The sequence below is a fragment of the Puccinia triticina genome, chromosome 14A, assembly GCF_026914185.1.
Source record: "Puccinia triticina chromosome 14A, complete sequence".
Taxonomy (NCBI): domain Eukaryota; kingdom Fungi; phylum Basidiomycota; class Pucciniomycetes; order Pucciniales; family Pucciniaceae; genus Puccinia; species Puccinia triticina.
In genome coordinates, this window is record NC_070571.1 from 955185 (window position 1) to 1024431 (window position 69247).

The following is a 69247-nucleotide window of genomic DNA, read 5'->3' on the forward strand; positions in this document are numbered from 1 at the left end:
GTGGCTCACAGCGTGGCAGGTAATGCTAACGACGCGTGTAAAGAAGCCCGGAGGTGCTACTATGGAGGGGACTTACTTGAATACTCCTGTGCCCCGCTGGTAACACAAAAAAAAAAAAAACAAAGAAAATTCGCGCTCTCGATCCTGAAACGAAGATCCTGAAACGAAAAGAAGAAAGAAGAAAAGAAAAGAGAGCCCCAAGAACCAGTCGTCTCGAAATCCTGAGACGAGACTGTAAATCTTGAGGTCGCTGGTTTGATCCCGGCTCGGGGGACCAAATATGGCGCTTCTACCTGTGCGCGGTAGACAGCGGGTTGAGGGGATGGTGCAGAAAAAGCTGCCCTCGTGGTTGATCCGGATGTGAGTCGTAGAATCAGAAAGATAGCGCTGGGAGGTAGGGATTTTGAGAGGTCGAGGGGAATGGAATACCCCTCGGCGGTTTGAGGTTTTGTTAGGGAAAAAAAAGGAAAGGGTGAGGAAGTTCTTCTTGTGAAAGTATGCGGAAAAGGATTCGGGAGTATCCGCGAAGTGCGTCGGCAAAAGAAACTCAGACAGGTGCAATAAACTCAAGAGTATCGGGCTCTCAAACTCTGACAGAAAAATAAACTCCAGAATCGTGATGATACTTTTCTTGGATCAGAAAGAGGTACCATGCCGACCCCTCCTCTAAGTTCGGCTGAACTTAAGCTCAGGGTCGGCGACAGTCCTTGCGACAGGCTGCGCGACAGGCCCTCGTGCCCGCCGCGCGTGCTACAACCTAGGAAAAAGAGAAACGGAGACCGCAACAATAGAAGGGAACCCCACCACACACAAAATACAGAAAAACCGACAACCAACAAACAAAAGCTAAAACCAAAAAGAAAAAAAAAAACCAACCCGCCTCCTGCACTCCCATCCAACGCGCGCAAAAATGAGAAACAAAAAGAGAAAAGAGAACAAAGAAGAAAAGAAACAAAAAAAAAAAAAAAACAAAGGAACAAAAGAGAATAAGACCGGAAAAACTGAAGACGGGAAAAGAAAATTGAGGAGAGAAACAGAAAAGACAAAAGGGATAGAAGGGGGGGACCAAGAGAGCCGGACGGAGTCTGGATCCTGAAACGCCGGGGCTTGATGAGACCGTGCCTCTGAGTTAATCTTTCGACTGTCGTGGGTCTCCACCGAATTGTCCACCACAACGCTTGTTTAAATGGGACCATCTTTTGGCACAACTCACAGGGCACTTTAAACATAGCATCCTATGTATTGCACTTTTTTTTTATTGGATTTGAATTTTTTTTTTCCCTGATGACACATGGCATCAAAGATCTATGTATTCTTGGCATCATCAGATGTTGTTGTGTGTGGAAGAAGAGGAAGAGCATGGGGGAAGTGCGGGTGGCGGAGTGGGCGTGAGGATGGTCTGGGTGTGCAGGGCGAGCTTGGGGGTTGTCCAGCAGAGCCTGAAGTTGAGTGTGTGGAGGACGTGGCGCTCGAGATGGTCGATCTCGGTCTGGGATATGTCAGCAACCTTGCTGAGCCGTTTGCAGAGCAGAGGCTGGTCGGAGATGATCTTGGTGCCAAGGATCATGGCAGCGAGCAGCAGACGGTGGTTGGTGAGCAAGTTGAGGGGGATACGGGGCCGGCCTGGCTCGGCCTGCTGTGGCTGGCTGGTGGCTGGACTGAGCTCTGTGATCTGGTGGAGGTAGAGCAGGCTGAGGAGGATGCGGTTGATTGAGAGTGGGCGGTGTGATGAGGCTGCTGTGTGTGGTGGGAGAGTGGTTGGACTTGCCGGGCTTGGAGGTCAAAGGGCGCGGGCTTTGTTGGCAGGAGCCAGGTTGCTTCCAAGCGCGCAAACGCGGATGGCTTTGCTGGGAGGCGGAGAAGAGTCGGTCGCGTCGCGTCGGCGGCTACAGGAAGCCAACTGGGCCCTCGGCCGCGTAACAATACAACTCAAGGCGGCGAGCCCATTGAAAGAGGGGTGTGACTCAGGTGTGGCTTGAGCCAGTGAGTCCTGAGCAGCACATCTCAAGCTATGTTGCACATGGCAGAATGAGCTAAACTAGCAGCTGCTGGCTGTTCAAGGAAATAAATGTATACTCAGTTATGGCACTCATGCTGTGACGTGCCAGCTGTGGATAGATGCTGGCTAGATGGCCAGAGCTGTCCAAATGTCACTTGCTGCCAAGGGAACATTGATTTTTCCTGGTGTAGTGTAGTAGCAACCAGGAGCTCTAGTATTGATTAAAATGCCTTATCAAGAGATTGTTTAAGGAAGAGATCATTACCAACCTTCTTATCAACAACCCAAAGTCAACAAAAATTGTATCTATCCCACTGGATTATCTTATTACCCATTATCAGAAGTTGTAACGGATCTGCAAGATTAGTGATTTGAGGTATCTAGGTCTGATAGAGATTACTATACAAAATTAAGATCTATCTTGGAATCAGCCACATCTTTATAAATATTGATTACAAGACTCTTACTTATTTGCATAGTACCATTAGAGGGGCAGGTCTTTGTAAGGGTTCTGTGAACCCTCACTGGCAACAATATTGAGAAGGCACTGGGACAAGGCTACAAGCCTTTGAAGGTTCTAGTTCCAAACGGTGGGGCCAGATTTCAAAGAGATAACTGGTTGTGAGAGATTAGATCTCTCCTCTATCTAAAAACATCAGGATCCAGAAAAGAGAAAAAAGGAAAAAGGTGCTTACCTGGTTGGGAGAGATTAGATCTCTGGCCAACCAGGGAAGCGCATGACTGGAACTAAATGATCCTGTCTTGAGGGGTCTGGTCTATGTGATGCTGTGACCCCTTGTGTTAAGTCCCTGCGTCAAGGGGGGCTTCACAGTCTTTCAAAACACCCGTAGGTTGTAATAGCCTTTCAACCTATTAGCAATTTATTTCCCCCTCAGAGGATATTTTCACCAAATAAAAAATTTAGTGTCCCACAAGAGTCCCTACAGCGGGCAAATCTGTGGGAAGATCCTGGGGGCAGGACTTGAAAACTGGGGCGGATGTGGTGATTTATATGGGCATGTGTGGTAGAATGTCCACTGGGAGATAGCACGGGTGGGAATGTACAGAGCGGCTCAGGCAGAGTGCATTCCAGTGACATAAGCACTGAGGATGATGTCAGAAATTGCGCTAAGAAAGCTTACAGAAAGTCACACTTGGATGGAATGCACGGATTGCGGATCACGGATTTTGGATTGGATATTTGGACCGGAGCGGAAAGACAGGGCTGGACTGCGGCGGACTACACACATGGACTAGTAGCGGCGGCGCGTCAGCAGGTGAGCCACAGCAGCCAAAGCGGGTTCTGCTAGTGGGTGGAACTGGGGCAGAGGCGGTGGTGAGAGACTGACTGGCGGGGGCTAGACAGAGGACGGTGGGAGGTCAAGCGTTGGAGAGGAGCGAAGTCTGGGACAATGACATGCGGAAAGCGGGCGGAGCTGACGGACTAGTGCGGGAAAGTGTTGGATCTGCGGGATTGGGTGGGAACGGCGATGCGTGTGGAGGGAAGGATGGGAGTGGAGGCTCACGGTTTCTCTATCTAATATCCAAAAATCACCAGTAAGACCAACTGTGTGTTTAGCTTAGTGGTATAAGAGCAGCTCTCATGAACGTAGAAGGTCGTGGGTTCAAATCCCACAAAACACAATTCTTTTCATCTGAGTAATTTCAACTGGTCTTACTGGTGATATTTGGATATTAGATCATATAGCTTGGCCACTCAAATGGGGCTTGAAGCATATATTCCAACACACCCCCTTGCTTCATGCACCATACTTGAAGCATATATTCCAACACACCCCTTGCTTCATGTACCATGCCTATTATCCTAAGATTGGAGGGACTACTCATTATTGTACTTACACTTACGGACGTACTAGAGTATTAGGAGAGTTTTACGTGACCATATCTTTACTTACTGTGTTACTTGTGGATTCTGTGCTTGCAGAGTGCGGAGCTTTATTCACTTGCGGATTGTTACGCTATAGATCAGGCTCAGAGAGGAGCGCTGAAGGGTAGCGCATAGTAGCAGTGCGGAGCCGAGACACCAATAATCACACAGCCTGGACAAAAATATATTCTTGAAGAGGGTGGTTAGCGGACATTTCTACCAACATACCAGCTTTCCTTCTCACAATGCAGAAGGGCTTGCCTTTCAACGCAGCTGAGTCTCACCAAGCAGTATTCCATAATGGTTCCTGCTGGTTTCATTGGTCTGTATTCCTACAAGCTCGCTGAGAGCATTCTTCCTGGCGAGATGGTCAAAGCCCAGCCTGGGTGTTTATTCCTCTTGGCGAGCTGGACTTTGAAAGAGAAATACCTCTTGGTAAGCTGGACTTGGTGTCCCCAGTCCTGTGTGCCAAGTACGTGAGAAAAAGGCACAAAGTACCGCCAGTACCCGCCATAAGTACCACGGTGTGGTGCGCAGTATGGTTCAGGCTGGGAGGTAGATAAAAACTCGGTTTTTGCAGCGGCGGCAGCGGCATCTCAAGGCGCCTCAGGATTTTGTGCTCTTTTCTTATTGTCTTGTGTTTTCTTTCTTATTATGTTCCTTTTTTTTTCTATTACCTTTGTTCATTCTTTTCTTTTTCTTTCTTTTCTCACTGCGCGCTTTGGAAGGGAACAGTGGGGAGGGTTGGTTCATTTGTGCTGCTGGTTTCTTTTTGTTTTCTCTTGTTTTCTTCTTGTGTTGGTTCTTTTGTGTGTGCGCGTGTGCGGGGTGTGATTACAGGACCGCAGTGCGCGGCATCTCCTGGAATCTGAGTTTGCCCACGAACTCAGAGGAAGGGGGGTATGAAAACCTAGCTGATCCCATTAGAAATTCATCAAAGTTTATTGTTCAAGATCTGACGCCCTCCAGAGTGTCCTCCAGGAATCTTATCCATCTTATCTGCAGAGCTTTTCTAGTTTTCCTTTCATCCCCTTCTTCTCGAGTGAATTTTGACTCCTCAACTACAACAAAAAACCACCGACGCGCACTCAATGCTGTTGTAAAATCTTCCCCACCAACCTCATCGTTACAAGATCCTCACTGCTCTACCTGACCAGAAACCAGGAGGGCACTCATCCCTACACTTCAAGGATAATTAAATGGGGGTTAATTAATCGACTCCCATGATAAATTCGAGTTCCGACTCCCAAATGTCGCGGACATCCGGGGGACCGCCGCAAGACGTCCCCTGCGGGTCAACCAGACCTCAATTTGACCCGGCCGACTTTTGGGAGTCGGAAGTCGAATTCCTCCCGAAAGTTTGGGTGTCGGAAATTCAATTTCCACATATTATTTTTCATTATTTCCTCATGTCCCGCGGGGGAGTCGGGCCCCCAATTCCCCGTCCTTGCCCGGGAGTCGACCCCCAAAAATCACCCCCGTGGGAATTGAGATACATATCCCTCCTCAACTCCCACTCCTAGGCAACACCAGGCCTTCCGACTCCCACCGCGACCGCCAACGACCCCGTCCAAACGCTCTCCAACCGCCGAACCCGATCCAATCGATCGATCCAGCTTCCCGTAGCCCGCATCCACGCTCTGCCGAACGTCCAAACCGCCGAGATGTCCCAGAACGCCCTCCCTCTCACCCAGATTGCTTCCCCCGCGCGATCGGACGATGCTGTCGATCCTGAGATCCTCAAGTTGACCCAGGAGATGATTCAAGCCCAAAAAAAAGAAGAAAAAGAAGATGAAAAAGAAGATGAAGATGATGACGATGAAAGTATTGAAAGACCCGAGAAAAATCCCGACGAGATCTACAACGACCTCAAGGCCGAAATTATGTTAGATTCCTGCTTAAGTTTTCTAGATTCCTCAACTGATCATTGTATGTTAGAAGACAATAAATCTGAAAATGTAGAAAAAACACCAAAAATTCAAGAAAAACCAAAAAAAAAACGAAAGAAATGAAGAAAACTCGCCAAAAAAAACCGAAAACTTAGCTGAAAACTCCCCAGAAACCACTCGTGAGAAATCTAAGAGGAGAGCGGCCAGACAATTTGAGAATGATGGTGATGAATATGAATCAGAAGAAGACGACGACGACGCTGAGAACCCTGCCGCCGAATATGTCGCCAATTTTGATCCTGAGGTCTTTGACGTGGATCCTGACTCCGGAAATCCGCTATACGAGTTCCCTGTCCCGCCCGCCGGCAAATACACTACGCATGAAGAGATTCACGCCGCGTTAAGGGATTTTGCGCTCCGTCACGGGTACGCCGTTGCCACTAGGAGGAGTGTTGCGGGAAAAAGCAGGACCTGGAAGTGTGATAGGTAAGTACATGTTCTTTTTCTCCCATTTAGGGGTCATAATCCCGCTTGAAAAACCCCGACTCCCATTTATTGTTATCCGACTCCCATATTGTTATTCCCGACTCCCATTTTTTGATTTCCAACTCCCAAAATCTCCGCCGCCCCAATGTATTATTCCTCATTTTGTCCAACTCCGATTTTCATTTCCCCGACTCCCATGTTTTAATTCCCGACTCCCAAATTTTAAATCCCGACTCCCATTTCGAATTTGTTTTACTGATACATAATTTTTGCCTTTGGCATCCAATGGCGGGGATCCCAACCAAAACCGGCGCCCAGGCGAAGAAAAAGCAAACACAGCATCAACAAGATTAATCAACTGTCCCTTCTCCGCCGCCGCCTACTTTCAAAAAAAGAAGAATGTGTGGAAATTCACAATCAAAAATCCAGCCCACAATCACCCTCCATCCTTGTATGCCGCCGCCCACACAACAAATCGAAAGCTCACTCCGTCCCTCTACGAAGAAATGAAGCAACTAGGTGATGCCGGCTTAAAACCTGCAGCGATCCTCGAGGCAATGAAGAAGACTCACCCAGATGAACAAATTCTAGCTACCATCAGTACGATCTATACTGCCCGACGTCGTGCTCAATTGGAATCCCTTCAAGGTCTCAGCCCGGTTAGCTATCTCAACAAGACCTTACTGAACACTGATTTCACCACCGCCACCAAAGTCAACAATGAAGGAACTTTCCAAGCATTATTCTTTTGTCACGCTCGATCGGTCGAGTTGCTCACCGCCTACCCCCACATCATCCTCCTTGACTGCACGTACAAGACAAATAAATACCGAATGCCTTTACTTCACATCTCTAGTGGAATCACCGGCGCCAACAAAACTTTCAGTGTTGCCTTCTGTTTCATGGCGGAAGAAACTAAGCCTTTCTACGACTGGGCCCTCGATTCCTTGCTCACGGTTTTCAGATCACACAATATTCCTCTTCCGGCCGTCGTTATCACCAATCGTGAACAGGCCCTCATGAATTCTCTAGCCACCACTTTCCCCGACGCTAATCGAATGCTCTGTGTTTGGCATATCCAGAAGAACCTCCTCGCCAAAGCTTCAAAATACATCAAGAATCAAGAGCAAGAGAAGGAAATGCTTGGATATTGGGCGAATTTGGTCAATTTACAAACTCAGGCCGATTTCAGGTCCTCCTTTGCGCAATTTTCAACGAAATACGGCCCTGCCTTCGAGAAACACGTCACCAAAACTTGGCTGCCGGTTGCGAAGCATTATTCCAATGCTTGGACTCGAAATCTCCCCCATTTCAACAATCGCACAACCTCTCAAATGGAATCAGCACACGCTTTCATCAAGTCCCATCTTCTTGGCCCCCAGCACAGCTTCACCTCCGTCATCACGCTTATTAGCAACGCCCTCGAGTCTCAGTACCACGAAATCACGGCCAAATTCCACCAGCAGAAGATTACTAGTCTGCGCTATGTTGGTAAGATCTTTCGTGATTGCCGCGGTGTTATCACGAATTATGCGCTGCGCAAGGCCTACAACAACCTCGTGGAAGCCAAAGAATTGGATGAGGACCAGCATTGCCGCGGGGACTACCACAGACGTATGGGGATTCCATGTAAGCACCAGCTCGCCAAAGTCGTCGCGGCCGGGGACTTGATCAGTCCAGGGATGTTTCATGCCCAATGGCATATCAAGGTGAGCCGGCTGAAATTTTTTTGATTATTGATTTCCCTGTATTTTTTCCAATATGGGGGGGGGATTTTTATTTGGGAGACGGAATTGAATTTTGGAAGTCGGGAAATAATTTCTGGGAGTCGGGAATTAAATTTTGGGAGTCGGACAAATAGAACTGGGAGTCGGAGTATTACGGTGACTGATCACGTTTTCCTTTCCCTCTCCTCTCCTCACAGAGCATGCGCCCCGTCCACAAACACCAAAAAGACGAAGCCCTTTCCACCATCGACCAAATCAAACAGAAACTCCTCGCCATGACCCCTGCGCAGCTCGACATACAATTGGCCGCCATCAACCGCCTTCTAGAGGGCACAGGGACCGTGATTGACGTCAAGCTGCCAACCGAAGCCCAGAAGACCCGTGGAAGACCCAAAGGCCCGCCTAATAAATCGAAATCTACTCGCCGGGAGCCGTCAGAATTCAAACACGTCGAAAAAAAGCGCAAGAATGAACAAAAAGAAACTCAGAAGACGAAGAAAGTGAAATTTGACGCCGCTGAGAAGAAAAAATTTGAACAGAAGAAACAAGAAGATCAAGAAAAGAAGAATGAAGACCAGAAACCCAAGAGAGGACGCCCGCCCACGAAAAAATCCGTTTCAGAGGTCAAAAAACCGGTTAAAGAAGAACCAGCAAAGAAGAGACTCCTCCCAGCGCGCAAAGGAAGATCAGCCCCGCCGAAAGAGCCTGATTCAACCCCCCCTCCGCCTGAAAAAGCTCTAGACAAGCCAGCTCGGCCCCCTTTGACAAAAAAATCTCTAGAAAAGCCAGCCCCGCCAAAAAAAACTCAACAAAAGCCTGCGCCGCCGAAAAAGAAGGACGAAAGCTCAGAAGATGAAGAGCAACCCGCTCCCAAGAAGAAATGGCGCCCAATCCGAAAAAATCAACTCCCTCCTTCTCCATCTCCTCCGCCACCAGACGCTCCCATTCCTGAAAATGAACCCCCTGAAGACAATTCTCTCATTCGCTCCCTCCCCTTCATCATTCAGGATAGCGTCTCCAAGGTCTTGGACGTCGATGCAGATGAACATTGTGGATTCCGAGCAGTGGCCTGGGCTTTGGGACGCGGACAGGACGATTACAAGTGGATCCGTGACAAATTGATCGACGAAATCAACAACCACCGCGAATGGTATGTCGAGCACCAAATCTTCCACAATATCGACTCTTTCTTGGACCGACTGAGCGCAACACCAGGCTTCGTGGGTAGGAGTAAGTGGATGTCTATGCCAACAACGGGTGAAGTCATGGCCAATGCCTTCCAGCGGCCAATTTTTTTCTTCTCCAAAAACTGGTCTCAGACTTTCCTCCCATATTTCTGCCCCCCCATCTTCCTTGGTCTTGTCAAAGATCACTTTGTTCCCCTAGTCCTCAAAGTTCCTTTCTTATTCCCTGCTCCCCAGCTTCTTCGCAAGGATTGGGTTTCCAAGGCTTCTCCTGAAGCTCTCCCTTGGGAGAAAAGATTCTCTGAATGTTTCAAATGTACATCTGGGAGGAAGCTCTTGACTCGAGCAACCCATTACTAGTTGTATTTTCTTTTCTCTTTCTTAGTTTAGCATTATTAGTTTATCATTTTTATTTTGTGTTGTCTTGTTTTTTCCCATCAATACATTTATTTTCCTTTTCATTCAATTCAAGTTTCAAAATTGGGCCAATTTATTCCATGTCTAACATAACATGAAAGACATATGTGAGGTATTACACATCAGGGAAATCCTGTGTAGCCGGGAGCGGATTAGGCGGATTTCCTACTAAGGCAATTGTCGTAGTTTTCTTCCTCTGCGCTGTCCTACGCCGTTAGGAATTTTGTTTCAGTCTGTGTGGGTAATTGTAGATAAGAGGGCAAAGAATCTTTTGAGCGCCCTCCGATTTTTTGTATCTCTTCTTGATCAGAAGATATAGAGGGTTAAAGTGAGGATAAGTAGTAGGAAATTCGCCAAATCCGCCCCCCCCCCGCAAAACAGGGTCTCCCTGAGGTGTGCTAATGCCGTGAGGCTCACCAAATGCTCTAGAGAGTGTATTTACGTGGCAGAAAAATTTTGGGGGCATTTGGATCACCGTATCTCAGGATATGGCGCATTGCGGTAGTAGGAAATCCGCCAAATCCGCCCCCCCGCAAAACAGGGTCTCCCTGAGGTGTGCTAATGCCGTGAGGCTCACCAAATGCTCTAGAGAGTGTATTTATGTGGCAGAAAAAATCTGCAGGCTTCTGGAGCACCGTAGCTCAGGATTTGGTGGTTTGCCTTAGTAGGAAATCCGCAAAATCCACCCCACACTCATATGAGGTGTTGCTGATGTGTAATCCCGCCGTGAAGCTCACAATATGCTCAAAGGTGTTTCCCCAGATGGCTGTAAAATTTTGGGGGCATTTGGATGCCCCATTGAGGATTTATTGAATTTATTTGATTTGATGGGAATATTTTGGAAATAAATTTCCGACTCCCAAACTTTCGGGAGGAATTCGAGTTCCGACTCCCAAAAGTCGGCCGGGTCAAATTGAGGTCTGGTTGACCCGCAGGGGACGTCTTGCGGCGGTCCCCCGGACGTCCGCGACATTTGGGAGTCGGAACTCGAATTTATAGGAGTCGATTAATTAACCCCCAATTAAATTTCCCAAAATAAATACTCAAAGTTTGAGGTTGGGAAAATCATTGAAAAAAAATGACTCTGTACTGAAAACAAAATGCAAACTGAGCGTGCTCAGCCAAAAAAATAAAAATGTGTCAGACTGAGTAAAAAACAATGGGCACATTTTTGGGGTGATTTGTTGTACGGGCCTGCACAAGGCCCGCATGGGCCCCTAATAGGCCCGTTGGGCCCATTGAAAAAGTAGTATTTGTTTGGAATTCCGATGCTCTGCTAAAATGTGAAATGGGTCAAACTGAATAAAAAACATGGGGGTACATTTTTGGGGAGATTTTTTGGACGGGTCTGAATGAGGCCCACATGGCCCCCACAAAGCCCACTGGGCCCATTGAAAGAGTAGCCTTGGTCAAGAATGCCTATGCTCAGCTAAGAAGCAAAAATGTGTCAACCTGAGTAAAAAACATGGGGCCACACTTTTGGGGAGGGCTTATTGACAGACCTGCATCAGGCCCGTCAGGGCCCACCCAAAGCTGGTTCGGCCAACCCAGAAGTAGTCTTGGTTAAGAATGCCCATATGATGTTTCAGAACAGCACCAATTGACCACTAATCAACAGAAGATATTGAAGGGCTTCTGACCTCTGTATGACATTTGTGCACTCACAGAATGTATGTCCAGGCCCTTTGCTTTTCCTTGGAACCCTGTTGGCCTGTACGGGCCTGATGCAGGCCCATCCAAAAAGCCTCCCCAACAATGTGCCCCTAGGGTTTTTGCTCAGTCTGACACATTTTATTTCTTAGCTGAGCATATGCTTTCTTAACCAAGGCTACTCTTTCAATGGGCCCAGTGGGCTTTGTGGGGGCCATGTGGGCCTCATTCAGGCCCGTCCAAAAAATCTCCCCAAAAATGTACCCCCATGTTTTTTATTCAGTTTGACCCATTTCACATTTTAGCAGAGCATTGGAATTCCAAACAAATACTACTTTTTCAATGGGCCCAACGGGCCTGTTAGGGGCCCATGCGGGCCTTGTGCAGGCCCGTACAACAAATCACCCCAAAAATGTGCCCCATTGTTTTTTACTCAGTCTGACACATTTTTATTTTTTTGGCTGAGCACGCTCAGTTTGCATTTTTTTTCAGTACGGAGTGATTTTTTCCAATTATTTTCCCAACCTCAAACTTTGAGTATTTTTTTTGGGAAATTTAATTATCCTTGAAGTGTCAAGATTTCACCAACCCTCCAACAACTGCCACCGGCCACCGCACGGACGGAGTTCCACAACGGGTACCTGCCAGGCGGTGCTGGGTGTGGTACTTGGTCCCTGCTTTGGGCAAAAAACAGACTTGGTACCCAGTTCCAAACGGTTATTCTCTACTTTGGAAGTAGATTCAAGGCCTTTATGACAAAACTAGAGTATAAGGTGGCTATGCTGCTTCACTCTCAGGGGTACAGTGCTAACTGTCCAAATAAACTTCTGGGTCAACTTTCCTGTAGATGGGCTTTTCACTTTGACCTTTGCCAACACTGGGTTGATAAGATACCAGTAACGGTAATGTATTGATATTGTATTAATTTTTGGTGTGTTATCGTTACCGTTACCAGTAATGGCAGCGCGTTACCAATATTCAGTTTGAATATTGGATTTTTTTTCAAGCCGTTACAATATTGCCACTGATATGAAGTCAATATTGCCGCGTTATCAAGATGTTTTTGGCTCTTGTAGCCTTTTTTTTGCTCTAATACTTCCGTTGCCACGTTATCTGTGTTACAATAACGGTAACGGTATGGTAACACAGATAACGTTTCAATACGCGCAGTGCGCAAAAAAACTCGTTACTGCTAATGGTAACGGTCCAATTAAGTAACGGGGATTGATTCAATACAAAATTTGGCCCAATATTGTATCAAATCGTATCAACCCAGTGTTGCCTTTGCACACTTGAACAAGAATCTGCCTTGAGTTAAATTCATCCCTGGGCCATTGCATGCAATTATATATAGTAGGGGGGTTCAAAATTGAAACCCAGGTCTCCAGGAGGTTGCGCAGGTCCCAAATTCCAGGAAAAAAATCCCCCGCCAAAAATGTGTTTTTGGCAATTGAATTTTGAATGCCCCAAGTTGTCCAAATGCTCCTGGACTTGGATTCCTGTGCCCCACTTCTGGCATCCAATGGGCTTCAGGAAGTCCCCCTCCCGCAATTGGGGGCCCAAGGGCGCTCTATATATCACCTAGGCACACCCTGTCACAGCTTTCAACCACAAGTGGGCCCCATTCCAAACATCCGAGAAGATTCAGTGTCATCAGACTGGAATCAACACTGGGTCGCTACGCTATTTCAGCGCTACGCGTTAGCGTAGCGGAAAAAAGCGCCCATCTATTTTGCATAGCGTTAGCGCGCTGTTAGCGCCGCTACGCTGCGCTAATTTTCAGCGGCGCTACGCTGCGCTAATTTTCAGCGGCGCTAACAGCGCGCCAATTCTTTGTTAGCGTTAGCGCGCCGCTACAGTCGCTACGCTACGCTGCGCTGCGCTACACCGCTTTTAGCGGAAAAAAAGCCCTTTTTTCCTGCTAAAGTGCTGTAGCGCAGCGTAGCGCGCGCTCTTTTGCGCCCTGCATGCGTAGCGTTAGCGCAATTGCGCGCATCTGCGCTAACGCTACGCTATCAGCTAAAATAGCTGCGCACCGCGTGCGCATAGCGTTAGCGCATATGTGTGCAATTGCGCTAACGCTACGCTAAAAAATAGCGCATTTGCGCTGCGCTACGCTACGCTAACCGCTATGGTTAGCGTAGCGACCCAGTGTTGCTGGAATCCCAACAACAAGGAGGAAGCCTTGGACAATGATGACAATGAACAACAAGCTCAATAAGCTGTACTCGCTAGAGACCCCGCCGGTTGTCTGGGCACGCTTGGTTGGTGTTGAGGTCCTCAACAAGCTACCAAGCCTTACACCAGGAAAAAACAATGATCACTGGTCTGCAAGTGACATAAGAAAGTACAAAGGCCCCTTTGTACTTTGCTATGTCACTTGTTGACGAGTGATAATTGTTTTTTCCTGGTGTTAACGAAGTTGGCCATGATGAGCATCACCGGCGGCTCTGCGGAGGGTGCTACACAGGCTGGGCCCTGGAGGCAAGAGTCATTGCTGAAGGCCTTGGGAGCCTTGCAACCTCCAATACTGTGCATCAAATTGCATCGTCTTGGAAGGCCAATGTGATATGCATTGCTTGAGCATTGCAAGACAGGCTTTTCCTTGGATGTGAATTGGTTTAACCGACGCGATGCCAATAGATGCAATACCGATATTTATTGGTCTATCTGCGCATATGTTGGTTGCATCGTATTACATTGTCTCTACAATGTGATGTGAGCTTTTCTCACCCGCTTTATCAATAGAGCAATGCCATGCATCAATTTTGCGATCCGATACAGCGGATGAGCAATATGGTGCATTGTCCCAACAATGCAATACTGCTAAATGTGTGATATTGCATTTTATCGCACCTGTTTCACTGTTGATGGTGGAGGTGGAGGTGGCCGATGCGAGATATGTATGTATGTCTATTTGGGGGGCACAGTTGAGGATACAGCCAGGAGGGGTCAGGGGTGCAAAAACATGTTGATGCGAGTTGTTTCCTGACATTTTGGCCTGATTCCTGGACCTGGAACAAGTTCCAACGGTGGGCCGCTACGCTAAACTATCTGTAGCGTGCGCTATCCGCTAGTTTAGCATTGCGTAGTTCCTGGCACATTGCCGTTAGTTGTAGCGCCCGCTATGGGCCGCTACGCTACGCTAACGGGCGCTAACAGCGCTATCAGCTTTTTTAGCAGTTGAATAGCACTGCTAGCGCTGATAGCGGCGATAGAGGCCCTGTTGTTTCAAGGGGTGCCTGTTAGCGGTAGCGGGCAATCACTGCCCGCTAACGGAAAACCCTGTCATTTGTAGTTTAGATCCGCTACGCTGCGCTGAACTACGGACTAAATGTAGCGTAGTGGCCCACTGTTGGAACAACCCTCCTGGAGCCTCTTGCTAATCAGGCCCCCAGGTCCACAGGAGAGCTTCCAGGTCCGATTTTTTTCCTGGATTTTTGGACCTGGACAGCTTCCTGGATCACTTTTGAACCCCCCTAGTAAAAGAATCACACACACAAATCTACAACCTCTTCCTCAAGATCATTCCTCCTAATGGAGGACTTCCCGTCATTTTTGAATAAATCTGGAATTTCAGATTTCGCAGGGAAATCTGGAATTTGGGACTCTGGATTGCTTCGGGGATCTTCGGGGACCTAGATTTCCCTGCGAAATCTGAAATCTGGCGGCTCAGATCTGACTTTCCAGATCGACGGGAAGTCCTCCAATCTTGAAGTTACATCAACACATGACCTCTTTAAGATTGCTGGTTCTTATTAAATCACTACTCAGAACACACAGCTTTGCATTCCTCACATCAACAACCTTCCCATCTTAGGACCTCACGCTCCAGGTTTACCCGCTTGAAATTACTCAAAGGCTGACACCAGGAAGTGCCTTGAAAATAAATTACGTAATCCATTTTGTAGCTCATAGTGCGTAATGTTCTGGTTTTATTAATACAAAATACAGGTTATTGGGGAATTAGGTTCTGAAAGCAATCATTCCCTCCAATGGGATACGAGAATAGTTGATACCCGGGGCTCTCTGTTACGCGGGTGCAGTTCAGAATGAACTGTACAGTCGTAACATCTCATGTACATGGTGCGCTGATGAAGGCCAATAAATATGCAGATAGATAGCGAGGTAGATAGATCGATAAATTAGAAAATTTCAGGTCTGGGGGTCGGTGCGATCTTATTGGTTGCCGATGCAAGCATGCTTTCGATTGTAGCTTTGACGAGTTGGATGCCCATACCAGGGGAAGGTTTGGAGGCTTGGATCTGCTGAACCTTGAGAGCGGGGAGTTGGCGAGCAGGCTGTGCGGGTAAGATGACGATTTCGTTGAGAGCATTTGGCTGCTGAGAGCCAAGGGGATCGGGTTCGCTTGTTGACTTGCGTTGTTCGTCTTGAGACTCCGTCTGTTGATCGTCTTCATCCCCGACACTCAGGAAGCGTAGTCGTTGACACAAGTCATCGGCTAGATCTTTCTGGTTCGGCGCGTCCTCGGTGATCTGGGTCCATCCTACTGGGGGCGAGCCTGGCGGTGAAATCAGGAAGTTTTTCTCGAGACTTGGTGGCTTTAATCGATTGCTTGCTTCAGATCCTGCAGGCTCGGCGTTGGGAAGGCTCTCGGTCACTTCGATTGCTGCTGTCGGTTTGCAGTTTGACGTGAATCCTTTGGGCCCAAAATAAACTCGAATGACTGTTCTGTTAAAAAGAAAGAAAAAAGGTGAGGGGGATCAAATTTTATGAATATTGATTTCGAGAAATGAGTTTGATGCGTGGATCTAAGAAAAAAAAGCCGCGGCGGAGAAATAATATCCACCTTCTGAGTTCACCGAAGAGCTCGCTGGCTGGATGATCTCGTGCTTCATTCGGCTCCAGCAGAGAGAGAAAGAGTTCTTTGATTTCTGATTCCTCAAAGACAAAATGATCCATCTCGGCTCTGGCGGCTACCGCGGGTTGAGAATCTGAATAGACGACAAGGATTCTGGCGAGGTTAGGAAGCGGGGTCCAGGCGAGGATGTGAGCATAGCTATCGAAGTGTGAACGAAGGGCTAGTTGGAGGGTTGGATGGAAGAATATCCTGGGTAGGGATGTGATGATGATTGAGTTGGATGGGATGACTCTGGGGTTGTTTGCGTTCTGCAAGGGGAGTAGCGATTTGGCTGAGTGGATGGTACTGGCGATCATGGCTTGTTGTTTTTGCGTTGTGTCTGGTTGCAGGTGTTGGTGGTGGGTGTTGGTGGCGGGGTGTTGGTGGCGGGTTAGGGGTGAGTGGTGGCTGTGGTGAGTGCTTCAAAACCGGGAGCCCCCCGAATGACGCTTGGGTGTCCCCGGCTGCACCCCCGGAGCATCCAGTCGAAAAGCTTGGCAAGCCATGGATACACAAACACAAGAAACTTCAGCTTCGTCGCTCGGCTTTCCGATTCGTGGAGCCCACCCCTGGAGAAATCGGTACTTATTTGGACATCTGGCAGCGCGATGGCCGGCAGGTTGGCGCTCAGTCATGCCCAGAAAGTGCAAGCGGCATCGGCCTATCGAGTGAGTCCCCTCCTCCAAATAGCTAAACACAGACCCTCTGCAGGCCTGCTGCTGATGATCACAATATTTAATGTGTAGAGCTTGATCCGGTCCTCGAAATTCACCTTCGAAGCCGATCGTCAAACCTATCGAGAGTTCCTGATCCGAGCGAAAGAGCTCTTCTCGACAAAAGTGCTCAACCCAAGCTACCTCCTCTCCAGCCATCCCGATCCGAAGGAACTGCCCCCAGAAAATTCCAACTGTACGCCGCACGAGCTCGTGTTACGCGATCGGTTCGAACACGAACTCCGCGGGGTCCACGAGCTCTCGAAATATCTGACTCGGAATATCGTCCAGGGGAAGCACTCTGATGATGGACAACGATTGGGTTGGTGTTGACCGTCACTACTGCGACTGCCCAGATGGCTGAATAGTTGCTCCCTTTGGGTCTGCGCGCTCTCAGTTCTGAGGTTTACCGACAAGACAGAGGTCGGCGATAACTCGACGATCAAGAACCCGGCCCCCACGGGCTCCTTCCTCCCGTCTTCGGGATGTTGCGGAGGCTCGCATCACTCCGAGTCATCCACCCCTCCCCCACGACTTAGTCAAGCCGCACTCGAGAGGCGAGAAAAAAGGAGACTCAATAAGCTCCAGCAATCTGCTTCTTCTTCTTCTTCATCACCCTCTTGAATAAACTCTGTAATCATTTTCATCTTTTTTGTTCTTTCTCTAGATAAACATATGTCATTCATCTCCAATCAATCTCATCTATTTCGGAAATCTACTCATATCTTCCTAGCACCTGTCGTTTCGCTCGCGACCGCAAAAAAACCCCCCCGTGTTTTAGTTTAATTCATCTCGTTTTTTTAAAAGAGAAAAAAGAACTCACAATGCTTGTCAGACAGTCTTCAATACTTAGACCCTGTCTCTACGCCTCTTTAGCACATTAATGTATCACACAGGAAAACTTTCGTAGTCTTGATATAGAGCACATGCTGCTCAGTGCTCCCTACGCTCGGCTATGGGCGGTTGGCGTCGCCCAGTGAGTAAACCGAGTTGGTGGCAATGGCATGATATCTGTACGCCATCGATTTTTTATCATCAGGCCTGCAAAAGGCTTTACCAGTTTGGAATGGGCGCTTACTCCCAGGGCTTGTATGACATCAACTAACCACACAAAAAGCTTGAAAGAAATAGAGAGAAATAGACAATCGGAATAAACTCTTGAATCTACATAAATACTTGTCCGAAGCATAATCCTTTACAGGATCAGCCCTGTAAGTACTTATATGCAACTAAAAATCTAAACTTCCAGCTGAATCTGAAGGACATCTTTCAGAATATTCTCCTGTTTATTACCCACATATTGAAAACAACCGTTAGAAAACTGATGTGTGTGTGTGTATACAATACAATCTATTTCTCTCAAAATACAAACGCAAAAAAATCTTGTCAATAACAAAGTGGAAAATGATGATGTAGAGAAGGAGGGAAAGAGAGATGATGATGATCATGAAGACGGCCGTGTGAAAACGTGAATCTTGCTTTGCTTGAGGTGGTGGAAACAGAACCAACAAAATATATGAGTGCATATTATATAAATATTGTATTCGAGCTTACAATATATCGACAAAAGAAAGGGGAGGAAGATGTCTATTGACCCGGTAGGGGCAAACTAGCGGGCTGATTACGGGAGTTAGGGGAAGAGTTCGGGGGGTAAGCGGGCCAAGCAGGATTGAGTTCAGACCTATGATTGCCGTCACCCAGAGGGGCCGAGGTGGGATTATGGGCAGGGGATGAGTGAGGCTGTGGGTGTCGAGAAGATTCGGGTTGGTGAGACGGATGGGCCGTCGGGTTGTTCGGCGGGGCTGCAGTGCTCGATGCATGAGCTGCTAGTTGCTCGGCGGAGTAAGCATACCTGTTCCAAAATGTAAGCAAGTTAGTACTGTTCTCATGTTTCTGGGGCTTGATTCTTTGTGATGGATTTCTGTTCTTCAGACCGCTAACCAGTTTCCATCTGATGCTAAGTAATACCGACTGGTATCGATTCCTTCAGGGGGGGCTACGTCTCGAGGCGGGTACTGGTGATTGGGAGACGCCAGCGGCCCAGCCGGTCGCTGATAATGCTGATTTGGTAGGGCTTGAACGGGGTAAGAAGCCTAGAGTGCACAACGGCCTTAGAGAACTTCTTTTGGTCGTAACATCGATCATTGACCAGTTTTACTCACCTGCTCGTAAGAATAAGTAACTTGCGGATACGGTCCTTGCGAACCATACAGGTTGTTTGGATTCGGCTGTGTGAAGGCTTCCGCTCCAACTGTGCGATCGGATTTGCAATAGATGAGCAACTACTCTGTGGTCTGGGTGATGCAGCGGAATGAGCTATGTACCTCCTGGGTGATGGACCGCCAAACTTTGTTCAATCATCGCATCATACGTCGTCTTGGCTTTCATGAATTTGGAGTTGATTTGTAATAACTCAGCTGGTCCAGGCGGGACAAAATCAAAATTATCAGACTGTCAGTGAGTCAGCTGAGACAAGGCGTGAGTGAGAGAGAAGCGCTCAAGAGACCTTTCTTCTGAGTGTATTTTTCGATCAGTCGAACGATTTTGGGTCGCATTGATAGTGTTCGTTGATAGAGCTCTGATAGCTCATCGTTGTCAGCCAGATTGTCCCGCTGGGCATCCAAATTGTTCATCATCTGTAACAGCCGATCGATTTCGCACGCCTGGGCAAATACGGCAGCCTCTGCTTCCGCCTCTCTGGTGAGCGCTTCTGGGGATGGGTCTGGGATAGTTTCCTGAATGATAATGAGCCAGAAATAAGCGATTTATAATTAGGTTGGCGACTCTCCCTTTCTGATATAATGATAGAAGGAAAGATTGAAACCCACTATATAATTCACTGGGAATATACCGATCTGTCCACGCAATTCACCCTTCCACCAATCTTTGTAGACTGAGTCAATTACTCGGATGATATCACCCTCCTTGAATGACAATTCTCCTTCTTCGTTCGGCTCGAAGTCGTACAATGCTTTGACCTTTTTCGGTGCTGGCCTGCCCTTGGTACGTACCGGGTGGAGTTCGGCGCCAGTGGGTGGGCCAAGGGGGATGTTATCTGGGTCTGGATGAGAGTTTTGAAGAGACATCTGGGCCATAGCGTCGACTGGAGGTTGATGAGGATGATGATGAGTGCCGGGGGGCGGTTGTGAGCCTGTCCGGTGCGTCGAGGAGGGGTTGGATGCCGAATCTGGGCCGGTATGGCCACTTGCCAGGGGCGGGTTTCCGAATCGCGCCTGAGATGAGGAGGGGATATGCCCAGTTGGACCGATAGTCGACTGTGCGTCGAGCGTACTCGCTGGGAATTTTCCAACGCCTGCCATGTTCATCCATTCTGCCTCACGTTCTGATTCGGCCAAGGCTCGCTGGAGTTCCTCCTCCTCTCGTTTCAACAGTTCATCCGGCTAAGAAAAAGAAGAAGGGAAAAAACAGGTAGTGGCCAAATTTAGTTTCCGCGGGAAAACAAGGTGTATCGTGATGTGTGATTGAGAAGGAGGTTGTATGTGCTTACTGGGTGGGTGGCTGTTGGTAGTTCCTCTTCGTGTTGGTGGCCTTTCTCCTTAAGTTCCTCGACAGTTTCTTCGACGAGGCCGAGATGAGGTTTGCCATGGAAGTCGTCGACCCATGACTTCAAACACTGCAGGATTCTCTTCTGCACCTTCTCATGTGTATAGCGATCGAGGACGAGGCCTGACAAGACTTTCATAAACGCCCTACTCGAGACTTCCTTGTGCAAGTTTTCGTTGGTGTTTTTGACGAGGGATTCGGTGAGGGTCAGACAGAAGAGCTGGACGTTCGCATTCCGGTGTTGGAGCCGCTTCTGGATCGACGCAATACAATCTCTGGGGCCGGTCGGGCTGGTATCTGTGAGTACCTTGTCGCAGACTTGGATGAACAGCGACCAGTTCTCCGAGGTTTGAGCCTCGTCTGTGGCCTTGAGGACGACCTCATCGTATGGGTTGGGTGGTGTGCCGCGGAACATTCGAGGGTAAGGAGATGATAGTTTTCTGAGTTTCGGGTGGATGTGTGATGTCGTGGTTCTTGGTTGATGATGGTCAACAGGAGTGGATCAGTCAGCCGGGCGGTGCTCTCTGCCTGATCGGCGTCCTGGGACAGTCCTCACGACCCAACACCCCCCTGCCATCAGTGGGGTTCACATTCAAATTTTATAAAACTTTGCAGTCAGTTTTCACACATTTATGAACAACATATGAGTAGCTTGGAAAGCTGGGATGTACATACCAGGTTTCTTTGGAAAATGAAACAAATTGGGGTATGTATCTGAAAACTGGTTTTGGAATTTGCTAAATTTGTGAACCTGGCTACAGTAGGCTACAAGTAGGACCCTGGCAACCCCCTATAAAGCACCAAAATGGAATTTCCCGGCCAAATTGCAAAATGGTACGCACGGAAAATGTGTGAATGGCCTTTTTTGCCATTAAGGGTAGGCACCTCAATTGTATAAAATTTTCCTCAGAGAATGGAGGGCAGCAACCAGAAATGTATGAATGTACCAGTTTAGGTAGTTTACCCAGGATCCCTGAAGCTATGAGAAATGGCTAGCTGCAAAAAAAAAAGGCTTTGCGCCCCCGTCCGCAAAAATAATGGTAGGCATGAAAAATGTATGAAAATTTGGAAATCCTCTGAGGGTACGCACAAAACATGTATGAATGGGCTCTGCAAATGTATGAATTTTTGCAAATTTCCAGATTTTTGGTGCCGTCCATTTCTAGGGGGTTGCCAGGGTCCTGCTACAGTTCTCCTATGTATGTAAATCAAAAGGCAGTGATGAGGGCCTGTACCATAGGGCATGAAAATTGAAATTTTCCAAATTTATCTTGCTAAATAATTCCTAGATCCAAAACTGAACATCACCTAAATGCAGCACTGAGCCTAAAAGTGAAGAATTTCAACAGCTAAACCCTTCTTTTGCTTTCAATTTTTGTGTGGAGGACAATCAAAGTAGCAATTTTGCAAAATTGAAGCCCATGGTACAGGCCCAGAGGTCTTGCAACCTTCAAACACCGGCTTTGCATTTCTCAAATCATCAACCAACTGTCACTTCAGAGACAAGCTGGCATCAATCATTGTCAAGAATCAATTTCAAGTTGGTTGATTGCATCCCAGGTTAAATAGGACTGCTTCAACCAACCCAATTGTGCTAGCAGTGTTTTATTTAAGGGCTTAGAAAAACAACTCCCAAACAACTCAAAAATTTGGGTGTACAATGGAGGGACAATATGTTGACCAGTAGTTGACATCCACCAGGACCTTTTTTTGTCCAAATACGGTGGAATTTTAGGAGCTGCTGAACCAAGTTTCACCATTTTTTATTCTTATTTTCAGATGTGGATTTTGGGAGTTTCCCAGCCAAAAGTCCCTTCAAAAAAACAAGGGGTTATGACATTTGGTGCCCTCTGTTAGAACCAAAGCCCGCCATCAAAGGGAATATGTGTTCCCTTCAATGATCAGTTTTAGTTACACTGACCACCTCAAAACAGATTGAGTAACGTTTTTCCTAATGGAATGTACAAATAAAAACGCGGATCTCATCCATCCCAGAGTTCAGTAAGCTACTGCTGATTGGGGTTGCAATGGCCTGGCTCACCTTGGATTTTTAATGCTGTTTTTGTCACCTTTATCATCAGAACTATGGAAGTGTTTCAGTTTGTTCAGATTCTTCCAATATCACTTTTTCTGATGGTTGAAAAAAAGTTCAACATTTGTGATAAAATGTGTCAAAAATAGTGTCAAAGTCAGCAACATGAGTCGAACCTTATACACTCCCAATCAGAAGTTTCAAGACATGAGACAACCTTTTGCTCGCCTCTGGACAGAGGTGGACAGATATCAAATCGATCAGAGCTAGGGACTATTGTTTTGGGTGATATGATGCGGGAGCGGGTCGAGTAACTTCGAGTAGATTGCAGAGATGGCCCGCCGAGTCGGACAGGGACTTGAGTGAGCATTTTGGTTACTGACTTGCTTGTTGCTGGGGTCTCTTCTATTTATGTATTGTTTTGCTCGCTTGCTTCACGCGGTTGTATACACCAAACGACGCAAAGACAAGTATACATGGAATATGATGAACGGCGGTGGAACTGTGCCCCAACCAGTCCAGCCTTCAGCATGAAGGCAAGAGTTCAGAACTTCAGGTTCTTGGAGTTTGGATGTTTACACGGTTGTTGACTCGAGAGGTTCCCACCGGGTTTGAGCTTCCGTGAGCTCCGCGGATCTCTTTCCCTCTGCCGGCCAGCTGGCGTACCTTTAATCCTAGGCCCGCTTGGCAAGGTTTCCATGAGGTTCTTTGGCTTCGACGCTTCCAAAGAGACCACCAACACACGATTTCAATGGATACAGCCCACCCCAAAGTACAACATACCGCTGTATGCCATCAGTCTTTCACCGAACGTTACGAGCTTGATGTGTATTTATTATAATGTATTTATCGTTTTCCATCCTTTTCCATCCAAGAAAAAGACTGGGTCCGATGCCTTGGATCAAGAGTAAAGACAAATGTTTAAGTTGGGTTTATGCCCCAGCCACCCCAATCAATTTCTTTATGTAAATATTGATAAAGCCATAGACCCTGTGAATTTCTTCGAAAACTCGCAGCAGGGTAAATCCATAACTATTTCCTTCTACCATCGTCACCAGCTCAACCCAGCTGAACACCCAAGTCATCAATCCATACACCCTTCCACGAAAAAAAAAACACTCTTGAAGGTTATGTATGTCCTGACCCATTCCGACAACGCTATCTTCGTCCCCTCTTCACTTGGCTAGGGTACATCAACAGCCCCTTTTGTTTGCAGATCTATCTACATATATATCCATCGTCAGCTAATTTTCCTGGTTTCCGTTGATTATTTATATTTCAAATTGCCCTCCAACTTCCCTGTTCCGCTCTTCTCTCTACCTAATCTTTCTATCTCGCCGCTGATAACTCTCCTCCCTAATCCCTAAACCCTTTCACCCCACAAAAAGCCACATAACATCAAGTAGAAAGGCTAGGCGTCCAGTCACACTTTGCAGAACAGGAGTTTGAACAAAACCTCTTGAGCTTATCTCATCCGATCCTACCTTGAATACCCGCGTTTCCCTGATCAGCATCCCAGTCCCTAAACAAACTTGAGAGGGATTGCGCTGAAGGCCAAAACAATCGAAACGAGGAGGACATCAGTAACTCGATCGCGTTGGATCCAAAGGGTCTTTTTTGTCTTCTTGTTCTTCATCGTACATAAACCAACCAAGGGCCCCCACAACGTGAGTAGGCTTGCTACCGTTTGATTTTTCCAAATCTCGGTGGCTCTCCCCTTTTTCTCTTCGACCATCAGGAGTCAGAGAACTCGTTGCGCTTCCAGTATCAGATCTTTTGTGCGGACTTAGCAACAAGCAGGAGGGAAGAATGACACAAAAAAGTGACACCTTCCCGATTGCCTTTGGCTTCCCAACGCCTCATTCTAAAGGAAAAGAAATAATAACCTGCACGGAAAGCAGGAGACCCACACCGTTTTCCCCCCTTAAACTTCCGCTCACGATCGTAATCGAATGCTAACTCGATATTAATTCTGCAATCCTTTTCATGATTCCAACTCTCCTCAGTAGTAATCCCCAACCGCTAGGGAAAAGAGGAATCAAGTACACCATAGGGGTCATTATCAATCACGCGCTTGTTTGGTTGTTCTCAAATTTTTCATTGCTTTATCTAGGTTTTCTTATCTTCAAGTATCTACTCTCTCACTTGGTTCTCAATCAAGAAGATCAAAAAGGGAAAATGCCCTACACTTCCGATCGCCCAGAAGATTTCAGCAATCTTGCGAACGGCCTCAGCGGTATCAATTCCAACCATGAGGAACTCGAATTCAAGCAAGACCACTCCAAAGTTCAAGAGTTTATCGGTTAGTATGCTTTTTTTTTGTTTGCTTCAGAAATAAGCCTTTCCTCCTCTCCTTTCCTGCCTCTTCTCCGAAACCTATCCCATCATATTCTGCGTTTTGGGAGATTAGTTTTATTTTGGACTAACACATTGACCTATCAACTGTCTTCCACTATAACACTCAGGTGGGAACGCCATAGATATTGCTGCTCCTTCGCCTGTGACAGATTTCGTTCGAAGAAAGGGTGGTCATACCGTCATCACTAAGGTAAGTTGTTCGATCTCTTCAAGACCCAACCAGCGTAGCACTTTGAAACTAAAAAGCGACTCTCTCCGATTCCCGCTTTCATAGATCTTGATCGCCAACAACGGTATTGCAGCCGTCAAAGAAATCCGATCAGTTCGAAAATGGGCCTACGAAACGTTTGGCCGGGAAAGGGTCATCGACTTCGTGGTCATGGCTACCCCTGAAGATTTGAAGGTCAATGCTGATTACATTCGAATGGCCGATCGATACGTCGAAGTGCCCGGTGGTTCCAACAACAACAATTACGCCAACGTTGATGTTATCGTTGATGTTGCGGAACGTGCAGGTGTCCATGCTGTTTGGGCCGGATGGTGGGTGCTATTTTCACTCCCCTTTTCCTATTCTCCCCCGAAAGTATTATTTTGACAGCTTGATTGTTAACTGATTTATTCTCGACGATTGTGCCATGATTCAGGGGACATGCCTCTGAGAACCCAAGACTCCCGGACGCCTTGGCGGCTTCGAAACAAAAAATCATTTTCATCGGTCCTCCTGGCTCAGCTATGCGATCCTTAGGTGACAAGATCTCCTCGACGATCGTTGCCCAATCCGCCCAGGTTCCCACAATGGCATGGTCCGGTTCATCACTCTCGGAAACCGAAACTTCTCCTCAAGGTTATCTCACTGTTGCCGACGAAGTCTACAAAAAAGCATGCGTGACTGATGTCGAAGTCGGTTTGAGGATGGCGGAAGAAATTGGATATCCCGTGATGATCAAGGCTTCTGAAGGTGGCGGTGGCAAAGGTATCCGAAAAGTGGAGAAAGCCGAGAATTTCACCATGTCCTTCAACGCGGTTCTCGGTGAGGTCCCCGGCTCACCCATTTTCATCATGAAGCTCGCTGGCGCCGCCCGTCATTTGGAGGTCCAGGTCTTGGCCGATCAGTACGGCAATGCGATTAGTCTGTTCGGGCGTGACTGCTCTGTTCAACGTCGTCACCAGAAGATCATCGAGGAGGCTCCCGTGACCATCGCTCGCCCAGAAACCTTTGAAAAGATGGAAAAGGCCGCTGTTAGACTTGCCAAGCTGGTTGGTTATGTCTCGGCAGGCACGACTGAGTTTCTTTATGAAGCCTCAACCGATCGTTTCTACTTTCTAGAACTTAATCCCCGACTTCAGGTCAGAAATACTTCTCACGATCTATCTTTCACGCTTCTGCTTTCTGACATTTCTCGAAATACTCCCTAGGTTGAGCATCCTACCACCGAAATGGTATCCGGTGTCAATCTCCCTGCCGCCCAACTCCAAATCGCCATGGGAATCCCACTTCATCAAATCCGGGACATCCGGACTCTTTACGGCACAAACCCCCACGGAAACTCGCAAATCGACTTTGATTTCAACTTGCCGCAATCATCAGATACCCAGCGGAAACCCATGCCGAAGGGACATGTCGTTGCTGTCCGAATCACTGCTGAAAATCCTGACCAAGGATTCAAGCCGTCCTCTGGTACTCTCCAGGAGTTGAACTTCAGAAGTAGTACCAACGTTTGGGGTTATTTTTCCGTGGGAACAGCCGGTGGTCTTCATGAGTTTGCAGATTCCCAAGTAAGTGTTTTCCTATAGGGGTTCTGCCTTGCTCTATAGTCAGCAGCTCCCAGACAGAATCCAGAGTCACTTAATTCTAATCATCGCGACGATCATCCACAATGACTTGTTTTTGAACAGTTCGGTCATATTTTTGCGTACGGTGCTGATCGTAGCGAAAGTCGAAAGGCCATGATCGTGGCGCTTAAAGAGTTGTCTATCCGTGGAGATTTCCGAACAACTGTCGAATATCTGATCAAGTGAGTATGCCCTTCAGTAGCGATTTGTGCAACATCGCTCATTCCTTGTTTTTGCGCGACTTCTTTCTCAGGCTGCTCGAGACCGAGGCATTCGAGTCGAATACGATTACCACAGGCTGGCTCGATACCCTTATCTCGGCCAATATGACTGCCGAGCGGCCGGACAACACCCTCGCTGTGATCTGTGGAGCTGTGACCAAAGCTCACTTACAGGCTGTAGCCGCGTGTGATGAGTACAAGCGAATCCTCGACAAAGGTCAGGTCCCCGACAAGAACTTGTTGAGGACAGCGTTCACTCTGGATTTCATCTACGAGAACATCAAGTACCAAGTTCTTGCAACCCGGTCTGCCGCCGGTCTCTACACCCTGTTCTGTAACGGTGGAAAGGTCAGCGTCGGATTGCGCACGTTAGCTGATGGTGGCTTACTCGTATTGCTCGATGGCCGCTCTCACACTGTTTACTGGCGTGAAGAGGTTGGGTCAGTGCTCCTTGGGAACTGATCAATCAGCAGTATAGACTTCACTTACCTGTCTTTCATCGATGTCCGATTGTGTAGTGCTCTTCGTCTGATGGTCAATTCCAAGACGTGTTTGATCGAGCAAGAAAGCGATCCAACCCAATTGAGGTCGCCCAGCCCCGGTAAATTGGTGAGATTTTTGGTCGAGAGCGGCGCCCATGTTAAAGCGGGTCAAGCTTACGCTGAAATCGAAGTGTAAGCTCAATAAAACATTTTTCTGTTGCGTGTGAGTGAGCACGTTCCTGACTTGGCAACTACCCCACGGCAACAGCATGAAAATGTACATGCCCTTGTTAGCTTCTGAAGATGGCGTACCACAATTTGTCAAACAGCCTGGAACGAGTCTAGAAGCCGGTGACATATTGGGCGTATTGACTTTGGATGACCCCAGCCGTGTCAAACATGCCCAACCTTTCGCAGGCCAATTGCCACCGATGGGACTACCCAGTATCGTTGGCTCCAAGCCCCACCAGCAGTACGACAGTCTTCTGAAGATTCTTTACGACATCCTTGATGGCTACGACAACGTCTCCGTTATGCAAAGTACGCTGAAAGAACTCATGGTAGTCCTCCAAGATCCCGAGCTCCCTTACGGACGTGCGACCGCCATTCTGTCCACACTGTCGGGCAGAATGCCTGCAAAACTTGAAGCATCTATCCGAACAACGTTAGAAGCTGCTCACAGCAAGGGCTCTGAATTCCCATCCCCTCGCTTGAGGAAAGTAATCGACTCGTTCTTGGATGACGGAGTCCGCCCGCAAGATCGCCAAACCGTTCTCAATACTTTAGCCCCGTTGTCGGATGTGATTAACCGATTTAAGGGTGGTCTTAAGTCGCATGGCTATTTGACTCTGTCTGAGCTGATGGGAGCTTACCACAGCGTCGAGAGCATCTTCAGCTCCAACCAGGAGGACGACATCATACTGCAACTCAGGGATCAAAATAGAGACTCGTTGGACGAAGTTGTTAGATTGGTTTTGTCACACTCTAAGTGCAGCTCCAAGAACCAATTGATTCTTGCTGTCCTAGATATCGTGAGCAAGACCGCTTCCCAAGCAGCAGTCGAAACGACTTTCCACGATAGTTTGAGCCAATTGGCTCAGTTGGATTCCAAGGCTGCTTCCAAAGTTGCTCTTAAGGCCAAGGAGGTCTTGATCCACTGCCAGCTACCCTCGCTGGAAGAAAGATTAGGACAAATGGAATCGATTCTCAAGACCTCTCTCCAACCAACCGTTTACGGTGAGGCCAACCGTGGCCAGCCTCAACCTTCATATGACGTCCTTCGTGAACTCGTCGACTCCAAATACACCGTCTTTGATGTACTGCCGACCTTTTACGACCATTCGGATCCGTGGGTAGCCTTAGCCGCCTTGGAAGTCTACGTTCGCCGCGCCTACCGATCCTACTCAATCGTCAATTTTGAATACGAAGAAGGGGATGTTAATGAGAATGAGCCGGTTATGGTTTCGTGGTTGTTCCGAATTCGCAAAGGGGCTTCACCACCTTCGACCCCCCGCAAAGGACTGACAGGCCGTTTGGCCTCGTTCTCAGACCTCACCTATGTTGTCAAGCAATTGCAAGATGAACCAATGCGATCAGGCGTCATGTTTAGCATCAAGAACCTCGAAGATCTCGATAAATTCATGCCGAACGTACTCATGAAGTTCCCGGATGTTCAACCAAAGCTACTCAATCCGGACCCCGAAGGAGAACCTCATCACAACGTGCTCAACATTGCATACAGGCTGGATGACTTGAAGTCCGACCAAACAGATGCTGAGTGGCATGTCAAGTTTCAAAACGTGTGCGAGAAGTTTGACCAAGGTTTGACCAAACGTGGAGTTACCAGAGTGACTTTCAAAATTTGTCGAAAGGAACAATACCCATCATACTTCACCCTCAGGAAGGACGCCGAAACTAAGAACTGGGAAGAAGTAGTTGCCATCAGAGACATCGAGCCTGCCTTAGCATTCCAATTGGAATTATCGCGATTGTCTAATTTTCACGTTACTCCTTGCCCTACTGAAAATAGGCAGATTCACATTTACTATGCCGAAGGTAAAGAAAACTCGGCCGATTCGAGATTTTTTGTGAGAACCATGTCAGTTTTTTTCTCTTCCATTATTTGTCTCTTGCAACACATGAACTGCATTTGCGTGATGATCAAACAAGCTGACTCGCGGGTCCATTTCATCGCTTGATGTTGTCTTACAGTGTTCGACCTGGACGCATCAAAGGCTCGATCAAAGTGGCCGATTATCTGGTGGCTGAAGCGGAAAGACTGTTGAATGATGCCCTCAACGCGTTAGAAGTCGTTTCAGCAACTAGAAGGGGCGTGGATGTCAATCATGTGACCTTGAACTTCGTCTATGGAATCCCGATCGGTTTTGAAGAGCTCCAAGCGGCCTTGGCTGGGTTCCTTGAGCGACATGTCAGTTCATTCTTCGCGCACCTGTTAACATTTCCTTTGGTCTATACTAACAACGCCCGACACTCCTATGTAACAGGGTAAACGCTTGTGGAGGTTGCGTGTCACTGCTGCTGAAGTCCGTCTGGTCATTGAAGATGAAAGTGGCTCCCCTCAAGCTATCCGAGTGATGATCGATAACTTGTCCGGGTTCGTCGTCAAATTCGAAGCGTACAAGGAAGTCACGACTGAAAAAGGCAAAACGATCTTGAAGTCCATCGGCCCGGTTGGTGCTTACCACCTCCAACCTGTCAATTTCCCTTACCCAACAAAGGAATGGCTTCAACCTAAACGATTCAAGGCTCACGTAGTTGGAACAACGTACTGCTACGACTTCCCCGATCTATTCAGACAAGCAGCCCGTCGCGAATGGAAGCGTCGAACCGAAGAGATTCCTTTCCTGAAGCCACCAGCTGATCCTCTCGTCGCCACCGAGCTTGTCCAAGACGAATACGGAACTCCCCAGGAAGTGTCGAGACCTCCAGGTAGGAACACAGTTGGAATGGTTGCCTGGATGTTTGTTATCAAAACCCCTCAGTTCCCCAACGGTAGACGAATGATCGTGATTGCCAACGATATTACCTTCAAGATCGGATCGTTTGGTCCAGCCGAAGACGACTTTTTCTACCGGGTAACTGAGCTTGCCCAGAAGCTAGGTGTTCCACGTATCTACCTTTCCGCTAACTCTGGTGCTAGACTGGGAATTGCGGATGAAGTCACCGATCAGTTCTGTGCCGCTTGGAACGAGCCTGAGAATCCAAGTAAGGGATTTAAATTCCTCTACCTAACTCAAGATTCCGTCAAGAGACTCAAGGAGAAGGGTGAAGAAAATGTGGTGACTGAAGAGGTTGAGTATGAGGGTCAACTTGTCCATCAGATCAAAGCTGTCATTGGCTCACAGGACGGTCTCGGAGTCGAATCCTTGCGGGGTTCCGGTTTGATTGCCGGTGGCACCTCCCGTGCATACAACGATATTTTCACAATCACCCTCGTTACCGCTCGGTCGGTGGGAATAGGTGCATACCTGGTTCGATTGGGACAACGCGCTGTTCAGGTCGAAGGCCAGCCGATTATCCTCACCGGAGCCAGCGCCTTGAACAAAGTTCTAGGCAGAGAAGTTTACTCTTCGAACTTGCAACTCGGCGGAACTCAAATTATGCACAGAAATGGAGTCTCTCACCTAACGGCCAGTAACGACCTCGAAGGTGTTTCTCACATTTTGGACTGGATGTCATACATCCCCGAATGCCGTGGTGGACCGTTGCCAATCACAAGCGCTAAGGATTCTTGGGACCGGGCTATCGACTATGTTCCCATCAAAGGTTCCTATGATCCCAGGTGGTTCCTTGCCGGCAAAGAGGAAATCGCCGAAGACGCCGGGACCGGTGAATCCCGCTTCCTCTCCGGATTCTTTGACAAAGGATCGTTCCAAGAGACCCTATCTGGATGGGCTCAGACCGTTGTTGTCGGTCGAGCACGACTGGGTGGGATTCCGATGGGCTGTATTGCCGTCGAAACCCGTACAATCGAAAAAGTCATACCGGCCGACCCAGCCAACCCTTCATCTGTTGAACAAAAAATTATGGAGGCTGGCCAGGTTAGTCATCGAGTCTCATCAATCGCTCCGTGAACTGCCTGAAACTGATCTCGTACATTAATATTCCTCATAGGTTTGGTACCCTAACTCATCACATAAAACAGCCCAGGCCATCGAGGACTTCAACCGAGAAGAACTGCCTCTCATTATCTTTGCCAACTGGCGTGGATTTTCTGGTGGTCAACAGGATATGTTTGATGAAGTTTTGAAACGGTCAGTATCAAAATTGCTGGGTTATTTTCAAATTTCGACAGGATTGAAGACTAATTACCCGTTTTCTTATTATTCAGCGGGTCTATGATTGTGGATGGATTATCAAGCTACAAACAGCCAGTGTTTGTTTACATCATCCCCAATGGTGAACTTCGTGGAGGAGCATGGGTTGTATTAGATCCTTCCATTAACCCTAGTGGAATGATGGAAATGTAAGTCTCGAATTTCGCAAACAGAAAAGTGCCGATGAATGATCCATGTCTGATTTCTTAATTGTACGACTGACCAGGTACGCCGACAAGACTTCTCGTGCTGGTGTACTGGAGCCGGAAGGTATCGTGGAGATCAAATTCAGAAAGGCTAAAATCCTGGAGATGATGAATCGCTTGGATCCCCGATATGCCGAGCTGAAGATCGCCACTTCCGACATGTCCAAAAGCTTGGAGGAACTGAGCGCGATCAAGAACGAATTGGCCGCCCGTGAAAAACAGTTGAGCGGAACATACACGGCCATGGCGCTCCAATTTGCAGACCTACACGACCGAACCGAGCGAATGAAAGCTAAGGGTACGATCCGAGAGGCTTTAGACTGGAGCGAAAGTCGAAGATACTTTTACTGGAGACTCAGGAGAAGGTTGCTCGAGGAAGAGATCCTGAAGAAACTTGACAAGGCCGAACGGAGCTCACCATCAGTCGTTGACCGAGCTTCGAAGCGGGTGGAAAGGATGAAGATCATCGAAGAACGGTTCCTCCATGATCTGAGCTTGGAAGAAATCCAAACCAATGATCAAGCAGTTTGCTCGAAGATCGAGGAGAGGACTAAACTCGTAGACGCCTTGATCACTGAGACTGAGAGCGCTAGTTTGGAAAATCAAATCCAGGGCCTGATCAACACCAAATCGAACTTGGTCTTCGAGTCGATTAAGAAAGTATTTGGTGACCGATTGAGCTCGGATGAGATCTCGGTATGTTCCTCCATTTCATGCATTGTTTCTTTTGAGTATACAGTTTCAAGAGTCCGAACTCTTATTGACGCACTCATTTTTGCTATTCGGTTGGTTTGGCATTAGGTTCTATCTAAACTCAGCAATAATAGTTGAACAAAGAAAACCTACTAATGAGAAAAAATCAAACGTTTCCGGCCGTCAAGTTGTAATTGTTCAAAAATAAACCCAAAAAAGATAATTTTGGTAACCTTGTAGTCTTCTAGAATGTAGGTTGTTGTCTCGCGCTCTGATTGTTGGTGTGATTAGGATGGCCAATCCTGAACGACCTGTTGCACACAGACGACTTCTTGTTTATTATTATATATTGCTGCTCCATCTCACTTATGATTTTCTTCTTGATTACTACTCTTGCAAAAATTCGCAATGAATTTCTCTTGTTGCTCTATTTTTTCAAAGGAGCTCGCGAACCTTGAATCTGAGGATAAGCCACATAACCTTGTTTTTAAGACGATATGGTTCGTGAAATTTCGGCTGCCCACCAGCCATCCGTTGCACAAAGATCAAGTACAGCTGTAAGGTTCGAAAGTATCGACAACTTGTAGCAGCACGCTTCGATTAGTAGCTTCCCCATCAAAAGATCAATCGGCATTATAACCAGACCGAAGCAAGTAAAGCATTGACTCAACAAAAAAAGGCTCTCATGACTCTGGCCGGGCTCGAACCGACGACAACATGCGTACGTGTGCACAATACAGTGTTAAGCATGTGCTCTACCAACTGAGCTACAGTGCCTGGCGATTACGTGAGCGGCTGCGTTTGCCCTGTATAAATCCTGTAATATGCTAAATGCTGCACCCAAACAAGCTGGTATTTGATTTTATTCTTTCACTAGGCAAGGGTGAAACTGCTGCGCTGCGCTGGAAAGCAGTGGTCCAATTGCTGCGCTAACACTGAATATCACCGGAAAAAAGTTTGGAGGACGCTAAATCAGCGGCCATTCAGCGGTAAACCGCTGCGCTAAAACTGTTTTCATCAGAAAACCGCTAAAAATAGCGGCAGCGCAGCAGAAAAACCGCTGAATGGCCACTGACCGCTTTTTCAGCGTCAGCACACTGATTTTGCTGCACCCCAACATGGTGATATGGACAATGTGAGCTTTATGAGTATCAGCTGAGCCAGGCCAGAGAAAAAGATGGAAATCAGCTTGGACAGGACCAGAGCTGAAAATCAGCTAGGCTAGGGCCAAAGCTGAGCAATAGCTGAGCCACGGCCAAGGCTGAGCATCAGCTGTTCCAGGGCCAAAGATGATCATCAGGTGGTTGGTGCTAAAGCTGAGCATCAGCTGGGCCAGGGCAAAAACTGAGCATCAGCTGAGCCGGGGTAAAAGCTGAGCATGATCAGCTGGGCCAGGGCCAAAGCTGAGCATCATCTGGTTTTGTCACATTGAGGCCCCGTTTGGCGCCGACATAATCGGTGAAATAATCACGGGTGAAATAAAACGTGACATTTTGATTATTTCACCCGAAATAAGATGTAATTGAATGTATCTCTGGCATTTGTCAGCACATCGGTATAAACCCAGCCAGCCAACCACCCACCTCTCGATCAACCAAGAAAGCAAATGGACAAACTCGCCCTCCACTCGATGACCACCCACCCGGTCATTGAGTGGCTATAGCCAATGACCCACTTCACCCACTCAATGACCCAGTTGGTCATTGAGTGGATGTATTGTAGTCCACCCAATGAACAGGACGGTTTGAGTGGACTTATATCCACTCAATGGCCCGGTCGGTCATCGAGTGGAGTATGTTCCACTCAACGACTGACCGGGTCACTGAGTGGATACCTACTCCACTTGATGACCAACCGGGCCATTGAGTGGAGTATTTATCCACTCAATGACCAACCAGGCTATTGAGTGGATAAGTCCATTCAATGACCCGGTTGGTCATTGAGGGTCATCGAGCAAGTGGAGTGTTATATCCACTCAATGACCAACCGGGCCATTGAGTGGATATATAAGTCCACTCATTGAGTGGATACATCGAGCTAGTGGAGTATTGTATGATGTATCCACTCAATGAGGTCAATAATCAAGGTTGGGACTTGCAAGGGTGGGTCTGATTTTGCTGCCGATATATTGGCATGTAGGAACTGTAATTACAAATTATTCCATGTTTTGAATATGTCGGTTTGCCAAACGCCATCGGCATTTTACTGATATAATCATGAAATATTTGTGAAATATATCACTGATTATATCGGTGCCAAACGGGGCCTGAGTGCTTTGATCCTGACACCTGTAATGTGAGCGCTAGATGTGCTGGTGGAGAGGAGCAGCATTGGAGCAGTGTTGGAGCTGAAAACAAAGCTATGTCATGTCACTTGCCATCAAATGACTGCTTTTTTTTCCTGGTGGTAGTTGGCCCCTAGTGATTTTGATGTTTTATTTAGCTGTGATATACAGCTGCTAAACCATGCTAGTGCTAAATTACAGCTAATTAGATGTAATTTGTAGATAAAATTACATGTTTTTCTAGATTTATGTTGGCTGCAATTGTAATATATTTTATACTACAATATAGTTTAGTATAGGGCCCCCCAAAACACACTAATTTAGTGCTAATTACACTAAAGGTAATTTATTATTTGCAATGTTGGCTGAAGCCTAAGGGCTTGCTTATGCAGGAGTTTTTTCAATTCTATGCAGGTAGACTCTAGAGCTAAGAGCAGTCAAACCATCTATGAAAATCATTTTCAAGGCAACATGGAACCCCCTAATGGCTTGATTGAGCTGGGTGCTCTCACTGTTTTTCACTGTTGAAAATTCAATTTCAATCAATTTTCACCACAATTTATGACCAATTTTTAGTCCATATCCAAGGATTTATATATATCACTTCAAACTTGATATTCAAGAACCATTGGAACCATCAGAATAAATGTGTATCAGGGTGCAAAACCTTTTAGCTATATTATAATTTATTTGTTGGAGCAGTTTTGACTTACCTGAAATGAATTATGACATCATATGACACTGCCACTGGTACAACTTTCAGCAAAATTGAAGCTGGGGGGCTCAACATCAAGTAGCTGGAATTTTTCATGTTTTCATTCCAAACAAATTCATGACTAAATTGGATATCAAGCCAACAATTTCCTTATCCAAGTAGTTGACTTGTTCACCATTTATGCAAAAGTTACTAATTTCATATTGGACCAAAATGAAACAGATGCATCATAATAATGTTAGAAAGAAGACTCCCTCTCACAGGAAAACCACAAAGAGTCTGTTTAGATGCCTTTTTGCCATTTGGGTTGCCTTCCCAGGTTTGAACACCAGGAAAAAAAATAGTCACTTGATGACAAGTGACATCATGCTAGCTCCAGCGGGCTACCCACCATCTACCCACCATCTACCCACCATCTACCCATCATCTACCCACCATCTACCCACCATCTAACCAGTTTAAGAATTTCCACAGGAGATCCTCAGTTTTTGCTGGGCACCACTGATCCCCATTTCTGGTCAGCTGATACTCAGCTTTAGCTCCCAGCTTATGCTCAGCTTTGGTGCCCAGCACATGCTCAGCTTTGTTGCCCAGATCAGAACCAGTCCTGGCCCAGCTTATTTTCAGCTTTATTCCAGTCATGGCTCAGCTTAGACTCAGATTAGGACTATCATTGGCCCAGCCAATGCTCAGCTTTGGACCAGTATTGGCTCAGCTGATTTTCAGCTTTGGATAAATCTCGGCCCAGCCAATGCTCAGATTCTGAGTCTGACCACTCCTGTAACAGCTTATGCTCATCTGTGGACCAGCCTTGGCTCAGCTGATGCTCAGCTGTGGACCAACCTTGGCTAAGAAAATGCTCAGCTGTGGACCAGCCTTGGCTCAGGTGATATTAATCTTTTGAATAGTCTCAATAAATCTGATACTCAGCTTTGGAACAGCCTTGGCTCAGCCAATGCTCAGCTTTGTACCAGCATTGGCTCAGCCAATGCTCAGCTTTTGAAAATTTTTGGCCCAGCTGGTGTTAATCTTTGGAACAGTATTGTCCCAGCTGATCCTAAGCTCTGCACAAGCCTTTTCCAAGATGATGCTCAGCTTTGGACCATTGTTGGCTAAGCTGATGCTCAGATTTGGAATATTCTTGGTCCAGCTGACACTTGGATTTGTTTCAGGCTTGGAATATCCAATGCTCAGTTGTGGCCCAGGCTCAGCCAATGCTCAGCTTTGGCCCAGGCTCAGTCAATGCCTACTGCTCAGCTTATGATGAGCATCAGCTGTTCCTGGGAAAAAAATTAGGATCAGCTGACTGTGCCACATTGAGTGCTCTGGTGCAGTCCTGCAAGCTCTACAAGTGCTGGTGGAGCAGACTTGGAGCAGCGCTGGAGTAGCTCTGGAGCAGAAACCAAAGCTGCATCATGTCACTTGCCATCAAGTGACTATTTTTTTTTCCTGGTGGAATCTGCAATTCCCAGGGGCACCCAGATTGCATCAATCTAATCTCAGTTTCTATGGTTGAGCTAGCAATACACACATAAAATTATGCAGTTAGGCTGTTCAAAGTTGACTTGCATAAAATCATAACACCATAAAATCATGAATTTCCAAGCTGAAAAACTATGTACTACCCAAACACTCAAAGTAGAGCAATTAACAGTTTAACATTAAGCGGACCGCCGCGCCCACCAACAAAAAAAATGGCAGCATTTCTCCCTTCCCCCACCCAAAAAAAAAATACAGGTCCCAATGCACCTGGATTGCTTGGCTCTTTAAGCAATTGGCGCCGAGCAAGAGCCAAGCGATGACCAGCAATCATTGACTCGCTGCCTCCTTTTATACTTTTCCCCTATACTTCAATTCAAGCCGGACTCTGTTATTTAATTTCCTTTTCCCCTCCCACCTTCGCCCACATCCCCCTCCCCTTTTTCTTCCATTTTCATCTTTCCACATGCAATCAATCACTCGAAAACGGTTACCTAAGGTTCTTTTCAGAACTCTTAAAATCACCCCGAGTCATTTCCCTAGCCCTTCTCCAGGCTGACACCTTTTCCAGCGTGCCTCCAAATCTTCCCGGACGCAATTGATCCCACAAAAATGGGAAATTGAGTTTCTTTTCAGAAGTTTCATCAACACCCTCTGCGCACCTATCCGACCCGCTCTATGAAATCCAACTCCGGTGATCTGCGTACTCTGGTTGGAGGAGGATGCCACCTTGGCATACCATAAAGGCAACATTTTAGGAAGTGTCTTAAATTAATGGTGAATGAATTTACACCAGCGATCACAGGGCGGCGTAGCCGCCCTTAAACGCTAGTATTTTTAAAATAGGACATAAAAACTTTTCACTTGAAATCTTAATGCTTTTATAGTTTTATGTATTGAAAATTTTATGATTTCAAGGGACCATAGACGCCAATTTTTTCAAATTAAGTTATTAACATGTAATTTCAATTTTCCAAAAATGGTGTGACAAGTGTTGCTCATTATGAAGATGATCACCACTGCTTTCAGCAATAATGTGCTTGTGAATTTCATATTTTGCAGAAATTGAAATTGAAATTGAAATCCAAAGTTGGAATTTGTTGGTATGGTACAGGCCCTAAGTGTATGATATACTCAGGAATCATTTTGATCATCTCAAACAATCCCATGAATTTTTGTCTACTTATGGATTCACATATATACACATGCTATTTTTATGATCCAATCTTACTCTTGCTGAGTTTTATATTAAAGAAGATCTGGCCCAAAAAAGAAACATTCATTTCTTGGTAACATTGTGATAAGGCATTGATATTGATGAGTTAAAACCAAGTGGCAATAAATGGATTTAAATTGAACAAGTAGCCACATGAATTTTGTTTCCCAATAAGATCAGGACAGTCCAGCCAAATAAAAGGCCCTGTTTGGACTCAACAGACCCTGGTGTTTTATTTTCAGAGAGAAAGAAAGTAGATGCATGTCAGAAATTAATTTTTTTGGGCAATGCAAGCCCATTAGGCTTCCCAGACTGCTCACCTATGGAAGAAGCTGTCACTTCTACATTGTGGTGGCGCTCGACGTTCTAAGGGGGCTTTCGAATCTAGACTTCTTGCTTTCAATTGACTGATAATTGTGAATCAAGAATGCCAAAAAAACATCAAGTTAATTCTTTGTGTTTAGTTGGCTGTATTGGTAGTTGAATGCAGCATAAACAGACCTTGGACACTCCTCTGGCGTTGCGCGTTTCGCAAGTGAGGCAAAATCCAGGGCGGTAGAATGACCGAGCAGCCCAAGTGAGAAGACGATAGCAACAAGTAGATGTACTAAAGACTTAGCCATGACGAGTTAGTTGTCAAAAGATAGGTCGGTTGTCTAAGTAAAGGGGATTCGGAAAAGTGGATTCAACAGAGCGTAGGTGATGAAGGGTTATAAGGTGTTCCGGGACGAATGGCTTTTTATCAGTCATCAGACTGGTGCCGCGGTGGATGTGGAATGTGCCGTCCAAAGCCTCTCAGTCAATCAAGCATCAAACGATGTATAGTTCCTTTTTTACAACTCATGCAGCTTGTATCACAACAGAATTGTATAGCTATGAGCAAACCTTTGAGCCTTCGAGCCGGAGTTAAAGTACGTGTGAGCTACCTCGATGAGTAAAAGATGAACTCCTCGCTGTGAGCTCTAGCGATTGTTGTGCGGGGAATATTGGATTCGTCAGTCCTGGTGTGCGGATAGAAGGGGCGAAGACGGGACGGCCTGACAGGCACCTGATGCGGCGTAACATGCCGCTGGTCATGTATGTACTATTGTTCTTATCGCAAGGTTTCAGCGCTTGGATTTATTGACTCTTACGCCGACACTGACACAGGGACCGACTAGCACCCGAGAGTGATGAAACGAGCCTCCAAATCTGGTGGCAGCGATATAGCATACATATAGAAAGTTTTCCGGCAAGAGGGGACCGGCTGATGATCTGACTCCGCAGAGCCTATGAGACCTTGACACATAACCTTGGAAAGTGATCGTCTCAGGGTTGGTCAGGAAATAGTTGGAGATACATTCCACGTAAAGCCTATAGAGGTGATAACTGCGATGCTGAGGCTTCTTGTATGACGCAAGGTAGCAGCGGAGCCACATGGGCGAGACGAAGTCTGCGAGAATCAAGATGTAAAGGAGAGTAAACAAGTTTTGAAGAAAACCAATCCAAGGGCCCTCCCAAATGTGACTGTCTTTTCTTCTCCGTTATGTGTCCTCATCATCAACAGTAACCGGACAGACATTAAGCTATCCGGCCTGCTCTGCGCGCCGTCCGGATATCCACTTTTAAATTTGTTTCTCTGTTTCTGCCAAAAACAGTGAAGGCTAAGCCCATGAGTGAATTCTCTAGTCTTTATGCTTCCCGTCGAGAATGTCCGAGCATGATCCATAATTTTACAAATCCATTTCGGGTTGTTTATGACACAAGTTCATCTTGGAGCTGCCTATGTAGCTCTCCCTGCGGCTTGCCGGAGCCGGCCTGTCACTCGGCTGTCACTGATTGGCCACAACAGCTGACATGCCGAGAATGAGGTGAACAAAACCCCACTGATCGACATCCAACTCTCGGAGGAAAGCTTTGCAGTTGGATAGCAGTCGATCACAGTCACCTAGCAAAACAACAAGGGACGAACGCCGATAGAGGATGTCGGTTCAATCAACTGGGCGGCATCTAAACCTACTCCATCAGACCCTAGCCGGCTGTCCGAGTCCTCTGCGAGCTGTTCTACGGACGAAACCACCGACCCCCCGTTACAGTTCGACGTTGGCGCCAAAGGACTCAGAGAAGAGCGCTCCGACCACTCCATCACGGGCCGAAAGAAAATTCCAGGTCGACATCTCCCTCTTCTCGCCCCTACTCGACCCACATCCATCGGAAACCGGACCGTACCATGAAATCTTCTTCGGATCAAAGCCACCGTTCATCCCGATCCCAGACGAAATCGTTCGCCAATCACTCGGAGAACGGGGGAACTCAGCGACGATCGAATGCTTATTGCCATACTCACTAGACGAACGCGATCTGAGGAAACTCATGAAATTCACCCTGGTCACCAAGCGAGTCGTCAACCAAACCGGCAAGGGTAAGATCCCGAGCATGTATACCTTAGTCGTCGTCGGTAATGGGAAAGGCTTGGTAGGCTGTGGGGAGGGGAAGAGTGAAAGAATGGGCGATGCGGCTGCTGCGGCTACCAAACATGCCATCAAGAACTTGGCTCCCGTCAATGTGTTTGAAGGAAGAACGATCCACTCAGAACTCAGGTCGAAATTTCATGCTACCGAGATCGTCATGAGACCGCGTCCGCCTGGTCAGTCTTCCACTCTTCTAGAGCTCTCGGTTGTCAAAGGGCAATGTCTGATCAATCGTGTCCATACTTAAGGCTTCGGACTAAGGTGCAGCCCATTCATACATCAGGTTGCCAAAGCCGCTGGAATTTCCGATCTCAGCGCTAAGGTCACCCGAAGTAACAATCCGATGAACGTGATCAAGATGGCACTGATGATGCTCCAATCTGGAGGAGCACCCGTTGGTGGGTATTTTCTCCGACCCGACCCCCTCTTCTTCCAGCTCCCGCTCCTCTTTTCTTTCCTACGTCCTGCTTTTCTTTTAGAGAGGATATGAAGAGTCACACGGATCTCATTTTTGTATTTATCCTGTAGGCATGGGCGATGGGTTTGGTGGAAAGGGCAAAAGATTGGAAAAAGGAATCGGTATGCGAACGGGTGAAGGTGGGCAACTACTACTCTTTATCCGGCTTGTTTATCATGTACAATACTAACTATGTTGTGTGTTCTTGATGTTTAGAGCTCGCCCTGATGCGCGGTCGGCGCTGTCAACCGTGGTCTATTGAAGACATAGATTGATTGATTGCCCTTTTTTGTTCCCTATTTTTTTAAGAAAAGCAAAACCCAGTAGAGAATTCCAAGATTTACATATCTGGATGAAATGACTTGTGCAAATATGAATCGTGACCTTGGGTAAGAGTGAACAAGGCGAGATGGGCGAAAAAGACCCAACGAGAGATCATGCTAGCTCTCAATGAACGTGAGGTGCATATTGCCTTTGCGGAGTATCTCTGAAACAAGAGGATTGAAAGACATGAATGAAAAATGTTCAATGCTTTTTTCATTTATGTATTGTAACCTCTCCTGTTTGCTCAAGATCTTTTCCTTTGTCTATCACTCACTGGAATTTCAGCTGCACAAAATGTGCTCATTTGAAGGCCAGAAAAGGTGTAAGTGGGTAAGATTCTCAACAAGTCAGAAGATTGTGGTAAATAGATATTTCCAAAAAAAAAAAATCACTGGAACACACGACTTTTTGCTCAGATTTTTTAAGAAACAAAATCAAGTGCGAGGTAAGATGAGTGCAATCAAGCATCTTGCATGATCACGTCTTCTGATTGGTCAGTCTTTGGAGGATCATCAGAAGGTTGGCTCAAAGCTTCCTTAATCGTGTTTTCCAAAGTCTCAGAATTTTCCGCTTGAGCAGAAGCTTCAATTGACTGACTTGTAGGAGGGGTGATTTCAGGATGAAGCTGTGCAGGTTGAAGCGGGGGTGAGCAGACGAGTTGCTGAGTTAAGGAAGGGACGGCAGATGGAAAGTTAGCTGTCCGAGTTGGGCTGATGAGTGTTGCTGTGAGTGGGTTATGCGAGGGAGTGGTGGGAAGTGGGACGGTAGGTGAGGAGAGGCTGGTCAAGGGCGGGGTGATCGGACGTTCATCGGTTTCAGAGGAGAGCAAGAGGGGCGAGGTGTGTCGTGATCGGCGGCCATCGGAAGACGCGAGCTCGGGGGATAAGGATTGGCGGTTGTCTGAATTTATGAGCCAGGGGACGGGCGAGAGGATTGGGGTGATCGGTGTGGATGTAGAATGGCGACGAGGTCGAGGGGTATGGATGATAGATGAGGAGAGACTGTCACCATTGATGAGCGTGGATGGATTTGATTGGTTGTTTGATGGGCCAATGAATTGATTTGGCTCGGTCATTATGAATGTATTAACTGAGAAGGATTTGACGGGTGAACTGACTGAGAGCACGCGCTGGATGGCTCTGAGATATTTGGGTAGGGTTGTGTAATGCGGATGAATTCCAGTTGAATTGGATGATGATACGCTTGAGTCGTGGAACATCAGTTCGGCCAGTCGCTGGATCGTAAATGGTGCAGATTGAATGGTACGAATCGCTTCAGAGCACTGGGTTGGATCCGACATGCTTTGATCTTCTGTTTTGCTCCTTTCTTCTAATATACGATCTCTGGCATCGGAAAAATCTTTCAAGGCTAGAGAGATCCTATCGATATTCTTTTGCAGATCCTCTGACGTCCAAAGCCATCCTCCAGCCGGTTCTTCTCGGGTATCAAACAGTGAGGCCTCGCCCAGCTTGAGGTAGTTTTGGACAGTTCCTTTGAGACAGAAGAGCATGGCCTGGAGGAGTGTTGACCAGCTGAGAGACGATTGAGGAGGAGGCAGGCCGGTTCGGGCCAGTGAAGTTAGAACTTGCTGAAAGCCTATCCGAAAAGGGATACAAAATTCGATAGATAAGTTCAGCTAAAAAATGCTACGAAAGATAAAGTGGACGGCGACAGAGGAAGTCTCTTACGGTCGTTCCATTCGAACCGATCGAGTGCATCGAAGTGGATTTCGACCGGAGAGGATGCGGCCGATGGCCTGGTGACATGGAAGGATTGGCCCGGGGTTGTCTGGGTGAAGCCATTCCGGATCGGCTGAAGTGTCGGGAGGCCGGCGTTCATGGTGAAGAGGCGATGGAGGACGAGGCTGGCCAGGCCGGAGGGGCCGAGCGATGAGATACGGCATCACCCCGGGGGAGTCGGGGGCCAACCAACTGCCATGTATTCATGCACAATTTCCAACTGCAGGAAGACGACTGCTACCAATTGTGATGGCTTGGAGATCACATGGCGCGACGAATAACGAAGTCAGTAGATCAGACACGATGACCGCATACATATTTGAACTGACACCGGCTTCGACGCTGACCGATATCAGCTCGTACAAAACCTCTTTGCCAATGGCTTGATGAAATCCACGAGGTTGGTGTACCCGTCTCTGGAAATCGGCATGCTGCTGAGCAGGGCTATGAACTTCTGTTGTCTAGGGTGCTTGAGGCAATGAAGCACGTTGATCGGGCTAATTATCTCTTACCTGGCACTCGAACGTATGCATACGAGGACCGACCTCGGCAAGTCTGCTTTCACGACCGGTTTCATTCGAAGAAAATTTCCTACTTATTTACCACCTCTAGATTCGGAATCGGAATTCTTACATTCCTGATCCTTTTTTCACCCTCAAATCTGCAGATCTATTGGCTTCGGTGCCACAATTTCCGCGCCTCATATGGTTAGTGAAAGCGAACACATATCCCTCATGAGGAGTGCTCGTCAGTGATCGCGAAAAATCGAGCTGACCGGATATTCTGTCAGCATGCAAACGCGCTCGAAAACCTGCTACCTTTTTTGAAACCAGGTGCAAGAGTCTTAGGTTCGTCAACACTTCAAGTTTGGTTTTTGGGCCCCGCGCCGGTCCTTAACCTTTATGCATAAATCCTCACGCAGACGTTGGGAGCGGTAGCGGCTACATGCTAGCATGCTTTCACCATTTAGTCAAAGGCCCGGCCCCCAATGTGTCACCGCCGACTATCGGTTTCGTTCTAGGTCAGCGCGAATGCCCTACATCGTAAAATGTAGTATCATGAACAGCTCTCATGTGGCTGATTGGGTCTGCATGGAATACAGGGATCGAGCATATTCCTGAGCTTGCCATACAATCGATCGGCAATCTGAGGAAAGACGGCTTAGGGCCCAGCCTTGACAATTCGGAAATAAGTGTCTGCAGTGAGGATGGAAGGAACCCTGATCCGAGACATGGAGGAGCATGGGACGTCATCCATGTCGGTGCGGCTGCCCCAACTGTGAGCTCGAATCTTTCATACTCATCTTGAGCTGTACAACACTATCTCTCATATCTCATCTCTCGGGCCGTGACAGGTTCCAGAATCCTTATTGAACCAACTCAATGCCCCTGGACGGATGTTCATACCTGTCAGTAACCTTACCGACCAATTTGCTGTTTGATTGTTCGCATAGAGCGGCTGATAGCCTCCGTGCTGAAACACGATTCTAACATCAACTTTTCTATAGGTTGGCGAAGACAATCAAGCAATTTATCAAATCGACAAGCATTCGGACGGGAGTATCACTCAACATGAACTATACGGCGTGAGATATGTCCCATTGACCAGTCTGGATTCCCAGTTACAGTCTACTTGAGGAGCAATGTATTATTTCCTTCTTTATCCCATTGACTCTGTATTATTAAGCAAGCAAATAATGGCTCAAACTTTGAGAGTTTCATTGATTTTTCTGTCTCTTTACCATCTTGTGTGTTGAAACATTTATGGCCAATTTAAGAAGTATAACAAAATCAAATTTGATAGTATCTATCCAGCTATATCTCCCCACTGGTCTAGACCATCGTATGCATCATTGATGATGAAGTGGAACATAAGAAGTCAAGTGATTCCTGCAAGGATCCGCTTCTCTAGGTTGATTCCTAGTTGTTGGTGATAAACTTTCTCTTGGCTGGAACATGTTTTGTGGATTTTTGGTCTTCTGCATAGACTATGTTATGTAGATCAAACAGAAACGTAAGGACCTGCCGCGCATCACAGCCAACAAGACTTGTAACTTGCGGTCTCATCGGCTGGTGTGAAACGTGTGTTACTCTTGCTGTGGAATCTCAGCAGGCTTGCGTCGTAGCCGTACCCACCCATGGCCATAAAAGCCGATCAACTGATCGGCATGCCCCATAAACAAATCTATCGCCATCAGTAATTTTTCAGAGCTGCCCGTCATGAAATATTTCGGACGATGTCCAGCCATCTCTACGCTTTACGCGTATGTCATCCTGATAACATCTGGATTGCCGCAAGGCGTGCTATCCGGACTCAACCCAGCAGAATTACAAAGAGAAGGGAAAAGGTTGTGTTTCTCGTTTTGGTGAATCCATGCCTCATTCATTATGCTGACTGGGTCATCCACCGCCCTACCAGTCTTGGGAAGCTAAGCAGCTTTGCAATTCCCGACTCAACTGGCTCCTCATGGGACACCAGTGGAAGGCCATCATCCTGGATGGATCCTACTGGTGCGTGACAATGACGTCTAATCTGACACTGGTTTTCAGCGGCTTGGTAGTCATATCTATGAAGCAATCGATTTGCAAACCGATGTTCTTCTGTTTGTTATCAGGCAATTCTAGAGCGTCTGGATTCACACCCACTCACAGTCAAGTCGACAATGGGCCTAGAACCAGGAACTTCATTCGTTAGTGGTTTCCTTACTTTCGAATAGCACTTTGAAATGCTAGTATGTATGGTGTCCCCTTTGCGCGGGCGACTAACAAAACAGAAACCTCTTTAACCATAGAGTTGATCGGCAAAAACGATCCATCTTACCAATCAGAGGGAGGCGCAGATTTCGGAGAACATGGCCATCATCCCGCATTTCAGCGGACTAATTGTGAGCTACATCTGTACTTGATTTGGGACCTTCACCAATGATGTGTTTCAATATGAATGCATGTCAGACAGTAGCCATCATGAGAACTGATCAGCACATGATTGAATTATTCAGATCATGACCCTCAGCCGAATCTCGATGCAAAGCCATCTTCCACTCCGGTGTTCAAAGACTTGGCCAAATGGGAACTTTCGGAAAGTGCGAAAGACAAACAGTCGGTGGATAGTCCAGCAAGCATCGATATCGAGGAAGTTGCGTCCAGTCTGTCCTCGCGATTTCGTACCGGTACTTCTGAAGGAAATGCTTCGCATCATCCAATGCAGAAAAAACAAAAAAGTGGGTATGCCCCTCAGTTCTCGGGGGCAAATTTTGTTTCTGTTTGGGTATCACCCAAGGTGGTTCAAAGTAAAAACCCAAATATTTAGATCCATCTTCTTAATGGTTACATATCAAATGCTTGGACTGCGCACGTAGTGATTGGAGTACTTTGCTCATTATTCTTGTCCTTTTTGATTGATTCAAGCTGAATGTAGCAACTCACCAAGAAACATAGACCTCCAAGTCTTGGTTAAGTCCCCTGAGGAAAACCTACAGACATCTATATGTGAAGGTGGTAAATCAATTTTGCAAGGAGAGAGTACTTCTGATATGCCCACAAATGCTCCTGGACCACTGCAAAATCTGTATCATGACAACTCAAGCAGGCTTGCCAGAAGCTTGGTCTTGGCTGAACCTACCGGTTTTTCACATTTACCAAAAAAAATCAGAGAGACAGGTAGTCCCATAAATCTTACCAAAGGTAAGGAAAAGGTAGCAGAAACAAGTCCAAGTTTCCAGCCAAAAGAGCAATTAAATACACTAATTGAAAAGCAGAATATATTACTTCAGGCACCAACAGCTTCAACAGATGCATCTGATCAGTTGTTGAACCTGGATAGATTTTATCCAACAGGTTCTTCAACCCAGACCCAGGAAAGTGCACAAATTGTTGGAAACTTGAACCAGGCTGCTGGAAAAGTGAATTTATGCAGGGTGTCAGCTTGGATTCTTGGGTACACCATTTATGATGCTGATCCAGTTGCCCAAAACTTGAAATTAAGGCATGAAACCCAAATATTGGATTTCACACAGAGGATTGAAAATGAAATTGATAGAAGATTTCAAATAAAAAAGCAAGATTTCTCAAGTACAGAATTTGCACACCATCTCTGGTTCATCCACATTAAGTTTCTTCAGAGTCTTGGAGGTTCAGAGAAAGATTATTTGGAGGAGCACTTTTATCTCCAGGATTGGCTTCTTAACATTTTTGAAAATGATCATGATGAAGCCAAAATAAAGGCCAAAGGTCTTATAGAATTTTTTTACAATCCATTCAAGCACATCACAAAAATTCCGCCAGAATATAAAAAAAGCTTTTACCAGTTGGGAGGTGGAATAGATGAAGGATTCCATCTTTCAGGAGTAGTACATTATGACCAAATATACATTGTTAATATGATTACAGATTTTCTGATTTTTCATTATGCAACCAGAAACATTGACAAGTCATGTTTCCTGTTTGGAAAACGTAACATACTTTTCCCATATCACCTGGCTACAATTTTGTTCAGATCAAAGAAAATTGCAAAAACAGATAGAAGACGCATAGATATGACTAAGCTCAACCTACTACCCTGGAATAATCCTTTGGATACTGGGCGTAAATCACAATTATTAGCAGACAGGACACTGGTAAGATTATTTAATAAAGTCTTGAATCATTGTGTTAAAATTCTTTCAAATCAAGAATTTCTAGATTCTTTCAAAGCTCAATCACAATCAAGTCTCTTCATCCAACATGAACCCAAAAACATTTGGGATCTTATGGTGAAGGTTGGAGGAAGCAAAGAAGGGTTTGACTCACATTTAGTGCATGAGGAATATCAAAAGTGGAAATCTGTTGATCCCACTTTACATGCGGAAGGAATGTTTGAAAATTTGAATAGCCTCTTACAGATAATGTGGGGCTGCAATGCAAGAATTATTGGGATGTTTGGTTATCAAGATACAGACAAAATTGTTTTGGAGGAACAACATCAACTTCAAAAGAAATTCTTTCAGATTCTGGTTGATCCAAATCCAAGAAGCTCTGTTTCAAACAGCATTCTACCAGATAATGAAGAAACTTTCCAATTTCTCAAATATGAAATTGGGAAAATAGTTTCTGGATCACTACATTCTAATATTTCTAAAGATAGAATTTCAGAAACAAACTTTGACAGCCAAGAATTCCAGTTAAGAAAAGCTGCAGTGATTTTCAAGATGATCAGTTATTACTACCAGTCAAGGAATTTCTTAAAGTGGTTGAATGTGTTTGGAAATGACAAAAAAATGCTTAGATTATTTGAGAAGATTGACAAGAGACTTGAAGTACCAATGGTGTATAACCATCCAATGCCTTATCAGTCACAAGAGCTTAAATCAACTGGATTATTCCCTTGGAATCTCCCTTTGAGTACAACAGCACGTCAACGGAGATATATCAAAAGCCTCTTTGTAGAAAAAAATGGCTTTTGAGATTCAACAGAACTATTAGCCCAGTTCACATTGGCCACTTTAACAAAAAGTTGATGATTAAGGCCTTGTTTAGAGCCAATAGAATCCGGGCAATAGATGAGTTTTTTGCTAGACATCCTATGTGACATCTGATCAGGCTCACCAAAACTTGATCAGATTTTAAAACAATCTGCATTCTACAAATATACCAGCACCAAACAAGGCCTAAATTTACAAAAAGAGAGAAAAGTTCAGAATTATTGATTTCTGAAGAATCTGATCAACTTACAAAAGTTGTGGTCAAAATTAGTGTTCAAGCTCCAACTTGAACCGGGCTAATGATTATTCTACTGACATGAAATACAACTCTATACATACAACTTCTTTTTTTGTCTGCTGATTAATTCAATCTGGTATCTTTTTCCTGCAATTTAAACAGATTTTTGTTATATTTTTGGTCCCTCTTCCAATGTATGTTCATTATAACTGGCCTCTGGGAAGTATCCAAGTTTATTAAAGACACAGATTTGCCAGAACCTTAAAAAAAAATTCAAGGGTTCTACCTACAATTTACAAAAATGAAAACAGATTTGCCAGCACCTTAAAAAAAATTCAAGGGTTCTGCCTACAATTTTTAAAAAAAAAAAGGCATGGGTACCCCCAAATCACAAAAACATAAAGCAACAACTGCAAACTTCCTACAATTAAAACAAAAAGAAACAACTCAAATAGCCTTCCAACTCCAGCAAAAATGCTGTGCCACAGGCTCAGCCCCCAGCCCGCGTCAAGCGCACGGTTCAAAAGGACTGGACGTGAAGGCCCCCGGCCCGCAGCAAAGGCTGCAAACCAGTGGGGGGCCCACTCTTCGCCCTTCAAACTGCGCACATGCAACAGCGGAAGGGTTGAGGGAGATGGATAGCCGTATTTGCAGCATCACCAAGCTCCCTGGGGAACACACGACCATTGGCCGCTCCTACTTAAGCACTCGAACGCTCGACTTGCCCACTCACCTGCTGAACCCTTCCTTATCAATACTCCACCTGCGACACTCAACCCGCGCCAGAAACCCTCGCCTTGACAGCCAACCCTGAACCAAACTCCAATCAGCCCCCCCCCCCCCTGGATTTGATACAATCAGCCACTTCGGACCTCAAACCAGGACCCACGCACACAAAACCAGGCCCAGAACAATACCGCCCTTGTATACCGATCTCAGCCCACGACAGGAAAACCCTTCCCCTTCGCCAGGCCCAGTCTGTTACCACGGTTTTTCAGGCAAACCAAGAACACCGCCGCCCGCCTCCTGAACACCGCTAAGCCAGGGCCTTGTAACCTAGCCATTGAAGATGTGCCCAGCCAGTCAAGCTGGCATATTTTTTGTGGATACGTTGGTCTGGGTGTGCGTGTAACTATGCCAAATGTTTACAATCGTGTCACCGCGGCCGCTTGACCATACTGACTAGCCAGCGTTATTGCTTGCACGCCCAACTTTAACTTTGTAGGAAACATCATCTATCATCAAGTCGACGACGTTTGGCAGCGTCAGCATTGTTATGTCAACCCCCGTCTCCCTCCCCTTAACAAAATCGAGGATAACCAGGCCGCCTGCGGCCCCCTGAGACGCCTACGGCAACCTGATTTGTTATCTGGACCGGTTAAAAAATAAGTAAACTCGAGCTTGGCTGGTAAAAACTGTTGACCTAACCAGATAAATCGACAAACTCGCGTGGCGAACCCTCTTACGGCCATGCTCTCAGTCGTCAGAATTCATGGTAACCAAGACGACTAGCAGGATTCGAGAAACTGGGCGACACTGACCCGTTTTTGTAGCGCGGAGAATCAAGAATTGAGCGCACTTAGCATCATGAGTGGCTAACATCACCATCTCGATTTGCGGTCCGTGAGTCGATGATAACGGGCTAATGCGTCGTTGGATCGCCTACGGCCTAACCTTTGTTCTACCGACTGATTCATATATTAAACATGGCCTTTCACTCAGTCCGAGGTGGGTATTTTGGTGAGCATGACGACGCCGTAAGGACAAGCCATTCCTTTCCACCAGCGGGAGATACCGCAAGCTGCAACACTACATTAATGTCAAGTAACCCCTGCGCCCTAATTCCAGACAACACAGCCTATATACTCTCTTAATCCTTCATTATCAATGTCTTCATCTTGATCAGCACAACTCAAATCCCGTAGGACATCACACAAACATAAACTATGTTTCAAAGCAACCGCGCGCTGAGATCGACAAGAAGCTCACTTGGCGGGACTGACTGCCTGCATTTTTGGGTCAATATTTTTGTGGAGGATGACATGAGTTGACATAGCCTTGCCCCTTCGAACCTAGCTGATACTTGTTCTCTGATTTCAGACAATATCAACAGGCTGGGTGTCATGGAGAATAATCTTCTCTGGGCTTCTCCCAGGTCAAGTGCGCCTGGGGCGATGCCATTCTTTCCTGTGAGCCTCAGCGTAAGCGTTTTCAGCGGGAAAAACATAGCTTCTGGAGTTACTCAATGAAGGGCTCAATTTGTGGATTCAGTCACAATGAATCACTTAAACTTGAATTCAGGTCGGCGACTCCTCTCCCAACAGACAGGATGACAACTCACTCAGGGTTTAAACGAGTGAGACCCTTCCCTAATTGCTTATGTGTGAGTTGTGTGGGAATTAACATTTAATTTCCCTAAAGGTAGTCTTGGGCCGTGTCTTGGGCGCAATTGATTCTGATGATTGACTTCTCTTTACCAATATTGAGAGAGGAGAGATACCGGTGCATAATGTTATTACTAATTTGACTGATCTACCAATGAAGATAAGAAAGTTTTTGTCAAAATGAGCCTCTTCTTTCGCATCCACAAAGGCAAATGTTGATTGTACTGTAGGAGAGGGTATACCCCAAGTTATAACACTCGGTTCTTACATTTCACTTTCTATCAAAGGAGACAGCGACTTAAATTTTCATAGTTGCTGCGGACAGGTGATTTTCCTCAATGGCGGGCTGCAGAAGAACTGGCACAAAGACTATTCCTCATCTATATAGCAAATGTTTTAGAAATTGGCCTTTTGAGATAGGTGAATTGCTTGCCCTTGACATTATCATGTGTGCATAGTTGAGCCAAGTCTATATTGCAATTATGATAAAATGTCTGACCCATCCCAGGCAACCTTAGGCAAGCCGTCAGGGATTCATAGGAAGGTGGTGAGGAGGGGTGGTGTTGAGAGTTATCTGTGTCATGCTGCAGCTACATTAAATTAAGGCAATTGCTCTGATTGTAGATTGTTTGTTTGGCTTGGAGCATCTGTCTGGACTGAGGTGAGCTCTTTCCCATGACTGAAGTTTGGCCTGGGGCATGTACCCACAGCGGCGAAGCCGCCGTAGCCTCTAGTCCTGTATATAATACTTCTAACTTAACACAAGCCCCCCTGGTGGCTGGCGGCGAAGCCACCCCTCCCACAGGGAGGGACTTGCATATTATTGCAGATTTTACACAGGAGCAGAAAGTTTGTTTGGCTGGGAGGTTTTTGAATTTTTTATAGCTCCTCCCCCAGCCTCTCCAAGGGTCTGTCCCAACTGTACCTCAGGCTACATCACAGTCTCTACAATTTGGCCTACTCAAATTCTCTCTATCACTAACATTGTCCTATAATAACATTTTGAAAAAAAGAACAATGTGCAAGTTATCCAAATTAGGCTCCATTGGTTTGTTATCCCCTTGCTACAGGACCGGCGAATAGCACAAATCCTTCACAAGGACCTATTCAAGTTTTTTAACCATTTTTTCCTTTTTGTGTAGCAGGCACTTTCTGCTCCTGCATAAATTGAGCAATAACTCACAAGCCTCTCCAACAGAGTGCTCCGTCCGCGTGGGTCACTCGAACCCTCCGTTCGAGTGGCCTTGTGAAGCTAGCACATATTTATTTCCAAGAAAGCTTGGACTGGAAGCTCTTTTTGAAATTTTTGTTTCCCCAAAATTCATGTGGTTAGAATGGAGTAGTGATTTTGCCCAAAACCCAGACCCACCTCGGAAAGCTCATGCCACGTCCAGCGTGTCAGCTGTCTAACTTACTAACCCTAACCACTGCCAGCAATGTGGACGGCCCTGGAACAGCCTGGGCTGATGCAAAGCATCCGTTGTGCAAAGCGCAAGCCTCTAAACGAGGGAGTGGGCAGTAAATTAAGTGATCACCTCTTTTTGTCTGTGATACCTACCAATGGTCATCGTGGACTGAAGACCTACAGTCCCTGTTCTGGCTGATTAAGGAGAAGGCTGGGGCCACCTCGGACGACTTGGAACAAGACTGCATCGCTCTTGATGAGGAACAACTTCAGCTGATCCGTTATCTTGAGTTAAAAAGTTGGCCACAATCACGTAACCCCCAATAGGATACACACTTAGCTACCTGTATGTTGCCATCTGCTCCAATTGTGTGGTGCGGTGATTTACATTAAGGTGCTTCGGGATGGAAGAATTTAGATTAAGAAAAGCAAAGTGAACATTCCACAGCAGAGAAATTAAACGAGGAAATTCAACTGATCAGCCAAAGAGATCGTAGTTTCATCGATGAAATCCCCAGTCTGGCCCCCTGGATGGTCGGAATGATCTTCATTGCTTGCGGCGAGATCCGAAACGGCGAGTTGCTCATCAAAAGATTTGAAAATGATAGCTCGCTGTTTAATCAATTGCTTGTCGGCCTCAGTTTCCCTCACTTCCCTAATGCAGCTGCCCAAAATCTCCTTGACAGTCTCGAAGGATTTGACGAAAGCATGTCCATTGTGGCTTGGGCGCTCGTCTAATAACTTGATCGTGAACTCCAAAAAGTTGAGTATCGTGTTGGTTTCTGATTTGGTATCCCGCGTGATCCTTTTGTTCCGTGTAGTTCGGAGAATCAATTCTTCAAGTCTTGATATGATTTCTACGTTGGCCTTCCTATGAATCTGGGCTTCATCCATCGACTCATGGACTGGCACTTGTTCCCCGCTCCCCAGACTTTGTTCCGTTGATTCGCCATTGGATTCATCTGTGGTGTTGAGAGCCGTCTGGAGTGCTTCGTCCGATCCTCCTTCAAGAATTGTAATGGCCAACAAGGAATTGATCAAATCGTAATCGATGAACTTTTCGGATGAATTCTTTAAAATCACGTCTGATATCATTTCTTTAGCTTTCGATTCCTTTGATTGTGCCCAGAGTACCCTGGCAATGATTCCTGATACAGCAGATGAATAGGGCGCCAACTCTTTAGAAAGTCCTAATGATTCGTCCAGCTGAATACCGTGCAATTCACGAAGAGCTTTGTCAAGGCCAACCAGACACTGTTCAGCATCTTGTGAAAAGTATCGGGCCATTGCGATCTGACAGGCCGCTTGGACTCGGATCACTGTTGATTGAAGAGCACATTCGATTGTTTCGGTATTCTTATCAAATGGAGGCCTCAAGCTAAGAACTGTCTCCAGTGCACTGATAGCTTCTTCGTAATCTTTTTGACGCAACCGAATTCGACCTAAATTCAAGTTTGCCAACATGTACCGTCGTTCAACTTCAGTTGACTCTGTCACTTCGTAGACTGCCTCCAAAAGCTCGGCTGATTTTCCCAAACTTTGAGCAGCCTCGTCGAAGTTTCCTAAACATTCTGAAATAAGCGCATGCAGATTCAAGAAAGTTGGATCCTTCGGATATCGTTTCAATAACTTTTCGGCAGCTAACATCGGAGCAATCAGCGTGCTGGTGTGCTGTGACGACTTTGGTGCATCGTTGGTAAACGTCTTCAACGTAACCGTGGCGTAACAAGACTCGATTGTAGTCTGCGTGATCATCCCACAATGGTACAAATATCGTCAAAAGTGAGAAGAAACTCGAGAGCTTGTTATCAAAAGCCAGATTTCCAACAACTCACGATACTTCCAAGAGACAGACTGTAAGCATGTTCAACCAGCTCGCCGGCTTTTTGTTGTTGGCCATTTAGAGAAGCTATCAAACCTTGGCCCATCCAAGATAACGACCAGTCGGGCTCGATTAACTGAGCTCTTTCAAAAGCTTGGTTCGCCAGGTCCAAGTCAGAATGGGTCACATAGAAGAAGCCAAGGTTAGTCCAAGCGATATGGTTCTTCGGCACAAGCTCGACGGATCTGATAAATGCATGTTGAGAGAGCCTGGGATTAAGATTGAAGGTTAAGACACCGAGGGTATTCCAGGCTCCGGAACTGAAGGAGTTCATCTGCAGGCCAGCTTTGATACAGTGCACTGCTTCAGATAAAGTGGCCTGTGGGCCCATTTGAGTTTTAAAGAAGCTCGAAGGGTCGCTTGACGAAGTCTTGCTTAAAGTCGAATCAAGCCATCTACTGAGACCTCCTAATGCAATCGCCAGATCAGACCAAGCATCCGCCGCACTATTCTTCTGACTTTCTGATAGCTCGATGACCAGCCGAACTTTAAAGGCGAGAGCGGATAACAAAAGAAATATTCCAGGAGAGCCATTCTCCGAGAGAATCGCACTCGTCTCCAGGCAGTTGACAGATTTGACATTCGCCAGGATATTATCGACATTCATCTTTGCTGCGAGATTGACAAAATACGAAAGGTGGGCCCTTAGTTGTTCATTCGAGTCGCTTTCGCCTGCATCGACCAGAAAAGTGGTCATGGGAATGGTGCGGTTCCACCGAGCAAACTCGGCGAATACGTTCCCGGCAATCTTCCAGCCGGCTTTAATAACTAATCTAGATTTAGTTTTTTCAAGGACATCTCGAACAATATCCAGGCATTGAGTCAGTTCACATTCAGCTTCAGCGAAAGCCCCCTTTTCAGAATTCTTCAGGCCCATGGTATATTTCGTCTCAGCCAAAATGACCTTGACACCGAGCTGTTCGGGTCGGTTTTCGACGATTTTCCCCAAGTTTTTGATAGCAGGTTCGAGGAGGCCGAGTTGCCGCTGAGAATCGCCAATGCAATAATCTACGTACCAAGCGGAGGAGCCTCCTGAATCGGGTGGCGAAGTCTCTTCAACTGACTTGTCGATCAGCTGACGAGCGGCAATAAAAGATTTAAGAGCGGCGACGTGTTTTCCAGCGCCTTGGTAAGCCAACCCCAATTTTAACATGATTTGATGATCGTTAGGAGAGCATCGGATAGCACGTTGAAACGTGTTGATTGCAGCGGTATATTTCCCTTCGCTCAGCTCAACAACTCCAGCTGCCTTCCACGCCCAGACGTGCTGTTGATAGCTCGCAAGATTTATCAAGTTGGTCGGTCCATCTTCTTCGGAGTTGAATTGAATCTTTTCCGAGACACCTCCAAAAAGGAGTCGCTTCGTCACAACTGCAACAAGATCCCATTGTCTGTTATCCGCAAACTCCGACGCTAATTTGAAAGCAGCGACTTCCTGCGTAGCGTCCAGTTCGAAAGCTCTTTGGTAGCATTTTGAAGACCGAGTATGATCATTTTGTTCATCGTAATATAATCCAAGGTAGGTGAAGGAAGAAGCAATCGAAGTGTCACATTTGATTGATTTGATAAAACAAGTGTAGGCGCCATGCTTGATTTCTTCGAGGTCACTAGCATCAGATCCTGCGCAATTTTGATCCTCTGGGTGACTCTGAGCCCATTTACATCTTCCCAAACGATACCAAGTTTGAGCAAGAGTATGACTAGCTTCTTGGTTATCTGCATCCTCTTCAACTAGTTCTTCACAGCCTTCAACAATTTGCTCCAGATTCTGCATCGCGAGGTTTATGTTGCCGATTTCAAAAAGGCAGCAAGCCTGTTGTAATCGCATCTCAAGCCGTTCCTGAGAAGTCAAGTGAGGCAAAGCTTCAAGAGAACGCGAGTAAAAATCGTTAGCCAGCTTCCACTGTTTGCTATGCCGTAGGACACACGCTTTGGCCATCAAGATATGCCCGTTGTTCGGTTCATCCGATAAGATTGCATCCAAGTAGCGAGTGGCACGTAAATGGTGAACAGGTGGGCTTTCATAAGTGAGAGCACAAGCCAAGTGAATCGTCAACCGTCGTTTTAAAGTTGGTAGCCGTTTCCCAATTGTTTTTTCCAGCTTGGTCAATTTGGTGAGACCTCCTTGGGCTATTTGGATGACTGTTGACCACTCTTTCAAGTCGAAGTACACCGACGCAGCAAGGACATGGGATAATATAGAGTGGTCTTGAGCCCCTTCAAAAGAAAGCTCAATCTGCTCAAGCGGATCCTCAAAGGCGACATCTTCTTCCTCTTCCGCTTCGTTATGAATTTGCTGGAAGGCTCGCACAAGGGTCGATAGGGGCGCGCTACGTTGGGAATATGAAGATCAAGACTGTCAGTTTTGATGGCTTAGAGATCCAAGAGGAGTTAGAAAAAGTGACCAACTCAGGCATTGCATCGGGAAGATTCTTTAGGAAGCCATAGGAATCCGTTGATTGGCCGTCAGGCAGAACTTCGCCCCAATCAAGTACAATATCCCAAGCCTTCTGATTGGAAATTCTGAGAATCGCTTGCCCTTGGGCCAAGTCTTCGATTTTATGACGAATGGAATCTTTAGCTTCCTGTTTTTTTAGCCTGGAAGAAGCGTGTGATTCGGCTGTCGAGCCGGTTTCGATGCGTTTGGTTGAGTTGGGTATTTCATCGGCAAATGGAGAGGGTAAAGATTCAAGCCAGTCGATATAAAACGCCAACAACTTTGCTTCGACTTCTCTTCTGGTTTCATCGCCAGCGAGAGGATGATCTAATACTTGCTGCCAATATTGAGGAAGTAGGCTTGAAGGATAGACTTCGTTTATAACCTCCGCTCTAGTTTGGGCGGCAGTCTTAGGGACCGAAGTTAATCGAGTACGTCTTTTGGAGATTTCGCGAGAGATAGTCTCGTCCTGTTCAGTTTGAACCAATTCAATTATTTCATGCAACGTCGGCAATGTGTTGGCAAGCATGAGTTGAAGTTTGAGAAGGGGTGATGCCTCGGGATTGGTATGATCCGGTTCGGGAAGCGTTGATAGTAACGAATGAAATGGCGAGTCGCCCAAGACGAGAGACAGTACAGCGACAGACTACGGGCTAGTAACTGATCAGTAAATGTTGCAGTCCCCAGATCAAGAGCTGGAATAGCCATCCGATTATAATCGTGAAGAACAACAGAAAATATCTTCAGTGAAAAGACAGCTAACCTGCTTACGTGATTTTTGAGGAAGAGTGATCATCTTCAACATCAACAACCCAAGCTTCTCAGCTTCACCCCTCGAAATGGGCCCGAGCAGTGCGAAAAGAAATCAACGGCAAAGGAGAGTTTGTTAAACCATCAGCACGAAGTTGAAGTATTCTTCGTCTGCTTCGACCAAAAACTCACTTTTCTTTCCAAATGTGCATTAGGCTCTGGGCATCGGCGATCAGCCGATCGATGTCATGTTGTTGTTCGTACAGGGAAATCAAGCCTTGCCAGGCGAGAGGCTGAACTTGATCGATTTTGATTGCTGCTCGATAGGCAGCCTCAGATTCGGATACTCTCTTCAAGTTCAGCTGAGCTACACCCAAGAACACGTAACTGGAATAACAACCAAATCAGTTTGCGCTGCTCCAGACACGACAGAGGTCTAAGCAGTAGATATCTTACGCGCTATACGATTGGTTGTCGATCGCCAATGCCCCCTCGGCCGACGCGAGGGCTTTCTCCCAGTCTTTGGCAGTAATTGCATCCCGAGCTGACTTCAAATGAGTTTTAAGGGTCGCCATGATAATGCCTTGAATAACTTGGGCCCCGGTCAAGTGGTTGCGAACGCCATCAGCCCCTCGGAGTGTCCCATCGGGTGGTCGGGCGGTGACTCCCGACCGCTTCGGGCCACTCGACGGGGCTGATTTAGCTCGATCGCACCTCACATCCAAGATGCTCCAAGATGTGAAGAAAAATTCAAACTGAGTATTATGTAAATACATAATGCTCGTTGAAAACACCTTCTTCGCCCAGGTTGTCTCTTCCAGGAGTGTTGGGTAGGTTGTGGTGCTGTCTGGCTGAGGTGTGTGTTCATACGGAGTCTGGAGACCGATGTCGGATCTGTACATAGTCCTCCTACTCAAGTCACCGTCACTCAAACCGACACGTATTTACGTATGGCACCTATATCTCCCGTTAACAACCATAGTCGAGGTTTGCAGCACCACCAAAGTGTCAGGCCGAGTTTGAAGGAGAAAACGTACGCATGTCCATCAGCAAGACTTATGACGGTTAAGCTTACTTTCCGTCCTGGATTATTTGATCAGTCCTACATTCCCTCATTCCAACGTATTTAATCTGAACTAACGTCCACGAAGCTCTCAAAGCAATCCACCTGAGTCAATCTTTTGTTACATTTTATTTACATTCCTTTTCATCTCAACTGCCACCGGTGCACCCCTAAACCAAACCTTTTACCAAGTGAAGTACAAACGGATAGGCAAACTAACATGCCAGCTCGAAAAGCCAACAATCATGTGTCATATCATCCTTGGGCCCACTTATCCTATCCTCTATCTCTCAAAATCGCATCGTTTTTGTGCGTCATATTGCTCACGCTCGAAGTAGTTCTGGTCGAAGCAATGCAACTCGGCTTTTTGGGCACTCGAGTTGCCGAGAATTCTGGTCAGGCCAGTCGTACCGTAGGAGCGGGCGCAAACATCTTGACTCCCTTGCCAGAAGGTGGGGTACCCGTTGGAATCAGAGGTGCCGCTTGAAAGATTTCAGGAAACTAAGATTTACATTGTAGTTAGATATTTGTTTTAATCTAAATACAATCTTTTGTTGAGCTGAAATAAAAAGGAAATAAGTTTTACCTAAGAGCAAGCGACAAGCCGCTTTCTACTTAAGTTAAAGATAAAGAAATGGAAAGGGTGAACCGGGTCGATGTTTTGCTATCTCAAGAGAGAAGTCGAGTCGTCCGAGAGATCTGAGAGCAACAGTTCATCACTTTTAGTTCTCTTGTCTTCCTTTCTCTTGAAACCTTTTCGGTTCTTACTTGGATAGAGCCTTGCGCTCTTTTCTCCTTTTCACTTTCTGAAACGGCGCAACAATACGGCAACGTTGTCTGTTTTAATGACAAGCCCGTAAGTCTTTTAGCCTTTTGTTTCTGCCATTGCCTTTTGGCCTTGCAACGAGTGCTTACCGATTTGGTTACCAGCGCTTTGCTTGGAATCGGATCCGTCCGTGTTATCCTTTTGGTTAACGACGTCTAGTGAAGTTATAAATGAGGCATTAGCTCTCATCTGTATCAGCTCGACAGATTTAGACCCAGCCGCTTACCTTTGGCGCTTGCTGTGGTTATTCTATCTGCGAGAGACTTGTTGCCGAGTTTTTCCGCAACCTTAATCTTCCTGCTCGCGTGCGTGGCACCTGTTCCCATCCAAGAGATGTGGTCAGTTTTTCTGCCCCGCTGCGGCGGTTCTGGACTGCGGTTCAAGGTTCGCTTTGCTCACCTGTCTCCGCAGCTGATTGGGCTCCCAACCTCTTTCTCAATTTATGAGACTGAGGTTGTTCACTTAGGCGTGTATCTTCACAGCCTCCCGTGCTTCGAGTCGAAAGATGCGAAGCAGCCGTCAAGACTTGGACTACGGATAGCTTGGCCAAGGATTTTCGGATGATTGCTCGCCCGGTAGGCTTCGTCAGGAAATCCGCCGAGTTTTCTGTCGTTTTGATGTAATGGATAGTGATCAATCCAACGCCGATGAGTTCGCGCACAAAGTGCAACCGAATAGACATATGTTTTGTCCTGAAACCGTTTTGCGATGTTTTGCTTTTAGCTAGATCAATCGCGCCTCTGTTGTCGATGAACACCATGATGTTATTCAGGTTCAGAAAGATCTTAGTCTCGTCCGCGAGATTAGCCACCCAGGCCAGATCCCTTCCCAGGTCTGAGAAGGCTTTGTATTCGGCCTCAGTTGTCGAGAGTGAAACGGTAGATTGTTTGGTCGACTTCCAATTTATTAAGTGTTGACCGACTTGTACAACATATCCAGTCGTGGATCTTCTGGTATCCAGGCAGTTGCCCCAATCAGAATCAACGAACGCCCGTACTCCGTGTGACTCTTGCTTTCGATAAGTTAGACCAATCTCCTTGGTCCCCTTCAGATACCGGAACACTTGAATGGCCGCTTGATACTGCTTGATGCCAGGCGTCTCCAGGTATTGCGATAGCGTACTGACTGCAAAGGCGATGTCTGGCCTTGTCAGAATACTCAGGTAATTTAGAGAGCCTACTAAGGCCCTATAATTTACCCCCAGAGTTTGGAATTCCTTGATTTCCGCTTGAGTCGCCTTTTTCAAGTGTTCCCGAGGATTGAGCGGACATGAGGCCGGATGTAGGTCGCCCAGGTGAAATTCATCTAGCTTTCGATCAATGTATTGAGTTTGATTGATCTGAAGCCCATCATTGAAGCGTTCAATGTTCATGCCCAGTAGAAATTCCGCCTGTCCCATGTATTTGATGTCGAACTCGCGCTCCATTTCTTCTTTAAACACTTCAGGTTCATTGCTAATGATGACTAGATTGTCGACATGTGCGAAGATCCACGTGGCGGGCTTCCCACTCGAAGCAGTTCGCCAGAATACGCAAGGATCAGATATCGCCGTCCGAAAGCCTAGTGTAGTCAGATAGGAGGATAGCCGCTTGTACCAGACCAACGGTGCCTGCTTCAGACCATATATTGCTTTGTTCAGGTCCAGCACTGAGTTCGGCGGACAGTCAAGCCCGGGGGGAGGCAGAAGTGTGACCTTGTCTTCGAGCGGACAAGTCAAGAAGGCACTCCTCACGTCCAGTTGATGGATTTTGAGCCCGTTATTGACCGCAAACGAGAGGAGGAAACGCAGAGATGCCGGTTTACCAGTTGGAGCGTACTTAGCCTCAAAATTGAGACCGTGAGTTTGCCGAAAGCCTTGCGCACAGATTTGCGCTTTGAACTCCACTACTTGGTTCTCGGAGCCAAGCTTTTTTCTGTATGCCCATGTTGCTGGAATTGGGTCATCGCTCTCTACCCGCACACAAACTGTCCAGACATTATGTTTGTTCATGTTGTCGATTTCCTTGAGCTCCGCCGCCTTCCAGCTGTCACTTTCGGTACACGCCATGGCTTGCTTGTGAGTTTTTGGTTCAATTGAGACCGTCACTGTAAATGCCTGTTTCCGTTGCCGCTTCCCATCAATGATGTTCCTCGAGTCAATACCGCCTATGATAGCTTTTCCGACCGCCGGAGGGTCTTCGCTAACGTCTTCGAGTTCTTGAGCGTTCTTGTCGGACCCGGTCGCCTTGATTTGGTTCAGTATCCCTTCAATCTCAAGCAGCTCATCTTGCTCTTCCTCCCGCGACACCTCTTCGCCTTCATCGGGGAGAGTCTCCTCTTCACGAAATGGAAGGTCGGCCTCGGAGTTGAAGTTCGGAAGACGATCGTCACTCAGCAGGTTGTAGCTTCGACAAAGCGCCCCTAGTTGTGGAAAGTGAGCTTCGTCGAAGTGCGCGTGCTTTGCTGTAATCACTTGTCGATCTTCTAACCAACATATTTTGTACGAGGAATAGTCATTCTCGTAACCTAGAAGAACTCCTTCCCACGAGATAGGTCCAAACTTGTCTGTCCTGTTAGCCTTCGGTTTGACTACCCACACCCAACAGCCAAACGGACGAAAGAAATTCATGTTCGGAGTTATCTTGAACAGTAATCCGACCGGACTCTTTTTGCTCTTTGCCAGTGAAGGCAGACAGTTAGTGGTTGCGGTCGCTGTCCGGACTGCTTCACCCCACCATTCAGGTGCCAGATTGGCCTGCATAAGCATGCATCGAGTCATGTCTATGAGAGTTCGATTAGCCCGCTCCGCCAGTCCGTTGTTCTGCGGAGTGTACGGCGGCGCCACATTGTGTTGTATTCCTGCGTCCTTGAGCAGCACACCAAGGGCCTTGTTGCAGAACTCTCCCCCGCCGTCCGTGACGAGTTTCTTCAGCGTCTTTCCGGTTTGATTTTCAAATAGCCTCTTGAAGTCCCGAATGGCCTCGACTGCTTGACTTTTTTCCTTGAGGATTGCTGAGTGTATGTAGCCGGTGTACTGGTCGACAAGTGTAAGAAAGTATCTAGCACCCCCATTGGAGGCCGGAGAGATTGGGCCAACAAGGTCGCCATGTACTACTTCTAGTGCTTCATTGACGTTCTTGAAGTGACTGTTGCAGGGTTGCCTCGTGAGTTTTCCAAGCATGCATGCTCCACAAGCACCAGGTTTCGTCATGTCAATAGGTATCGGCAGCGCTGTCGCAATTCGCTGAGCACAGGCATGTCCGAGCCTGTTGTGCCACTTCACAAAGTCGGATGACACGGGCAATGCTTCAGTGAGCAAGCTAACCTCGAGATTTACCGGGTCCATAACTCCTTTTATCTCTAGCAAGTCGTTGCTAACGTCGACCGCGAAAGGCTTCCCGTCGTCTATTTTGACCGCAAACCCGTCTTCTCCTTCCTGAATGAGCGCTTTGGTTTTTAGCAACTGCACGAACGACACTAGATTTCTGGTGAGCTTCGGAACGAATAGAGCATCTTTCAGGGTTAGGGTCCCCCCATTCTCCAATGGCAGCACTGCATCACCGCGCGCCGTCGCCACCAATTCACCAATTCCACTACCCGTGACGATTCCGATGCTCACCGGCCGAGTCTGTTGGAAGTAGCCTAAGGAGTTTAGCATATGGTTGCTAGCTCCCGAGTCCAAGATTGTAGTTTGTCGTTTTCCGACTTCCGCGCTTGACAGATAGCTGAAGGAGGGCCTGATTCCGCTTTGAGTTTCACCTTCGTGCTGATGGGTTGTCGTGTGGTAAGAGGAACCCTTTTCTTTCTCCTTCTTTTCCTTCTGCTTTTCCAGATGTTCCTGGTAAAGTTTGGGATTTACCGTCCAGCAATTCTCTGAGGTATGATTAGACGCCGGATTGTGCTTGCCATCATAGCATCGTATGGGATTGTACGGTTTCTTCTTCTTGTTTGGCACATTAGTGATCAGCGCAGTGGTAGTTCTGCTTCCAGAGCTTCCCTCAGTCGGAGCTTTTCGTTTGTTGGAGGCTTCAAATCGACCCACTTCGCGCAGCCGGTTGATAACGAACTTGGGTTTTCCTAGTGAGTTCAGATCCCCGAATAGACTCTGCATTAAGAATGGCCGTTTCTTGGTGATACGACTGATAATGCTGCAACAGATGACGAAATCAGGAACGATCATTCCGAGTGATTCAAACTTGGCTAGACACTCTTCAATTCCAACGATGTATGTGGCCATGTTATCGTTAAATTGAGTGTCTTCCCACTTTGCCCACACCTCGTAGCTTGCCAAAATCGAATCAGATGCGTAAACCGATTTAAACATATTCCAGAGCTCATAGGGATTGTTGCAATTGTTTTTCTTGACTATGGTGTTGAACACGCCATCGGTGAGATTCGCGCATAGCAGATTCGCTGCTTTCTGAGCTTTCTGTTTGGCTTTGGCTGACATATTGGGAAGAGGAGGGTCATCGATGAATCGTTTGAGGTTGTATTCGGACAGAACCATTCGAATTTTCTTCTCCCAAATCTCGAAGTTGTCGCCAGAGAATTTGGGCACCTTCATCATAGGTCTACCTCCGACGCTAGAGTTGCTTGACCCGCCATTGTCGATTTCGGCCATGTTTTTGTCTTGCTCCTAGTCTTGTGATTCTGAGGTACTGGTGTAGCGTCGAGACTGTAAATCTGAAAGATTTCAGGAAACTAAGATTTACATTGTAGTTAGATATTTGTTTTAATCTAAATACAATCTTTTGTTGAGCTGAAATAAAAAGGAAATAAGTTTTACCTAAGAGCAAGCGACAAGCCGCTTTCTACTTAAGTTAAAGATAAAGAAATGGAAAGGGTGAACCGGGTCGATGTTTTGCTATCTCAAGAGAGAAGTCGAGTCGTCCGAGAGATCTGAGAGCAACAGTTCATCACTTTTAGTTCTCTTGTCTTCCTTTCTCTTGAAACCTTTTTGGTTCTTACTTGGATAGAGCCTTGCGCTCTTTTCTCCTTTTCACTTTCTGAAACGGTGCAACAATACGGCAACGTCGTCTGTTTTAATGACAAGCCCGTAAGTCTTTTAGCCTTTTGTTTCTGCCATTGCCTTTTGGCCTTGCAACGAGTGCTTACCGATTTGGTTACCAGCGCTTTGCTTGGAATCGGATCCGTCCGCGTTATCCTTTTGGTTAACGACGTCTAGTGAAGTTATAAATGAGGCATTAGCTCTCATCTGTATCAGCTCGACAGATTTAGACCCAGCCGCTTACCTTTGGCGCTTGCTGTGGTTATTCTATCTGCGAGAGACTTGTTGCCGAGTTTTTCCGCAACCTTAATCTTCCTGCTCGCGTGCGTGGCACCTGTTCCCATCCAAGAGATGTGGTCAGTTTTTCTGCCCCGCTGCGGCGGTTCTGGACTGCGGTTCAAGGTTTGCTTTGCTCACCTGTCTCCGCAGCTGATTGGGCTCCCAACCTCTTTCTCAATTTCACTTCAAACATTTATTATTTTGCCCAAAGAAAAAAAAAAAGTCAACATGAAAAAAATAAAACCAAAATTTCACTCAGGGGAACAAACTGAGCATGCTGAGCCAAAAAAATAAAATGTTCCAAACTGAGCAAAAAACATTGGACAATGTTTTGGGATGGTTTTTTTTCACGGGCCTGGCGGGCCTGGAGCGGGTTTGAGCGGGCCTTGAGCGGGCCTGAGATGGGCCTGCCCCAAAAGCACATTGGGTCAGTATTAAAGAAGTTTTACCTTGCCCTGGGAGCTTCTTGGGCTTTTGATGGGCCCAAATCTCAACATGGTCTTTTGGTGGTCTAGAAGTATCAACCCGGGCTACTGAATAGCCCGTGGGCCTTTGAATTCCCAGAAAGCCCACCATGAGCCCCCACATAGCTAATGGGCTCTTGGTGGCCCATGAAGATCCCTATGGGCCAACAGATACTTCCAATGGAAAAGTTCCATCATGGGATCCCATGGGCTTTTTGCTTCCTTTCTGGGCCACAAAAAGCCCATGGGGAGCTTTTTGGACCACCAAAAGCCCATGAGGATATCTGTTGGCCCATGGAGATCTTCATGGGCCACCAAAAGCCCATGAGGGTATCTGTTGGCCCATGGAGATCTTCATGGGCTACCAACAACCCATTAGCTATGTGGGGGCTCATGGTGGGCTTTCTGGGAATTCAAAGGCCCATGGGCTATTCATTGGCCCGGGTTGATACTTCTAGACCACCAAAAGCCCATGTTGAGATTTTGGGCCCATCAAAAGCCCAAGAAGCTCCCAGGGCAAGGCAAAACTTCTTCAATACTGAGCCAATGTGCTTTTGGGGCAGGCCCGTCTCAGGCCCGCTCAAGGCCCGCTCAAGGCCCGCTCAAGCCCGCTCCAGGCCCGCCAGGCCCGTGAAAAAAAACCATCCCAAAACATTGTCCAATGTTTTTTGCTCAGTTTGGGACATTTTATTTTTTTGGCTCAGCATGCTCAGTTTGTTCCCCTGAGTGAAATTTTGGTTTTATTTTTTTCATGTTGACTTTTTTTTTTTTTTTTGAGCAAAATAATAAATGTTTGTAGTGTTTATGAGACTGAGGTTGTTCACTTAGGCGTGTATCTTCACACCGCTGACCCAAATCAAGCGAGCTTGGAGGCGACTCGAGCAGACCAATTTTCGCCACAAGCTCGTTTGGGGAGATCCAGAGGACAATTCACGCTTGGCAGCCTAGGGACTAAAGGTCAGCGTAAGTCGCTGAGAATTACTCTGGGGAAAATCCCTCATGACTTCAATTCACACAAGCCTCACTCCTTCTAATAAGAATTGCTAAACACATCTTGTGCGATGTCTCCTTGCTGTCCTCTACCAATCAGCAAGCAAATTGGGTACCGAAACGATAAAAACAAAGATACCGAAAAAAAGTCTGAAGGAAATGCCCAATTATTACGAAGGCCGGTTTTACAAAACTGAAAATTTCATAGGAAAAGATGAAAACAATCTGTACAGAGCACTCGCCCACCTTGAATACCAAGATCAAGAGATGCATGCGGTAGTCGCAAAGGATATAGAACAATATATACGAAAAAACCCAGATCAATTCAAGGACTATAGAATTTCTCGGTTTGGCTGGCCAGCCAGGAAAGTAAATGATAAAGCTAGTACGATTCGCATCGGTAGTCGCAAGTACTTATATGTGAATGCCGAAGGAAATGGCGGTGCCCTATTCTCTGCCTTTAAGAAAACAACTTCCTCGGAATATGCTGTTTTGCACAAGCTCCCAGCTAATACTGAGGGTGAAATGCCTACATACATAGGTAGTGAATATTCAAATACAAAGGATAAAAACCTTCACCAACGTATTTCTAAAGGGCTAGTTCTAGAAAACGGGCACTATGAGGTGTTTGCAAGACGTAAGTATCATCTTTGTGCTTAGAAAAATAATTCTTGGATAACTCACTGATGTTACTTTTCTTTCTTGTGTAAATCAAGCTGGATCTGAGGCTTTGAGCATGGTTCCCCCTAAAGCCAAACGCACCTAGAATTCTACATAAACATAAACAGTTACAGACATTATACTTGGTCCACACTCGGTCATTGCTAGTATCAACAAGCCGAGTCAGGCCAATTGCCACATAAAAAGAGTGTAACACTCTAGGATAAAAGACATTTGATCCCCTTGCTCCTTCATTTTGAAACCCATTGAGATGCCCAGAAGTACACTCCTTTAATCCTTTTCAAGTACAATTATTCCCATTTGAAAGCCTTGAGATCAGCTTAATTTTGAGAGATGTTGGTTCCTCAAGCTTAGCTAAGCCTCCACGACGGGGAGCGGTAGCGGGTAGCAAAGCTGTCTTTGCAGGAGTTGCTTCGCAACGCGCCCGGGTCTTGCCTATCCTGCGTGCAGGCAGACTTGTGTTAAGTTTGTTGGCTCATACTCAGTTAAGACCCTGCAAGTTCCTGACTTGTCCTGGCCCCATCACAAGAGGGAAGTAGTCCGTCCGCAAGGGACGGACGGAAGCCGTTTTGATCTCGACGGGGTAGCCACTGCAGAGGCTGTCACTCCTTCGCGTATGCCTCGGGCCTTTCTGTTGCTTGCCCCCTCCATACTACCTCGCCGAAGCGGAACAGAACAGATCTCACTGCATAGACACAGCCATCTGCCAAAATTCCCACCTTGAGAAGACCAAAAATAACCAATACCAACCATCCATCAATCCCAACACTATGCTTTGGCAAACCTGCTTCCGTCGCAGCGTCAGCAGCCAGTGAGTCGGAGCAATCAAACACCGGCCAATGTGAGTAAAAACTGTCTCTCAAAATGTGCTTTGCCTGAGTTGTGTTTGCTTCTGGATCGATGAATGCCCAGGATGTGTTGTAGATTTGATCTATCCCTCCAAAAAGAAGAGAAATCAGATACTGTTACAAAGAAAGCTCCAAGTGCTGTGAGTGATGACACAAGTCCCTGGTGGGAGGCTCGCTGTGGCTGGCCGCGAAGCGGCCTCCCCTGCGGAGAGCTCTCCGGGCTGGGTCCCCCGGACCCTCCGTTCGAGAGGCTTGGTTGAGCTAAATAGGTGATATCTTGACAGACGAAGCCGGAAGCCCAAGAAGTTGTGCAGATAGAAGAAGGAAGGTGAACTTTAAAGGGATGCAATCATTATGAGAGTTGTGGCCGGAAATGGGCTTTGGGCCCCCTTGGGCGTCCATCGGCCCAGATAGGCCCAGATGGACTTGAGCGATCGATGCTGAGGGGAGTGACGTCACTGAGCAGAACCGAGCCTATTGCTCTTTGGACTTGTTTCAGATGAGATATAGCCCAAAAGCACCCCACCCCAGCCCATCCAGCTGTATGCAGGACGGCTTCATCGGGAAACGGTGGAAGACGTGAGTACATACATAAATACTTCCAACATCTATTTTAGGTATAAAATTAAAGACCCCTCCGCAGCTTGATCACTGACCACATTGCACGCAAACTCTTGCAAAAAGCCCCTCCACTTCTAGGACTACGATCCTATCACTTCCAGCCTTCCACCTTCCGCCGCGTGGCTAAAACACCACCATGTCCGAGAAACCGAAAGTGGTCGTCGTCGGCGCTGGTCCCGTCGGATGCTTGGCGGCCTGCATGATGGAGAACCATGGATGGTCTGTCGATCTATTCGAGGCCCGATCTGGTGAGTATCAAAACCGTTCCGCTTCTGCCCCTGCCTCTGACCAGATGCGCTTACAATCTAAGTGGACCCCTCCAAAACACAGATTTTCGCAAACCTCAGAAAACAGTCAACCGTCCCCGATCCATCAACTTGGCCTTCTCCAAGAGAGGCATCGAAGCCATCAGAGCGGTGGACCCAGAGATGGTCGAGAGGCTACTCGAACAAGTAACTCCAATGAAAGCCCGAATGATTCACAGCACCGATGGCGGGCTCAGCTCCCAACCTTATGGACTACACGAAGAAGTGAGGAGGAAACCCGCCACAAAAAAAAAAAAAAAAACACAGATCCCACCCGACATAAGGGTTTCCAGTGCTGATTTATTGTGATCAATCCAGTGTATCAACTCGATCGACAGGAATTTACTCAACCAGTCTATTCTCTCCGAGGCTGAACAGCGACCCAACGTGACTGTTTACTTCAATAAGAAACTGGTCAAAGCTCG

General features: G+C 46.7%; 12 protein-coding genes across 12 annotated transcripts in view; 7 read left to right on the top strand and 5 right to left on the bottom strand.

Annotated features, from left to right (window-relative positions):
* Window positions 1–1324: 1324 nt before the first annotated feature.
* PtA15_14A48 (uncharacterized protein) lies at window positions 1325–1567 on the bottom strand (the record flags this gene model as incomplete). Its single annotated transcript, XM_053163211.1, has 1 exon — window positions 1325–1567. The coding sequence occupies one exon, from the start codon at window positions 1565–1567 to the stop codon at window positions 1325–1327; it is 243 nt and encodes an 80-aa protein (XP_053026723.1).
* A 15142-nt stretch (window positions 1568–16709) lies between these two features.
* Window positions 16710–17667, top strand: PtA15_14A50 (uncharacterized protein; the record flags this gene model as incomplete). Its single annotated transcript, XM_053163219.1, has 4 exons — window positions 16710–16769; window positions 16848–17136; window positions 17212–17352; window positions 17654–17667. The coding sequence occupies 4 exons, from the start codon at window positions 16710–16712 to the stop codon at window positions 17665–17667; spliced, it is 504 nt and encodes a 167-aa protein (XP_053026724.1).
* A 734-nt stretch (window positions 17668–18401) lies between these two features.
* On the bottom strand, window positions 18402–20793 carry PtA15_14A51 (uncharacterized protein; the record flags this gene model as incomplete). Its single annotated transcript, XM_053163220.1, has 7 exons — window positions 18402–18666; window positions 18756–18907; window positions 18977–19065; window positions 19139–19231; window positions 19321–19549; window positions 19643–20215; window positions 20323–20793. The coding sequence occupies 7 exons, from the start codon at window positions 20791–20793 to the stop codon at window positions 18402–18404; spliced, it is 1872 nt and encodes a 623-aa protein (XP_053026725.1).
* A 3795-nt stretch (window positions 20794–24588) lies between these two features.
* Window positions 24589–32678, top strand: PtA15_14A52 (uncharacterized protein; the record flags this gene model as incomplete). The annotated part of the gene is made up of 15 exons (XM_053163221.1): window positions 24589–24712; window positions 24876–24958; window positions 25043–25308; window positions 25413–26115; window positions 26185–26544; window positions 26665–26783; window positions 26855–27262; window positions 27341–27496; window positions 27573–29402; window positions 29516–29732; window positions 29809–31365; window positions 31439–31578; window positions 31656–31790; window positions 31868–32543; window positions 32649–32678. The coding sequence occupies 15 exons, from the start codon at window positions 24589–24591 to the stop codon at window positions 32676–32678; spliced, it is 6804 nt and encodes a 2267-aa protein (XP_053026726.1).
* Window positions 32679–38550: 5872 nt separating this feature from the next.
* PtA15_14A53 (uncharacterized protein) lies at window positions 38551–38857 on the bottom strand (the record flags this gene model as incomplete). Its single annotated transcript, XM_053163222.1, has 2 exons — window positions 38551–38641; window positions 38736–38857. The coding sequence occupies 2 exons, from the start codon at window positions 38855–38857 to the stop codon at window positions 38551–38553; spliced, it is 213 nt and encodes a 70-aa protein (XP_053026727.1).
* Window positions 38858–40196: 1339 nt separating this feature from the next.
* Window positions 40197–41416, top strand: PtA15_14A54 (uncharacterized protein; the record flags this gene model as incomplete). Its single annotated transcript, XM_053163223.1, has 4 exons — window positions 40197–40860; window positions 40933–41082; window positions 41213–41281; window positions 41358–41416. 4 exons carry the CDS (start codon window positions 40197–40199, stop codon window positions 41414–41416), a joined length of 942 nt encoding a protein of 313 aa, XP_053026728.1.
* Window positions 41417–41925: 509 nt separating this feature from the next.
* Window positions 41926–43304, bottom strand: PtA15_14A55 (uncharacterized protein; the record flags this gene model as incomplete). The annotated part of the gene is made up of 2 exons (XM_053163224.1): window positions 41926–43061; window positions 43154–43304. The coding sequence occupies 2 exons, from the start codon at window positions 43302–43304 to the stop codon at window positions 41926–41928; spliced, it is 1287 nt and encodes a 428-aa protein (XP_053026729.1).
* A 149-nt stretch (window positions 43305–43453) lies between these two features.
* On the top strand, window positions 43454–44840 carry PtA15_14A56 (uncharacterized protein; the record flags this gene model as incomplete). Its single annotated transcript, XM_053163225.1, has 9 exons — window positions 43454–43489; window positions 43561–43604; window positions 43670–43753; window positions 43872–43911; window positions 43995–44052; window positions 44127–44225; window positions 44307–44482; window positions 44559–44612; window positions 44712–44840. The coding sequence occupies 9 exons, from the start codon at window positions 43454–43456 to the stop codon at window positions 44838–44840; spliced, it is 720 nt and encodes a 239-aa protein (XP_053026730.1).
* A 600-nt stretch (window positions 44841–45440) lies between these two features.
* Window positions 45441–46513, top strand: PtA15_14A57 (uncharacterized protein; the record flags this gene model as incomplete). The annotated part of the gene is made up of 5 exons (XM_053163226.1): window positions 45441–45467; window positions 45623–45714; window positions 45754–45893; window positions 45996–46088; window positions 46203–46513. The coding sequence occupies 5 exons, from the start codon at window positions 45441–45443 to the stop codon at window positions 46511–46513; spliced, it is 663 nt and encodes a 220-aa protein (XP_053026731.1).
* Window positions 46514–53145: 6632 nt separating this feature from the next.
* Window positions 53146–58660, bottom strand: PtA15_14A58 (uncharacterized protein; the record flags this gene model as incomplete). Its single annotated transcript, XM_053163227.1, has 6 exons — window positions 53146–54432; window positions 54525–56901; window positions 56981–57654; window positions 57772–57841; window positions 57951–58145; window positions 58215–58660. 6 exons carry the CDS (start codon window positions 58658–58660, stop codon window positions 53146–53148), a joined length of 5049 nt encoding a protein of 1682 aa, XP_053026732.1.
* Window positions 58661–66526: 7866 nt separating this feature from the next.
* PtA15_14A59 (uncharacterized protein) lies at window positions 66527–67133 on the top strand (the record flags this gene model as incomplete). Its single annotated transcript, XM_053163228.1, has 2 exons — window positions 66527–67004; window positions 67084–67133. 2 exons carry the CDS (start codon window positions 66527–66529, stop codon window positions 67131–67133), a joined length of 528 nt encoding a protein of 175 aa, XP_053026733.1.
* A 1520-nt stretch (window positions 67134–68653) lies between these two features.
* PtA15_14A60 (uncharacterized protein) overlaps window positions 68654–69247 on the top strand; it is a gene marked incomplete at both ends in the record, with an annotated part of 2027 nt that continues 1433 nt past the window's right edge. The window contains 3 exons of the mRNA XM_053163230.1: window positions 68654–68765; window positions 68848–69047; window positions 69141–69247. The exon at window positions 69141–69247 is cut by the window's right edge and continues 129 nt beyond it. Of these exons, the coding sequence (XP_053026734.1) occupies window positions 68654–68765; window positions 68848–69047; window positions 69141–69247 (419 nt within the window). The remainder of the gene's footprint in view (window positions 68766–68847; window positions 69048–69140) is intronic.